This window comes from Pelophylax lessonae (assembly GCF_965119305.1).
Source record: "Pelophylax lessonae genome assembly, chromosome: 1".
NCBI lineage: Eukaryota > Metazoa > Chordata > Amphibia > Anura > Ranidae > Pelophylax > Pelophylax lessonae.
This window is the reverse complement of record NC_138768.1, coordinates 331,643,367-331,715,455: the sequence shown is the minus strand read 5'-3', so window position 1 is coordinate 331,715,455 and position 72,089 is coordinate 331,643,367. Positions and strand designations below refer to the sequence as shown.

At 41.8% G+C, this 72,089-nt stretch overlaps 1 protein-coding gene across 1 annotated transcript; it reads right to left on the bottom strand.

The window, feature by feature from the left end:
- Positions 1-21,110: 21,110 nt before the first annotated feature.
- CEBPE (CCAAT enhancer binding protein epsilon) lies at positions 21,111-58,440 on the bottom strand. Its single transcript, XM_082245900.1, has 3 exons — positions 58,299-58,440; positions 49,329-49,912; positions 21,111-21,775 (listed from the first exon to the last, which is right to left on the bottom strand). Exons 2-3 carry the CDS (start codon positions 49,770-49,772, stop codon positions 21,461-21,463), a joined length of 759 nt encoding a protein of 252 aa, XP_082102026.1. The 5' UTR covers positions 49,773-49,912; positions 58,299-58,440; the 3' UTR covers positions 21,111-21,460.
- Between the last annotated feature and the right edge of the window lie 13,649 nt (positions 58,441-72,089).

Here is a 72,089-nt window from a genome sequence, read left to right as displayed (position 1 = left end):
AGATTCCATAATACACAGTACGCTGGGTACAGGATTACATAATACAGAGCGCTGGGCACAGGACTACATAATACACAGAGCACAGGGCACAGGACTACATAATACACAGAGCGCTGGGCACAGGACTACATAATACACAGAGCGCTGGGCACAGGACTACATAATACACAGAGCACTGGGTACAGGACTGCATAATACACAGAGCGATGGGTACAGGACTGCATAATACACAAAGGGCTGGGCACAGGACTGCATAATACACAGCGCTGGGTACAGGACTACATAATACACAGAGCGCTGGGCACAGGACTGAATCTGGGGACAGAAACCGGGGCTGTCTGGTCACCCTATTATAGCCACTAGCAATATTTGCAAGTAAAATCCAGCAGGCTGGTTGTACCCAAATTGATCGATCGATCAACTTTTTACATTCAGCCTGTCCATACATGGTTCAAATCTCAACAGGATTCGAACTGTGTACACGCTCCCCTACCCTCCCTGTGTCCTCAGAGTTAGCCCCTCTTTGCCCTGCCTGTATCCTAATGCATGTGCTCCCTGTCAAAGAGTTTGAGGAAGCAAAAGTAAGTGTTGGGCACACATATTTGTTAAATTAAAATGAACCAGTACTCTAATCAAAGTAATTGGGAGCAGAGGAACTACTGCAACCAGCATATAACATTAATCATAGGTAAAATGATACATACAAGTATGGAAATAATACAAGCTTTATATAAGGAAAGATTAATAATAGTACATACATCCAATGTACAAACAGATATTTTCAGCAAACGGCCCAACAAGAGTTCAGGTGGAATTGTGCAAAGTACGTTTTTGGCAGGTTTGAGGAAATGCTGTAAAGTAAAAAATGCTTTCAAAAAGATATATTTTAATTGTTTATTTTTAATAATTTTGCAAAGTGAGCGAACAGAAGAAAAATCTACATCAAATCAGTATTTGTTGTGACTTCCCTTTGGCTTTAAATCAGCATCGTTTCCTATACTTGCACACTTTGTACACTTGTCAGGGATTTTGTATGATTAGAGTAAGGCTTATGAATAATCAATTATACTAAGCAGGTGCTAATGGTCATCATTTTTTTACGTAACTGAAACAGAGTTATAAACAATAATGGTGCCGCTCTCCTTCAACAAAAATCAGTGTTACTGTCTTTAAACCTGTCTTACCAGAATGCAAAAAAAACAACAATATTTCAAATAATTAGTTATAGCAAAAAATCCTCTATTAACAATAATGCAGTCCTTAAAATGTTCTTTGGTGTATGAATGCTTGCATACACCTCCCACTTGCAGTAGTGACAAAACCTTGTTTGTATATTCAAACATGCATTTGCCTAAATAATGAACACCTCTGGTGTATGAATGCTTGCATACAACTCCACTTGCAACAGTGGCAAAACCTCATTAATATATTCAAACGTGCATCTGCTAGAGTAGTGTCCACCTCTGTGTGCTGCAATATACAGCATGCAATAGTGATTATACCCTCACCAGATGTGCCCTCCCCTGGGGGACAAGACCAAATAATGGTCTCCCACTCTGGGGGTCTGAAACAGAAACAACTGTGTAGGAGGCATAAAACTGGGTTAAGCCCCGTACACACGTACTGATCGTCGGCTGAACGATCGGCCGCCTTTTGTCCAGGGCTGTCGTGTCTGTTGAAAACTGCAAAAAACTGCACACAAATTTTGTCGGCCAACAACAGCCGACTGCAGAAGTGATGTCATGTGATGATTAACTTTCCTTGTCTTTTTTCTTTTCTGAGCATGCCCAGTCTTGCTAATCTGCTGTCTGTCGGCCGAAATCTGTATTGACCTGCGAACAATCGGCCGTTCTGGTGACGGCCAACAAATATTTTAAAGTCTGCACGACAGATTCTGTTCGGCCGAAAATGCGCTGTTGGAAGCATCATACTAACAAGCCTACAATCGGCCGATCGGTCGGTGGCCGAATATTTACGGCCGACAATCGGTACGTGTGTATGGGGCTTAAGAAACAACCAAACTCTGCTACTAAGGTGAGGTTGTGGAAGAATGTTCCATTTCACATGCCATGGCAAGACGGAGCACAGTAACAAGATACAAGGTAGTTATACTGCATCAGCAAGTTCTCCCCAGCACAAAGAAACAGACAACTTGAGGACCACAGACGCAGTGGTCGGCCAAGGAAAAGTAAGGCAGCAGATGAAAGGCACATCATGCTTTCTTCCCTTCGACATCGGAAGATGTCAAGCAGGGCCATAAGCACAAAACTGGTGGAAACCAGTGGGACCCAGATACACCCATCTACTCTCCGGAGAAGTCTGTCTGAAAATGGTCTTCATGGAAGAATTGTGGCCAAAAAACCATACCTCTGCTAAGAGACCCAACTACGCAGGGAAACAAAGAAACTGGGGTATAGAATAATGGCAGCAGGTGTTCTGGACTGATGATTCAGATTTCTATATATTTGCCTATAGCTGGAGGCAGTTTTTTGCAGAAGGGCTGGAAAGCTGTACAGTAATAAGTATATGCAGGCAACAATTAAGCATAGTGGAGATTCCTTGCAAGTTTGGGGTTGCAAATGAAGTTGAGGGTTTGGTCAGGATCAATGGTGTCCTCAATGCTGAGAAATGCAGGCAGATACTTATCCATCATGCCATACCATCAGGGAGGTGTATGGTTGGCCACAAATGTATCCTTCAGCAGGACAATGGCCCCAAACATACAGCCAATGTCATTAAGAAGTATCTTCAGCGTAAAGAAGAACAAGGAGTCCTGGAAGTGATGGTTTAGCCCCCACAGAGCCCTGATCTCAACATCATCAAGTCTGTCTGGGATTACATGAAGAGACCGAAGAATTTGAGGTAGAAGATCTGTGGTTAGTTCTGCAAGATGTTTTGAACAACCTACCTGCAAAGTTCCTTTAAAAACTGTGTGCAAGTGTACCTAGAAGAATTGATGCTGTTTTAGAATGAATGGTCACATAAAATATTAATTTGATTTCGATTTCTCTTCTGTTCATGTATTTTCCATTTTGTTATTTGATAATAGTAAACTATTAACACTTCTATTTCTAAAAGCATTTTTAATTTACAGCATCTTTTCACACCTGCGTAAAACTTTTCAATAAACAAGACTAAAACAAGATCAGCGGTGATTGGGAGATCCTCCAAACCATGTCCAACCAGGATGGAATGGATCTTCTTACCCCAGAACCTGTGGTGCGGCACTTTAACTCAGAGCAAGTTTATCTACTCTCTTTCTTATTCCCTAGTAGCTTCTAATCTGTCATGCAACTGGAACTCTAATATCAAGTGGCCTTTGGATACCTAACTTGGCTGTAGCCTATGCTGGTTACTAAACCCTGAACTAACCCAAGCTATAGAATTCCAGAACAGGGGGGGCCTGATCTTGGCATGGAAGAGTGAGGGCGTGTATTCACAGAGCTCACGGTTTTTAGCTCTTTGGGCGGCACATTGTGATAGAAGATCAGTGAAATCCCCCCCCCCCCCCGCTCTCCCTGGTGCAAGGACACGAACTTGGGCTGGTGCTGGTGAGGTCTGATTTGTGGGATGGCCTGGTATTTACTTCCGAAGCAGCCTGCAGCCTCCACCCCGAACAGCTCAAAGATGACGCCGGTGACCGCTGAAAATACGGTGCCACGGCCCTCTCAGGCTGATCACCCAGTGCATAACATGCTGCCGTTCTCCCCTCCTAGGGATCTCTCCCCTTGTCTGCCATGCTCCTTGTCTCTATCGCCCCTACACAATCCAGAGGACTCCATCTCTCTGCCAGAAGCATTGGGTGGGGGGGGGGGGGGTACACAGTCTCAAAGTGTCAAATATACACAGTCTCAAAGTGTCCTGGAGGTGCACAACCACTCCACACGAGCCGGGAACTCAGGCACGGTAAGTAACTCACCCCCTATGATACCTATAGTGGGATCCCCTGCTGGATCTATAAGTGACCAAAGCATTTGGGCTTTTTTACAAAAACTTCCCACCAGAGATGACTTTGAGACCCTGGCCGCCCGGGTAGAGACAGCCCTCAGAGGGGAACTGACAGGGCTTAAACAGGAGGTCAGAGATGTTACTGCCAGAGTGGTTACCCTGGAATCCAGTGAAGCAGAAATCAGGCAGACTGTCTACAATATGCAAACAGTACAAACAGACACTACTGCCAAAGTGACCCAATTGATGTTACTTCTAGATGATTTGGAGAACCCCAACTGTAGACACAATATCAGGATTAAGGGTCTCCCAGAAGCCACCACATCAGCAGAGGTTACTATCACAGCCATCTTTAACATGTTTCTGGAACGCCCTACTGACTCTGCCATTGACATAGACAGAGTTCACAGATCACTAGGCCCCAAAGGGGACTTGGAGGATAAACCTAGAGAGGTCATCTGCTACCTGCATAGATACTCCCTGAAGGAGGACATTCTGCGGCGTGCATGGCGCAAGGGGCCCATGGAGTTCACCGGAGCACAGATTCTGTTACTGCCAGACGTATCACAGAGGACCCTCCAGATGTGCCGCTGTATGAAGCCCCTTATTGAAAGGTTCGGAGAGTTGGACATCACCTACAAATGGAGTCACCCCTTTCACCTCATAGCCCACAAAAATGGTGGCTTCTTTCCCCTGCGACACCCGTCAGACCTTTCCAAGTTTTTTGGTGCCCTGGAAATGGTTCCGGTATCCCTTCCCAACTGGCTAGAGTTCTCTCTCCCAGCAGCTACCAATTCATCAGCACCTGTGGATTTACTGTGGATTGTTATCTTCCTATTTTTTGTTCATATTATATCCAGCACAAACTTTAACGGTTAAGTATCTGTATCCCTTCCGCTGTAAGGTTCGCAACATCTCAACTTTACTTGCTTTGTCTACTTATTCATCAACTCTATTTGGTCCCTTGTCAGCACCACATTTACTGCCTTTAGCCCTCCTAGTAACAGACTTTCCAGCCCCTGATATGCTATAGTAGGACCTACTACCTCAAAATGGCAATGCACAGGTGAACTTATTGATGACGGACCTCTCTGCTCCCCTAATGGATGGAGGGGTCAGAGTGTCTGACAGGGATCTAACTGGACGGTCAGCTGACCTCGAGTTGCTCACCGTTATATCTAAATCTGCTTGGTGAAGTGCTCGGGTTATCGTATATATGCCTATGAACATTGGTCTATATTAATGGCAAGGGTTAAGGATTATGCTTTATGTTTGCAGCCGAGGAAGAGAGTCCCAGAGGAATGCTCGCTCCCCCTCCTTCTTATCCCCCCCCCCGAATTTTTTTTCTTATCCTCCCCTAACCAAAACGAGCAATGTTCTTAACGTCACCTTGAGGGATCCTCTCCTTTGGTTTCTATTCAGACTTGCTATAATAGGTTTGATAGTTTTACATGTACTGACGCCTTGTATTGTTGTTGTTTCTGATATAGAGGGGGGAGTCATGATCCCAGGTCAGTCAACAGAGAACTAAGGTTATCACTTGTTTTTCATCTTGCAGACTTTTTGGAATTTGGGGAAAATTTAACTTTTGACCTCTAGTTCGGATACATTATGCTCTATTTCGAGTCACAGTAGCCCCTAGATGATAGAGATACATGACTGACGTCCTGGCTGCCCTCTTAATTGCTGACTTTTACTATGAAAACTCTTGTATCAACTAACTGAACGTGGACGTGGACGTGGAACGTGGTGGACGTGGTGGACGTGAACGTGGTGGACGTGACTACATGATCGCCCTCCTGTTTTCTTGTTTAGTTGCACAATAGCTCATGACCATCCTCAATGGTTTACTTCACTTTGCAGCACTCACAAAGTGATATTAACTTTTTAATTAACAGTTGTTATCTACGATTGGACCTGCCCGGAGCTCCCCTTCCTGAAGTGCCTTACCTCTTCCCCCTGTAGGCCCTAGCTGCCGACTTCAGCAGTTAATCTCCATCTGGAGTCAATTTGAGGAGCTCTATATCCTATTTCCAACCACTTCTTCTATCTCCACTCCTTTCTATTTATTCCTCCCTTCCACACCTCCACTTAGTTTCACATGTCTTTCTCCCTTACACTTCTCTCTTCTTCTACACCCTCCCTTCAACCCCCCCCCTTCTTTTTTTTTTTTTTTTTAATCTCCAGTGCTGATTTACGGGTGCAACCTACATTTCTAGGATGACGCTGAAACTGTTGTCCTGAAATGTAAGGGCCTTAATACCCCTGAGAAGAGAACCAGCTGCCTCTCTGATTTGTGGAGACAACGCCCCCAGATTGTGTTTCTCCAAGAAACTAATTTCAGGGCAGATAGCATCCCTAAGCTACAAAATAAACGTTTCCCGTTGGCCTACCATAGTGTATCCCCCTCCTCCAAATCAAAAGGGGTCAGCATCATAGTGTCCAGTAACCTACCCTGGCAGTTTTTGGACCTTCACACTGACCAGGAGGGTAGATACATCATTGTTAAGGGCAAAGTCCAGTTGCAGACATTCACGCTGGCAAACTTATACCTTCCCAACACGGGACAATTACCAGTACTGGAAACATGCCTCTCTGCCCTGGTGTCCTTCGCGGAAGGTACTATTATTGTAGGTGGTGATTTCAATCTTACACTTAATCCTCACAAGGACTCCACGACTGGCTCGTTGGCATTACCTCACAATACCCAATCTAGACTTAAAAATCTCCTTCACTCGCATCAACTGGTAGATGTTTGGCTCATCCTCAGCCCGCAAGAAAGAGATTACACCTTTTTCTCGACACCACACGGTTCATACTCCAGATAGACTTTTTCCTTATCTCCCACACCACGATCCTGTTGGTTTCTAAAGCCCACAATGGTCACATTGCTCTCTCAGATCATGCTGCAATCTTGATAGACATAGCCCTACAGCATAAAAGGCAGAGATCCGCCTCTTGGCGATTAAATGAAACCCTATTACAAGACCCAGAGATTAGGGCAGACATTTAGAGAGAGTTGACCCTTTTCTTTGAGACTAACATGAACTCAGTGACTCCTCTCTCCCTCTGGGCAGCACATAAATGCTATGTAAGAGGGATTCTCATTAAACACGGCCATAGGGTTAAAGTGGATAGAGGAAAAATGCTGAAACAAAAAAATGTTAACAAAATTCATGACTTTGAAGTACGACACAAATCTCACCCTGACCGGGTTACGGAAGCCGAGCTTGACAGACTTCAGGAGCAAATTAGAGAACATTGGCTAAAAGTACATTGTTGAGGATTTGTAGGGCATTCTATGAGTTTGGAGATAAGTGCAGTAGGTCCCTGGCAAATGCAATATGAATTAAATGCAATTCGTCGTACATCACGGCTCTTTCCACGCCTGCGGGCACTAAGATCCACTCGACCTTTGAGATGGCAGAGGCCTTTAGAGAATTTTACTAATCACTCTACAACTTACACACTCTTTCAGCTTGTGATAATACTCCAGACAGGTCAGCTGCGATTGATACCTCAGAGCAGCCCGGTTACCCACTCTCACTGAGGAGGTAAAGAAGATACTATCAGAGCCTATTTCAATTGAGGAGTTTACAGGCACTTTGGCTGGTTCTCCTGCTGGTAAGGCCCTTGGGCCTGATGGCTTCACAACCCCATACTATAAGACCTTCAAAGACATACTGGTGCCTCACTTCATTACCGCCTTTAATGCTGTCACCGATGGCCACTACATGCCACCAGACCTTCTCAGGGTAAGCATTTCTGTCATACCAAAACCAGGCAAGGGCCCTCTGCTTTGCACTAGCTATAGGCCTATCTCCCTTCTAAAACTGTTCTAGAAAATTCTGGCAGAAAGATTGTGTACAATCTTACAGCGTATTGTTCCCCTAGATCAAGTGGGCTTTATCCATAACAGGGAAGCCCGAGACAACATGATTAGAACTCTTAATGTCATCTCCAGAGCCAACCATCTTAACACTCCATTTATACTACTGTCAACAGATGCCGAGAAGACTTTCAACAGAGTGAATTTGTCCTTTCTACAAGCCACTTTGAGACACATAGGGATGTCAAGTTCTTTCCTACCATGGATTTCTGCTCTATATTCTACCCCCTCAACAACGGTTAGGGTAAATGGATTTGACTCTAGGTCTTTTAAGATAGGTAATGGAACAAGGCAGGGCTGCCCCCTTTCCCTGCTTCTCTTTGTATTATCCTTCCTTGGTACCCTTACTGCAACACGTTAGGAGCAGCACAGATATCACCGGGCTACACACCAACACGTACAATCACAAAGTGGCTGCTTATGCAGAAAACCTTTTGTTTTACATTTCAAACCCTCTAACTTCATTACCAGTCCTTCTGTCTGAAATTCGAAAGTACGGTCTACTAAAGGACTTTAAAATGAACTTACAAAAATCTGAAGCTCTTAACATCACCCTTCTTCCTCGTGCATTTACACATCTCAGTGATAACTTCCCATTCCGCAGGGCTCCACAAGCAATTCAATATCTAGGGACTAGAATACCAGCTAATATTCCCCTGGTATATCAATATAACTTCCTACCTTTATTAGCTACCCTTACATCAGACTTAAACGCATGGAAGCCTCTGGCAGTTTTTTGGTTTGGTAGGTGCAATGTTTTAAAAAGGAATGTGATGCCACGTCTCCTATACCTTCTACAGGCATTGCCGATGAAACTCCCGCCGAAGTTCTTTCGCAAACTCCGGTCTGCATTTATTAAATATGTCTGGCTCGGCAAGCCTCCCCATCTTAAATACTCACTCTTACAAAGATCCAAGCTCAGGGGAGGAGTAGGACTCCCGGACCCGGCCTTATACTGCACGGAGGTCCACATGACCAGAGTGATCGACTGGTGCAGACATGCCCCCAATATGTTTTGGGTATCATTGGAACGAGAATCAAGCGCATCTCCCTTAGCTGGCCTCCCATGGCTTGGTGCCCCACACTCTTACCTAGTGACTCCACATTCCCCAATCGACGCCATCTTGACTGAAAATGCTAGATACCATCAAATGATAGAGACACCTAGTTTTCCCTCTCCATTCACACCCATCATTGGTAACCCTGACTTTGCACCAGGACTTACAGACAAAACGTTTCAAATACAAGCAGACAAGAATATTGTTAGGGCTTCCTCTTTTCTCACCCAAACAGACTGGGTACGCCCCTTGAACCTATACAGTCTATTCAACTCGACTGCTGTAGGACAATGGAAATTGCTACAACTAGCATACTTTCTTAGATCCCTTCCAGAACACCTCAGGTTTCGAAGACAATTGACGTATTTTGAGGATCTCTGTGTAGGGGAGGGACCACTTTGGAAATCCCTCTCTATATCTTATCTCATCCAACTTGACAGTACATCTCAGCATCTCAGATCCGTTGTGCCTACAGAAATGGGAAAGGGATCTAAACACCACCTTCACTAAAGACCAAAAGAATAAAATACTCTTCTTCACACACAAATCTTCGCTTTGCAGTAAATATCAAGAAACATCATATAAAATAATGACACGTTGGTACCAATATCACTTGCCAGTCCACTTGCTGGACTCCACGACACAGCTGAATACTATCTGTAACACTTTTCAGGACAAGGTTTTGGGCTCTACTCCTTTCTTCTAATGTCCCAGCAGTACTTAATGGACTCCCAGTCCTACTTCTTCTCTTCAATTCTGCTTGGACAATAAAACACTGCTTACCTGACCCCCTCACATTGTACAAAACATGATATTGTCACAACTGTTAAAAAGGGAACCATGCAAATAGCAATGTGTGACAATTCTTCTTTTATTTTTTCCCCATTTCACTTCCAGTGAAAGCCTAATCTTAAAATTCAGCTTTTAAGCAGACAATGAGCAAAAAATAGGTTAAAGGTATTAAACATAGCTTAGCTTAATAATACATTTAGAATTTGAAATTCTTAAAAAAAAGACCAATACTTAATTTCCTTAGTTGCCAAAAAAGCAAATAAAAGATTATAGAAGCTATGGGTGATCAAATTTGTATATGCAGTCTTTTCCTAGACTTCTAAAAGAATGAATCCACTGAGTTAAGTACATCTCAAACTATTTCATTAGGGAACTCAAATAAAGTACTGTAGTGTAGGGGTAAAGGCATTGTCCATACACTTTTGTTGTCTGTATCCCATTGGGGAGATTTGCCTTCATCTCCTAGCCTGGATGACGCAACAGGAAATGAAAGGAAATGTATACAGTTGACACCAAAACAGGTATCACCACTGGAAGATTTACCCCCTCATCTATTTCTGTGACAACTAGGAAAATTTTGACTTCCCATCACTTGGCAGTGGTCACCTTGGGCAAAAAGGAGAGAGTGTGAATTCACCTAATGGGGATAAGAACAACAATAAGAACTTGACAGGGGTTTTTTATTCTTTCATACACTATCCAAAACTAAAAAAAGCCGTACATACACTTTAGGAGGCACTTGTCATGCTAGTAGGTCATACACCCTATTTGCTTTCCTCCCCCTTGCTGTCTTCCTTTCTTTTCTTTCTTCTTCTTTCTACCTAACTGTTCCCCTTCTTGCTTATCTTCTTCCGCCAAACGCAATTTCTCTCTTTCTCATACAGGTCTCTACTATTATGAGTTCCGCATTGGGTGCTGCCATTTGCAGAAAGGTCTAATTGCAGAAAATTCAGTTGCAAAAAAAAAAACAGAATTGACCTTACATTTTTTCATCCCATTAATTAAATGAAAAACACACATATGGGTGGATATAGAGAAAAGTGAAGGTACATTTAGCTTAGTGAATAGGATAGAGCGGTGTTCACTTAATTTATCCAAGCACTCGCAAGGCAAAAATCCTCTTTTATTCTTTTGGACATGATTGGGGGTTATAAAATGAACACTTGATTGTTATCACTAAATAAATACCCTCTATCCATTTAGTAATCCCCATTCTCTCTTGTTTATTTTTTTGTGAAATTGTATTAATCGTTAATCAAAATATTAAAAGCAACAATTTTAGCATTTTTAACACAAATCCAAATATACAGCATATGACCTTTTGATATTATATAATCACGTTAGGTGAGAATTTTTTGCCTAGGGCCATGTTTTATGAAGTACAATGTGAGGTGAATTGGGCTGAAGCAAGCCTTTATTCACTTTAAATGTCCAATGATAAGGAGGGGCCCTTTAAAAAAACTATTGCATATTATTGGATGGTTAAAGTGATTTTCTTCAATTCCCTTCATTTAACACTTTAGTAATTCAAGGCCAGTGCATTGTGAACATATTAGTAATTTACTTAGATTTTATACCATGGAAAAATGCTTTGTATATTACCAAATGTGGGGACAATAAAAAAAAACAAAAAAAAACTTTTTTTGCTGCATTGTAATTATTGTCTTCTGTAAATTTTCTAATTATTGCTTGTAAAGGGCTAATTACCACAAGCATTATAGAGTTTTATAGGCAAAAAAAAAAAGAAAAGAAAAGCATTTTATGTTATTGCTAAGATTGAGGTTTACGGCAATTATCGGAGTCTACTTTTGCACTGTTTACGGTCGAAGATGTCTACATTTGTCAGTCAATGGTCGCGAATTCTGCTACCCTTGCCACAGGTACATTACAAAGGGAAAGTAAGTGGGTGGCAGTAGAATTATATACTGTTAAAACCAAAAGGAACTGATTCACTTAACCAATATACAGTATATGTGTAAACAGGAGTGAGATTAGGTTACATTCAACTTGTTAATTCTGTGTCTGCTCCTCTTATGCTGACCATTTATTTGCAAACTACATAGAGTTCAATAATTCATGGCAACTAGTCAAACAGAGTTTTGATTATTTCATGGTTTGGGTGACCAAATTATTTAAAAATAAGGGTAACTTGATTTCATGTGGGTTTAGACTGTCATTGCAGTGTTTTCTATTTGATGCCTCAGCAATTTAGATTTTTTTGCTTCATAACTGGAAAAGATGGATATAAGGGGAGAAGATCACTATAGTTAAAAATTAACATTACACTTTGCAAAACTGGTTACTGTATTCCAAACTCACTTCAACAGACTGGATTATTTTGCTATGTTTTTAAAGCGCACCTGTTATAAGAGAAATATACAGTATGTTATGTCTGCCATGTCTGACCTCTCCATTTGAAGTTGCTAGTTAAGTCAGTAAGGCTGATACGTAGGCAATAATCCTCCCGAATAACTGACTAAGAACAAGTAAGTAAGTATAGAGACAAGTAATTCTGACTTTCTTCAGATGCAGTGACTCCCAAGCTTTAAAGTCAGACACAGGCAAGTAGCAATTCAGAAGGAGACAAAGGGTTGGACACCCACGCATTTCTCTCCTGTGAGACTTTAATTCTTTCACTGCTGCTGCTTTAACTGTTATGGCCGAACATCAGGTTAGCACCCATTCCTGCGGCTGAATTTACACATAGTGCAATTTCACAGTCACTTTAGCGATCCTGAACTTGCACTGACATAGTATCCAGAGCGCTATTAGCGTATTTAATAAATGTGTAATTTATTCACTTTAAACAGTTCAGTTTTTTTTACATTTCATTAAAATTGTGTAGTTTACTTAGTGTTTATGTACACTACCAGCAGTTAGATTGCAATTTAATAAAAAAAATAAAAATAAAATACAGCTTTGCTGAATATGCTTTGATATGCTGTGGAATGTAGAAAAACAATAATCCTATCTTTTTGTTCTACAGGATGTCTGTTTCAAACTGCCTTGCAAACTAGTATACAAATTGTAAACATAACCATGGCAGTGAAAGCATTATAGACCAGTTTATTCTACCTGTGCCCTATTCACTCCTCCCATTATAAAAAATAGGTAAAACGTTGTATTTATCCTGTCTTTTCCCCTTAATAAACAGTGAACAATTATGTGTGATGAAATTGAAGCTACATTCGAAGACATTGCAACACTTTTGACGGTTTTGCATGTTTCACAACTTTTAATGTGTTATTAAATGATCCCAAAAAAGCCTGTCGCAATAGTTTCAAACCTTTAAGAGAGGTTTTACGTAAAGTAATATTGCACCAGACCTAAACTAATTTTAAATCTTGCATACCTAGCCGTAACGCATATATGCAAAAGCCTAGAGCACTGGCAGGTCTGTGTACAATAAAATCTTACATCACTAAGGCTAGCCATACATTTTACAATTTTCTTATTCCATTTTCCTTTAGATTTATGAAAACCTTATAATATCAAACCTAAACATTTTCAATTTGTACGCAATCAGGCAGGCCCTTGCACCACATAGTTGAAGATAAATCTAAAGGCAATTGAATAAGAAAATTGTATAATGTATGGCTGACATTAGTCAGTTATCACAAATAAATTAGTAAATTACATGTTAAACTGTATACTTATTATTATTATTATACAGGATTTATATAGCGCCAACAGTTTGCGCAGCGCTTTACAATGTGAAGGAAGACAATACAGTTACAATACAGTTCAAAACAGGAGGAACTAGAGGGCCCTGCTCGTTAGAGCAAAGAAAGATCGTTGTTAATTAAATAATTTAATTTAAAATACCCGTTAACATGACTGAGAGTTCAAAAGGTTGGAATTCCTGCATAAATTCTATTTTTGGTGGATCTAAACTGTGTAATTAGATGCAGTTATTTCCAACTTAAAAGAATTCAAGAACCTCTGCAATCTTTTAGAGGGTTGGGGCTTCATCTGCATTTTTTCTGGTTTTGGCTACATCAGGGAGCACAATCTAAATACTGGAATGGCGCTGAAGATAGTCTTCTCAGACAGAGGCATCCAATTAGTGCATCTGCCTACACAAAAATATTGCTAATGCAATAGCACTATCCTGGAATGGCTGGAAATTCTAATCCTCAAGTGCCTATGAGAAGCCAAAATCTGATGAAAGGTAGGTATGGCAGAGTTGTTTATTTTTGTATATGTCATGAGTAACCAGACAATTGCTAAAGGTAATTTGAAGGTTTAAGTCATTAAAAATTATTACACAAATTTAAGGGGACCCTTCTCTTCTGACCAACAATGTATCGGGGCACTTCTTCATTGACCACCAATGTAAGAGAACATTTTTTCAATGACCACCAATTTAAGATGAAACTTCTCCACTGACCACAAGTATAAGGGGACCCTTCTCCACTGACCACCAATGTAAGGTGATGCTTTTCTAACAGCCCCAATTATAAAGGGAACCTTTTCCACTGACCACCTGGTAGGTACTTAGGTAGGTTTATATATAGAGGGGTAACTTTGGAACATTTGCAACCTTCAACTACCATATTATTTTGTTGTATTATAACATTATATTTACAGTATATAATGGCATGGCGTTTGAATCACTGTTATGAGTTGTTACACTTTAGCTCTGAATTTTTTTCCTTTACAAAAAGCTGATAAGTGTGCACTGATAAACATATATGGTCCCGTGGGTGGCCCCACAACACAGTCAAAAATGCAAAGAGCTGTAATATATATGTAGCACCCTACAGGTAGGTGCTAGGTAAATGTATAGTGGGCCTTGTCTGCCTAACAGCAGGGCTGTGATTTATTTAGCTAGGGTGTCAGGGCTTCCAGATGTGCTTGCTGAGGGGAGAAGTATCCCCACTGGCTCCTGTGAGAGGCTTCTCATAGGGCAGTGTAGGAAGCCCAATCAGAGGACACATCCCAGCTTGTAACTACTCCAGAAGGCAGATTATGCTGCAAAGGATTCTGGGAGTGGGTATAAGCTTGGGGGGAAGTGCGTGGCACGGTGTCTTTGGTGGGAGCAGAGTCCCAGGAAGGTGTGCTGAGAGCCTGCTGAGAGAGAGAGGGGTCCAGTCCCAGGAAAGCCTACACAGGTCGTGAGTACTGAGGATTGCCCCTGGGGGTTTGCCTGAAGTTAGAGGGGGCCACTCTGGAGGAGGTTCTGGGATCCAGTGTCAGCTAGCTGCAAAGGGAGTACCTAGGTTGAGGACCCTGAAGTTACAAAGGGGGTACATAATCAGTGGACCCTGAAGAGTTAAAGTCAATGGGGGGGGGGCACCTGCAGCTGGGCCCTGAATTGTATAAAGTGTGTCAGTTGCAAGTACAGCTATACAGAGTTCTACTTCATACTACCTCAAGCTCGTCAAAGCGGGGGACAGTATTCAGTGATTTATACAGCACAACAGTGTCCGGAGTTCTACAGTTCTCAGTCCTGAGTCTTCTGGATTAAAAGTCGAGGATTCAGCACTTTTGTGTTCTACAAAATATTCTCAGCGTTGGTGAGCACCGGCTGGCATCAAGGAAGTGCCAACGGGCATTTTCAGAAGTAAAGTCCCATGTGTAATTAGTTCAAGCCACAAGGAGTATCCCACTCATTCCCTTCTCCCATCCCCTTTAAATCAAATAAAAACCACAAACAAAGATGCCAGAGTTGTCGCTGCTTCAGTTATTACACCCAGGATCACAGCTCATATGGGCTGGAGAGACTACCGGTACTAATGGCAGACCCACATCAGGCCACAGGCCTGGAAACCTTGCTACATATAATTACTGTCAACATTCTAACATTCTGCAGTTTAGTTGAAGACACCATGAACAAAATGGTCTTGAGGATCAAGGAATGCAAGAGTTTAAAGTGTAAATGAAGTTTCAATGCAGTTATTTTGGTAATCCCACAGTCCACCAAGATCTCAGCTACATGACCTTCAGTGGAACACAAACTTTCTATAGGTATGAAAGGAAATAGCTGCTGGGGTCTGGGTTGTTAACCAAACAAGGTGTAACTACATTTAAAGTGCAGTTACACTTTATGATTTTTTTTTTCCTCCGAAGCTGAGGAAGAGAACTGGACATATTGGGGGAGGAAGGCTGATTACATCATTATCCTTAGATACCTTTGGAAGACAAGGAGTGTCCTGGGCAGCTTGTAAATTTAAAGTACTGGTGATCCCAATGTTACATTTTTATTTTCTATTGTAAGATAAGTTTCACTAATATTTGCACTCATAGGATAGGGACAGCCATGGAATTTTGTTTATTTTTAGGTACTAGACCCCCTGTAAGAACTTTTTCAAAATGCATCTCAAAAGCAGGTCAATATACTTGCTTAAACCAGCAATGGAGAATACTATCAGGATGAATATAAAAGAAGAATGTCTTTGTCTTCCTCAACTGTCTTGTGAATACATAGTAATTTCTCAATTATGCGGGAAGCTCTTTTTATACAATTAACAACACAGTTACACTTGTGACCTATTGACATCATATCTGCCTTTTTCCCCTTAAATATTTGAATTAAAAAGCTTGGAACTGGCCTAGCTTTAGGGCTTAAAGTGATTGCAAAGCCTCGTTTTAAAAACAAAAAACAAACAACAAACATGTTATACTTACCTCCTCTGTGCAGTTGGTTTTGCACAGAGCAGCCTGGATCCTCCTCTTCTTGGGTCCCTCATTCCTGCTCCTGGCCCCTCCCTCCCATCGAGTGCCCCCATAATAGCTTGCTATGCGGGCACTCGGGCCAAGCTGCAGCTCCCTGTGTCCATTCAAAAACAGAGCTGCCATTCAGCCCCGTCCCCTCTCTCTCCGGATTGGCTAACTGACTTTGACAGCTGTGGGAGCCAATGGCGCTGTGGCGGTGTCTCAGCCAATCAGGAGGGAGAATCCCAGACAGCCTAGGGACTCATGGACATCGCTGGAAAGAGAGTGGGCTCAGGTAAGTATTAGGGGGGCCTCTCTGTCCCCCAGGGACTGCTAACTCCCCAACTATACCTACTTACCACCTGCCCCCATCCTTTTTATTCTTTATTTTTTCCTCCTTTTTCTCTCCTTCCCCTCCTGACTTTTGGCCTCCCCCCTCCCCTTGCCCCCCCTTGCTTCTCCAAACCTGATATGCCCACCCTCCTTCCCCCCTTCTTGTCCACTCAAACTGTCAACTTGGTACTACACTTACGTCAGATTGACCTCCCTTTGTCATCTTTTTTGGTGCGAAAATGTTTTATTTTTTTCGGTATACCTCTTCTACATATTGGACGACGATGAATGCTGCTCTTCTCTCTTAACACATTGTGATATCATAGATGTCTGAGTGTTTTTAATGGTTGATGTGCATTATATTTCATCTCACCCTAGGCCTTATGTAGACCACTTCTACGCTTCTATTCCTTCACCATGAATGTATGCACCATTTACTCTGAATTGCTTTTTTCACATGCCTGTTGCGAACTATGTTTCTGTTGTACATTGTTCTTGATTTACTGAGTGTGAACCTTGTTTGCGTTATTTCATTTTATCTCAATAAAGAATTTGAAAAAAAAAAAAGTATTAGGGGGGCTGGGGAGACTGCTGCACACAGTAGGCTTTTTATCTTAATGCATAGAATGCATTAGGATAAAAAACCTTCTGCCTTTACAACTCCTTTGTGAACCTTTTTTGTAGTTTTAGGTCATGCTGCCTGGGGTACTCCTGTGTTGGCATGAAATAGTCTTCTTCTATCACTAGAAGCTTATACTTAACTTCCATTCCATCTGTTCACCTTGGCCGCTGTGGCAAAGCAAAAATTAGAGTGAGGGTGGTGGCAAGAAAGGGTTTCATCCATTTAAGTCAGGGATGGACAACTGCTGTTCTCCAGCTGTTGTGAAAACTACAAGTTCCATCATTCCTCTGCCGTTAGGAGTCATGCTTGTATCTGTCAGTCTTGAAGTGCCTCTTGGGACATGTAGTTCTACAACACCTGAAGGGCCACAGTTTTCTCACCCCTGATTTAGGTGAACCCATTACTCTTCTCTTTTTTTGGGAAAGCACAGGTTCATTTCCTTGCCAAGAAGATTAACAAAGCTTACACAATTTTACCATGGCAAATTCTTTAGCGTTTTGGAAGAGATGCAGAATAAATTTGGTGCTTACTGCAGAATGGATGCAAAATGGCACAAGTGCTTTGAAAAGCTATAATAAAACAAGGCACTACAGAGAGGTAAGCAGGAGGAATGCAAGGCTTTTTGGTCACCCTTCGTTTTTCTTCCTGCAGTCTTCTCAAAAAAACAGCACAGCCAAATATATTTAAGCCAATGGCATGTGTTATATTTGATTGAAATTTTTTTTTTTTTAAAAAAGGCCAAGGGCATGTGTTATATTTGATTTTTTTTCTGTTGTCATTTAGGAAACATAGTCAACTGTGCCACACACACCAGTGTTTGTAAGTCATCGAAATCCTCCTGTATTGAATTGTATTGTAACTGCATTGTCTTCCCTCATATTGTAAAGCACTGCGCAAACTGTCAGCGCTATATAAATCCTGTATAATATCAATAATGGACATGGTCTTAGAAAGTGTGGTCCCTCTGTAAATTTTATGATGGGGTTCTGACTGTGTAAGCATTGTCACACCATTTTTGGCAGAAATCTGGTAGGAAGTGCAATTCCTAAATTCAAAATGCAGCATCCCATAGCAAACAGCCTGATTTCAGCTTACCGTAGTCAAATCAGATGATAGATTAATTCTGACTGGGTGCTTTGAGTACACCATAAAATGGTCAATGCAGAATGTGCTATCTTATTGAAAATGCTGGTGGGATAAGACGGAAGTTAACAGAAAGCTATGCATAAAGTATTAATAATGCATTCAATAAAACTAGGTTGGAAGCCACACGGATATTTCTGATTCCATTTATGTAGGCAAAGAGGATAAAAGGAAATATGTTGGTGGACACCCAACATGTGTCACCCACCATAAATATACCTTATAAAGCAATTTTGTGCTAATGCATTATTTATTTTGTACTGTACATGTATATTTGGTTCACAATTACAGTTTATACTCTGTTTTTATTAATATTATGTCAAAAATGGCCAAACTGAAATACATGAAAGATATGATCTAAGTTCTGGAAGACAAAACTTTTAGTTTTCATAGCCCATCTAAATGATTTGATATCAAGAATCAGGCAGATTATCTCACACTGAGTTCGCATATATGTACTCATCACCACCCTCCTCACTGTCTCATCTGCTTCTCCCCACCCTACTATTATTTCCCCCTTCACCCCCCTCCTACAGGATGATTGGCTAACTCTGTGGTCACCATTAGCTGCAAACATATGGCGAAATATGTAAATCTCCCACAGACTTTCAGAGAAAAGTAGAGAATGGGGAGAGACAGCAGTAAAGAAGTAAGAAAGCAGATGAGAGAGGGGGATAGATAAGGGCAGAGACAGGGGCTTGCATAGGTAAGATGTGATAGGGAAACAAGACGATGATTGATATTATGAAGATCTGGTAGGACAATTGATAGAAAAAATCTAACAAAGAGATGAGCACGGAGAGAGAAGATTCCAGACGGCCAGTCATTTACTTGTTTCACTTCTTCTTGTGTCTGTTTCCTTGTACATTTATAAACACATATTGCTATATATATGTATATACCTTTATTTATAGAGCTAAAACACACTTCTGTTCTCTCATTTCCACCCAAGTTTATGTCTGTCACAAACATGGATGTTAATAGGAAACCACAAGTTACCAGAGAAAAGAAGCATGTTCAAGGGGGAAGATAGGTGAATCATCCTTACGTAGATGTATGTTGATATTGCATGGACCATTGGGAGTCAGTAACTAGACATTTAACAAGCCTATTCTTTAATCTAGTACTAGATTAGAGAATACTTAAATAAAACTATGTTTTGCCTATTGAATACTACATTGTGTTTTGGTTAGCTCTAGGCTATCTTTTTGTACATGGTGCCAACAGTTTTTAGTGATCAAATATCAGAAAGGAAGATGTTTGATGGGGGAACCACTGCAGCTGGTTATCCCATAGAAAAACATGTCTACCATGTTTTCGCTTTAAGTCAACGAGAAAAACAATTTGTTTTTTAAAGGAAATATCTGTTTTACAAAATTGGTATACATTTAAAGAGTTAAAAAGGTTATTTTAAAATACATTTTATAGATGTTGGTTCCCCCCCGACAATGAATGTATACACTTTAGGAGCTTTCAACAATTGATACATTTAATTTCCAAAGAACAATACTAGTTATTCCAAAGTACATAAAGAAAAAAAAAGAGTACTAGTTTACCTAATGGAAAACAGTAGCCACAAATATATGAGCCCACATCCATAGTCCACTGCAAAAACATATTATCAACATACAGCCAGTATGGCCTTGTACATACAAGCTTCAGGTAGTGTAAGAACAGTGTGCACAGCAAGCTTTTTCAAAGCATTTGAAAGCTTAAAGAAGGTTTCTTGAAACCTTTAAAGAAAACCTATGTTCCAGTTTGGGGATGTTAATGGGAATGCTGGCTGTTGCTTTAAACAAATTTCAAGTAGTGCTGAAACTTGTTGAAAACCTACTGAAGTCTGCTAACAGTTTGTTTAAAGCTACTCTGCTGCTAAAATAAAAATGTAAAGCAAAAGGGGAATTTTTAAAACTGGAGCAGACAGATTTTGGAGTAGCTGTGCATAGTAATTAATCAGTGTAAGTACCGTCCTTTGTGCTAATTAAACAAAACTAAAAAAATATACAAGGCTTTAACAACTGGAGTTAAGACCGCATTCACACTAGTCCAACTTGGACCGCGACTTGTCAGCCTGACAAGTCGTGGTCCGTCACGCTCCCATTGTGCGGTACAGGAGCCGTTCTAATAGGAGCGACACAAGTCGCTCCGACTTAGAAAAAGGGTCCTGTACTACTTCGGGGCGACCTGGAGGTGACTTGCATAGACATTCATTTTATGAAGTCCGTGCAAGTCGCGCCGAAGTGGCGCTGCACGCGACTTTACAGGTCGCCCCCTAAGTCGGAGCGACCTAGTGTGAACCAAGACTTAGGGTTGCTTTAAAAGAGAAGTACGGGAATGTTTTTTTAATCATACTTACCTAGGCGGAAGCAGCATCTGTCTGATGTTGGATCTGTCCCCCACCGGCTCTAGGCAGAGAACCAAGGGATCAAACACTGCAGATCACTCAGTTCTAAGAGCTCCCTGAGCAGAGAGCTGGTGACCGTTAGTCACCGGCTCTCTGCTCTGCCCCCAGCTCTCACTAGAGTGCTGGGCTGTCGAGCGGTCAGGAGCGGCCGCCTTCAACCCACTGTCTGCTGAAAACAGGTCACAGGAGTGCAGAACGATCTACGCTCCTGCGATCCACAGTAGAAGTACAGCCAAACGAGCTTTGGCTGTAGTTCTCCTTTAAATGCATCAAAAAAGCTGTTTAATGCTGACTTTAAGTTTTCTAAATGTAAAAGCTTTCTGTAGCCACTGTTTTTATACAAACTAAAAAGCATATGTAAAAGACCTGAACATTTACACAGATTGCTGTCTGAAATGGAAAACACACGTGTTGAATACTTTCAACAGATGTGTGATACCAATGTAAAATGAACTAGTTCCAGCCTAGAATCAATATGTATACATTATATCTTTATGCAAAATTAATCATTTTACTCTTGGATGTACGTTCATTGCGGTGAACAAAAGTCCCACCAAGAGTCTATTAAAACTGGTATACTATATTAAGCCCTTTTCAATCATCATTTATGGCTTTCAGCTACAGCCTCCAGCTCCTTTGGCTAATGCAGCCGCCTCAGGAATTTGCCTGAAAACCCCTCGCAAAGCTTCAAGCTCTTGGTTCAGCTGTTGTATGCGAATACGCAGCTTCTCATTTTCAGCCATGAATTCTAGGGCTCGCTGCTGAGTTTCCAGATTTCTGCGTTTGGCTTTGTCGCGGCTCTTGCGCACCGCAATATTGTTTCTCTCTCTTCGCAGACGGTACTCCAGACTGTCTTTACTCAATAACTTCTTTCCCTTGTGGCCTGCTTCTTTTGATGGAGAGGGAGACAGCATCCCCGAGAGAGGGCCCTGTAAACAAAAAAAGAGAAGTTATAGAGAAGTCGCACTAGGAATTAAAAAAAGTTTTCGTATGCAAGGGTTTCTGAAAAAAATCAGACCCATGGAAGATCCCTTATTAAACTACTACACACTACACACTAACAAGTGTACTACTTTACATTTACATTACTGTTACTGTCTCTACTACTCTAATACAGTATGTTGGCAAACAGCACTCCATCCAAAAAAAAAAAAAAAAAAAGTTATGCTTTTAGAATTTGTTTCATAAGTAAGAGAACATTCTACAATAGCAAAAGACAAATATACTAAGAGGGGGTTGCATTTTCTCAATGAATGCAAGGTGTCTTTTCATTTGGCAAGGTAAAGATTGTGATGTCACAGCCCTGCCAATTCAGCTCATCCAATCAGAGAATGCTTTGCATTTATTGAGAATATGCAAAGTATTCTCTGAAAGGCGCTCATGCCAAGTGAGTGATCCCCTGTGTTCACAAAAGCTGCAGGGCAGCCATGCAGCTAAGGCACAGATCAGCCAGGTATATCACATGCATACTTACATTGGTTCAAGTGGGACCAATGTAAATATGCAAAAATATCCATGCTTCAGCTGTAAATGCAAGCAGTGAAGGTGCAGTGAAGTGCTTGCCAGATCTGCTGTTTGGAGCCGGAAGAGTGGGAAATTTGAGTGGAGAGTGATAAACAGTTTTGCTTTAGACTGCTGGTGATTGTTGTGTTTGCCCTTTTAGGTTTTTTTTTTAGGAGGGCTTTCCTTGCAGTTTTTTTACACCTTTTCTGTCACTTTTTAAATAGCTTTTTTTTTTCTTTCTTTCCTTCCTTCAGACTACTGATTAGGGGAGTGGTTAATTGGTCACAGGTGCTTCAAATAACTTTCTGTAGGACTCATTTCTGAGCTTGCTCTTTCTTGTGCTTGCCACCTTTTTGCTTGCTGGATGAGTTAAAAACAGGAGATTATAACAGGAGTCTTCAAACCAGTAAGTAACATCTGAAATTTTCTATTAGTTGTATTATTGTTGTAACCAAAAAAATGTGTGCTAGCAAGATTGAAGGTTTTGTGCAGTGCACAGTGTGCCGCATGTATACAATAACGGAGCAACCGCTCCAGGATGGATACCGCTGCGATAAATGTGACCGTGTTGCCCTTCTGGGAGCTCACATTAGAGTTCTGGAGGAGCAAATTGCAACACTGGGTAGAAGTGACAACCTTGAAAGGTTAGAGGGAGTGGTAGGGGCTCACAGAAAAGGAAGGCCAGCCCTGAGTTTGAGCATGCTAACAGATTTGCTACGTTGGGTGAAGATGTAGGGGTGGCAAGCTCAGAGGTGGCAGCCTTAGATGTCTCTGCAATCCCTAACAGCCAGGAGAGCAGCCCGTCTAGTAGGGGTGATGAGGGTAGTGCAGGTAGGCCTAGGCAGTTGGTGGTAATAGGGGATTCTATAATCAGAAGGATTGATTAATTTGTCGCCAGGATTGCCTCAACCAAATGGTTTGCTGTCTCCCTGGTGCCAGGGTTCGGCATGTGGTGGACCGGGTTGATAAATTACTTGGAGGGGCTGGGCATGACCCAGCTGTCCTGGTCCACATTGGAACCAATGACAATATATGGAAGGTGGAGGCTCCTTCAGAACCAATTTAATGAACTAGGCTGCAAGTTAAAGGGAAGGACCTCCAAGGTGATATTCTCTGAAATATTGCCTGTGCCATGCGCAACACAGGAAAGACAGGGGGGGATTACAGAGCTGAATGCACGGCTAAAGACCTGGCGTAAGAAGGAGGGATTTGGGTTTTTAGAGCACTTGACTCACTTTTTAGTGGGGTGCAATCTATATGCTATAGATGGTTTGCACCTAAAGGGAAGGGGATCTGTTGTGCTGGGGGAGAGGTTTATAGGAAGGCTAGAGGAGTATTTAAACTAGGATTGAGGGGGGAGGGTGAATTAGATTATAATGGGGCAGCCAGGTCAGACAGGGGTCAGCCCCTATTGGTGGGTGGAATGGGGAAAGATGGGGGGGGGGAGCTACGGCAGAAGATAAGAAGGCTCCTATGTTACAACAACCATTGGAAATGGTTTTGGAAATACCAAAAACAAAATATGCAAAATAAGTGTGTAAAATGTGACAATAAATTAAAGTGTTTGTTCACCAATGTCAGAAGTCAGCCAAGCAAGATAGGTGAATTGGAAGCTCTGGTACACAAGAAGAACTATAATTTAATTGGTATTGCTGAATCTTGGCTTTATTCTTTACATGACTGGGCTATTAATATTCCTGGCTATGCTCTCTTTCGGAAAGACAGGGTAAAACGGGGTGGGGGGGTTTATGGTGGTGTCTGTCTGTATGTAAAAAGTGATGTCAAAGTGAGTGTGAAAGAGGACCTAGTTGATGGAGAGTGTAATGAGTCTGAATCAGTATGTGTGGAAATGTACATGGGTGTGCGTAATACAAAGATTATTATTGGAGTTTGTTATAGACCTCCCAGTATTAATGAGGAGGCGGAGACTCAGCTCATTGCACAGATAGAAAGGGCTGCAAGGGCTGGGACAGTGATAATAATGGGGGGTTTTAACTGCCCAGACATTGACTGGTGTAATGGCACTACTGGAACAAAAAATTATAAACCTATTGCAAGACAATTTTATGGTACAGTTTATTGAGGCCCCCGACTAGAAATGATGCTCTGTTGGGCCTGGTAATCTCAAACCATGCAGAGCTTATTACTAATGTTTACATAAAAGAACATCTGGGTAGCAGTGACCATAATATCATTTCATTTAATGTTAGCTGTAAGCAACGAACGCATACAGGCAATATAAAAACACTTAACCTTAAGAGAGCAAATTTTCCAAGGGCTGCTCTCCAAGACTTAGACTGGGAGGGGATATTGGCATTGATGAACACAGAGCAGAAATGGGAGTTCTTCAAAACGACTATATGCGAACTCACTGCAAAGTATATTCCCATGGGCAATATGTTTAAAAGGCTAAAAATAAAACCTATGTGGCTCACGGCCAAAGTTAAAAACGCTATAAATAAAAAGAAAATAGCTTTTTAAAAATATAAAAATGAAGGAACACTATCATTGTTTAATTGTTACAAAGAATATAACAATATGTAAAAAGGAAATCAAGGACGCAAAAATTAAAAATGAAAGAAAGATTGCAATTGCAAAATATTCTACTATATTAATAGTAAAAAGTTCAGGTCTGAGAATGTAGACCTTTACAAAATAATCTGGAGTGGGTGATTGGGGACAAAGAGAAGGCAAATGTATTAAACACTTTCTTCAGCTCTGTGTATACAAAGGAGCATGGGCGAGCTCATGACCATAATGAGGATGGTATTGACAATTTTTAGGGACTCGTTAAGTACTACTGGATCGGCACAGGGCTAATGTGGTGCCTATCGTACATTTAAAAAGGGATCAAAGTATTTGCAAAGTAACTATAGACCTGTTAGTTTAACTTCTATAGTCGGGTAGGTATTGGAGAGTTTAATAGAGATAGTAGATGAGTTCTTGCTGGAAAAAAATGTTTTAAGCAACAGACAGCATGGATTCATGAAAGACAGAAGTTGTCAAACAAACCTGATTTCTTTTTATGAGGAGTTAAGTAAAACCTTGAAAAAAGGGGTGGCTGTGAATATAGTATACTTGGATTTTGCTAAAGCGTTTAACACAGTTCCCCACACACGACTAACGTGTAAGATAAAGTCTACAGGAAAGATTAGAGGAACTGAATTTATTCTCTCTTGAGAAGAGGAGATTAGGGGAATATGATCAACATGTACAAATACATAAGGGGTCCATATAGAGAACTTGACGTTGAGTTATTCACTTTAAGGGGTCCATATAGTGAACTTGGCGTTGAGTTATTCACTTTAAGGTCATCACAGAGGACAAGGGGGCACTCTTTAGGTCTAGAGGAAAAGAGATTTCGTCTCCAAATACGGAAAGGTTTCTTCACAGTAAGAGCTGTGAAAATGTGGAATAGACTGCCTCCAGAGGTTGTTCTGGCCAGCTCATTAGATTGCTTTAAAAAAAAGCCTGGATTCTTTCCTAGGTGTAAATAATATAACTGGGTACTAATATTTATAGGTAAAGTTGATCCAGGGAATATCCCATTGTCTCTCGGGGGATCAGGAAGGACATTTTTCCCCTGCTGTAGCAAATTGGATCTTGCTTTGCTGCGGTTTTTCGCTTACCTCTGAATCAACTGTGGGTATAGGATTGTGTATATAGAATTGTATGGTTGTGTTTTCGTTACTGTTTTTTGTTTTTTATTGGTTGAGCCAGATGGACTTGTGTCTTTTTTTAACCTGACTAATATTGTAACTATGTAATTTAACCTGGTATCAGCCTCCTGGAGTCCTTGTACAGCTAAGCTGAAATTTAAGCAGAGGAAGCAGCATAAGGAGCCAATCAGTTCATGTGTTGACGACTTTGGCTTAGTGAGAGTGGCTTGGATGATGCTGGCCATCAAATTAGGGACATCTAGCAGCAGAAAATATTCTGCAGGGGACATCTCTGGATTAAAGGTAAACATTACAGAAAAGTTGGTTCTTTTATTTCATTTTTTTTTAAATCTTTTTAAGAGCAATTCATTTGATCTTGTTATCTTTGGATATAGTTCTGCCTTATACTGCCAAGTGAAAAAAAAATACAGTCATCCAAAGGTTCTTGTGTTGTCTCCCTGTCACACGGGCCCTGGTAGAGACAAGTTTCTATGCTGATACATGTTTTTTTTGGTATGGTTCACTGTTGTCACTACCAGAAATCCGGTGCAGAGCAGTAAGGTGCAGCCAATGCTGAAGTGAGTGCATGTAGACAGGAAGTGTCCAAAAGATGCTGATGGAATTTTGAGGGCCCAAAAACCAGTCAGTCATTTGTGAAACGCTTTAACAAACGAAAGGTTGAGCAATCAAAGTTTAAATTTCCTTTGCGATCTCTGGGAGTACTTAATACAGAGCACACATTTATACAAATACCAACTTCTGCTGCCTGAACCTTTTCTAGACCAGTAGAGTTCCCTACATCCAGGAGGCCAGGAGAATTGGGAGCTCTACATTTTTTTTCATTCTAATGTAGCACCCTCCTAGGTAGGTGCTAGTGAGAGAGTATAGTTTTTGGCTCTGTCTGCCTATCAGAGGAGCAGCAGGCAAATCTATATTGCTTTCTGCCTACCAGAGAGCAGGATCTGTGATTTAGGTCTGCTCAGTGTGTGATTCATTGGGTCTGGATAGTGTTTCACACTGGTCCAATAGGGTGGCATGTTGGACAGTGGGAGAAAACCTGACCAATGGGTACACAGGCTTTGATAAAGTCCCAGTGATTGGCAGAGACCGGCTGTCTAGGTGCATTATGGGATACTGTATAAAAGCCAGGAGCACAAATGCTGCGGGCTCTTTGGCTGGTGAGAAGAGTCCCGGAGGGAGGGTGGCGGTTGCCTCCTACTCTGCATTGGTGGCATGTGGTCACAGACGGTCGGCCTGGGGATCAAAGGAACGGAACTGAACCCAGAGGTCCAACTGACTAGAGGGGGAGAGACACTGGAGACCTTCGATAAACAGTATCATAAATAGAGGGGATCGTGCCAAGGGGCCTGACCTGAGGGGGGCCACCCCGGAGTAGGATAGTCAGAGGACGGGTGTCAGTGTGTCAAGTGAAAGGGGATACTAGGAGAGTATCCTAAAGAGAATTAGTTCCTCAAGTCTTCTGGATAGAGACTTAATTTACATTCCCCTAGTGGCAGGGTGAATCAGCAGCCTGGCTGCATCATCAGATAGGGTTCCTCGAATTTTGTGAATAGTTGATCTGGAGTATCCCACTATTCCCTTCTCCCATCCCTATTTAAAATAAAACACCAAAAAATACTACAAACCCCTGGACTAATCATTGACTGTGCCAAGAAGTAAAGTGTTAAATTGTGAATGCCAGTGAAACCCAGGGGGACCCGAAAGTGTGTTATTCAGCAGTCCCCAAGAGGGCAGTGCTACACTAATGTCAGTTTAAGTAGTATAATATACTGGTGAAACTAAAGAGATTATTGTGATTTATGTTTGATTAAAACATACAAGATTGAAAGTGCCTCCATATTATGTTGGCTAAAGTAACCCAATTGTTCCTTGAGTTCAGCAGAACAGCTCAGAGGACATATTTATAATTTACAGTATGATGTATCTACAATATTTTACATATGTAATTAGGTTCTTTATAATGCCTCTGGGTTTTCCTATGAACAAACATGTAAGTTTGTTTTGATTACAAAATGTGTTGAATCAAATTGCACTGAATGAAGTTGTATGAAAAAGGCATTAGGCAATGTGTAATGAAATAGTGTTTTCAAAATCCATGTCTTTCTAAGAGTTGCTTTTCTTCTCCATTAGAAGCATGGCCAGACTGACACATACAGTGGGTACGGAAAGTATTCAGACCCCCTGTTATTTTTCACTCTTTGTTATATTGCAGCCATTTGCTAAAATCATTTAAGTTCATTCTTCTTCCTCATGAATGTACACACAGCTCCCCATATTGACGGAAAAACACAGAATTGTTGACATTGTTGCAGATTTATTAAAAAAGAAAAACTGAAATATCACATGGTCCTAAGTATTCAGACCCTTTGCTGTGACACTCATATATTTAACTCAGGTGCTTTCCATTTCTTCTGATCATCCTTGAGATGGTTCTACGCCTTCATTTGAGTCCAGCTGTGTTTGATTATACTGATTGGACTTGATTAGGAAAGCAACACACCTGTCTATATAAGACCTTCCAGATCACAATGCATGTCAGAGCAAATGAGAATCATGAGGTCAAAGGAACTGCCTGAAGAGCTCAGAGACAGAATTGTGGCAAGGCACAGATCTGGCCAAGGTTACAAAAAGATTTCTGCTGCACTTAAGGTTCCTAAGAGCACAGTGGCCTCCATAATCGTCAAATGGAAGACGTTTGGGACGACCAGAACCCTTCCTAGAGCTGGCCGTCCGGCCAAACTGAGCTATCGGGGGAGAAGAGCCTTGGTGAGAGAGGTAAAGAAGAACCCAAAGATCACTGTGGCTGAGCTCCAGAGATGCAGTCAGGAGATGGGAGAAAGTTGTAGAAAGTCAACCATCACTGCAGCCCTCCACCAGTCGGGGCTTTATGGCAGAGTGGCCCGACGGAAGCTCTCCTCAGTGTAAGACACATGAAAGCCCGCATGGAGTTTGCTAAAAAACACCTGAAGGACTCCAAGATGGTGAGAAATAAGATTCTCTGGTCTGATGAGACCAAAATAGAACTTTTTGGCCTTAATTCTAAGCGGTATGTGTGGAGAAAACCAGGCACTGCTCATCACCTGTCCAATACAGTCCCAACAGTGAAGAATGGTGGTGGCAGCATCATGCTGTGGGGGTGTTTTTCAGCTGCAGGGACAGGACGACTGGTTGCAATCGAGGGAAAGATGAATGCGGCCAAGTACAGGGATATCCTGGACAAAAACCTTTTCCAGAGTGCTCTGGACCTCAGACTAGGCCGAAGGTTTACCTTCCAACAAGACAATGACCCTAAGCACACAGCCAAAATAACGAAGGAGTGGCTTCACAACAACTCCGTGACTGTTCTTGAATGGCCCAGCCAGAGCCCTGACTTAAACCCAATTGAGCATCTCTGGAGAGACCTAAAAATGGCTGTCCACCAACGTTTACCATCCAACCTGACAGAACTGGAGAGGATCTGCAAGGAGGAATGGCAGAGGATCCCCAAATCCAGGTGTGAAAGACTTGTTGCATCTTTCCCAAAAGACTCCTGGCTGTATTAGATCAAAAGGGGGCTTCTACTAAATACTGAGCAAAGGGTCTGAATACTTAGGACCATGTGATATTTCAGTTTTTCTTTTTTAATAAATCTGCAACAATGTCAACAATTCTGTGTTTTTCTGTCAGTATGGGGTGCTATGTGTACATTCATGAGGAAGAAGAATGAACTTAAATGATTTTAGCAAATGGCTGCAATATAACAAAGAGTGAAAAATTTAAGGGGGTCTGAATACTTTCCGTACCCACTGTACATACAGCATCATAGAGATAGAGAATACCCCTACTATATAACTCCCTTATATGTGTGTTGTGCAGAAAATAAGCTGCATGTAAGGGGACATCTGATTGGTCAGGTGTTGGTGCCAAACTGTCCAAGTCCCCACCTCGCTTCTTCTCGGATTGGACAGGTACCTATTTTCTGGTAGTTAAATCCCTTGGCCATACTGTGCCAAACTCCTGCCAAAAGGACCTCCCTGGCCGCAGGCCTGAATATTTAATAATAAAAGAAAATCCACCAAAGAGATGTTCTCCACACTTCACTGTAGATTTCAAAGATGGCCGTGACTTCTAACATCATAAAGACATATTGACTGAACTCTTCGGCACAGAATGCCATATGCAGGAGCAAACATTCTGTCATTTGGGCTGTAAAGTCAGCACATAATTTTGTAAGCCATCTTCCCTTTTTTTTACATCCTCTGTCCTTGGGAGCACCACAGAGTTGGGACCACTTTGTGCATACTAAGTCCACAGCATTCAGCTTCTGTCACTGAGCCTATTCAAGGTGATTTTCCTTAGTATACCAGACTTTCTCTTTTCTGTCCCCATTCTATAGCTATAGTACAGGTGTACTAGTACTCACTTCAGAGGACTTTGGCCTGGCCTAAAAAGCCTTCTGCACCCTGCTCATGGTCCACATTCAAACATAAAAGAGTCATGGCGACTACAACTGGTCCTTGTGGGTGGTAAACTACCTTACCTCTGGCTTCAGCACTGTAAAGGGCCTTTGGGAGTAGCTGACAACTTGCGAAATGCTCTGGGTTTTTGCCTCCCATGCCCCAACTCACAGGGCTCCTCTCATCCTTACATTTATTTGAGCACAAACTGCACCCACTACATCACTACAGAAAGTTCCCACTTAAAGGGGCCTAACACTGAATTACATAATTCCCTCTACCACACTAAATTGGGAACAAAGCCACCTAGTGGCAGACAAGCTAAATGCACCTGCTAACATGCTTCCTGTTCAACACTGTCTTTTGACCAAATACTGTGTGTAATTGATCTCAGATAGAAAATAGCCATTTTATATAGAACATATTTGTTTTTGGAGATTGGAAATCTTTCCCCATTACTTACTGTCCCATAAACACAGCAGGAGGCAAGACAAAACCTTTCTAAAGTGTGAATTTTTTTTCCTAAACTGGTCAAACACTAGTAGATTTTCAAACAAATATTCATATGAAAATTCTCAGTAAATTTTATGAATGTCGTTTCAAAGTAACATTCAATTTTGAAATAAATGGATTTTCCCGAACAAAAACGACATACACTACTAGATATTTGCTTGTTTGAGAAAAATTTCCTGTCTAAATTGTCTCGTCAGTGTGGTAAAAAACGAACGTCTGTTTGACCCCACTAATCATCAGATTATCAAACTGTTCTTAAAATGAAAACATTGGATTTCTACTAGTTTAGACAGCTGTCACCACAAGTGTCCCCGCTACATGATTTTAAAGTGTTCGGGATCCTTTAGGATAGTACTGGGATTTTGGACACTAACTCCCAGTTTCAGTGTCCCATGGGTTTAACCACAAGAGCCAGGGAATTCTGTGCAGAGTGGCAGCAGGTTTGTTACAACAAGCAATTGAGAAGAAGGGTAAGACTAACAGCCAATACTCCCCTAGCTAGAAGCAGAGGACTGACATACTGTACCTAACAGCCAATAGCAATCAAGTGATGGTAACATAGGATTTCAGCATGCAAAAGGTAATAACAGTTTATTGAAACAGCTGAGAGAAGCTTGTGGGGCTCTTCGAGGCTGGTACAGTGGGTACAGTGGAGGAAGGTAGAGGGAAGCATGGACAAATGGGCACAGAGGCCTGTGATAATATTACAGGACATATTCAGGGGTATTTATTAAGAGTGTCTAAGACATTCTTTATAATTCAAACATGCCTCCACACAACAAATATCAGTGTGGGTAACAGACTCACGTACCTGTTGTAGTGTCCATACAGATACTCAGCACTGAGTGCAAGTGTGCTTCCTGTGATGGAAATTTTTTTTATCTTGGACACAGCCGACTATTGGCTACAGAATCTGCCTGCTACCTGCTGTAAATAACAAGGCAAGAATGGACCTGATGGGGATCTAGTGTGTCAGCTTCCCCATCAGGCTTCATGCAAGGCAACTTCACTGTTGCTGGAGGCAGGGAGAGGCTAGTTGGAGTTGGAACAAGTCAGAATTTAGTGAGCATGCTCCAGGGACTTGTTATTGCACTGACAGGGACAGGTTGTGAGACAATGCAGGTCACATTCCACAGTCTTTGTCTGCACACATGTTATGTTACTCTGTGTGTCAGGAAATGCTACAGTGTGTACTTGTTAAAAATGACCTGCCATGGGGAAAAGCTATACATTGTAATATGCTGGCGGTATTTTTTTTGTAGCACCCTCTAGTGTGCTAGAATAGGATTTTTGTGTAGTGTATGTAAATTTTTATCTCGGTCGGGTGAGTGACTTAGGGTGGGCTGAATGAATCACAGGCAGCATCTCTGAGACCTGCTTCTGGAACATGCTGGAAACTTCCAGAAGAATGGGAGTGGAGGTGAAGATGAGCTGTCTGGAGTATACTGAGGGCCCCAACCAATCCCTAACAGATTGGTTGGCAGGGGACAGGCCCCTTTAAATACTCAGGGTCAGCCCAGCTGGGGCAGTGGAGTTTGAGTGGAAGCTTGAGATGGAGTGGTAGGATGTCGGTGTTCCTTGAGGGTAGCCCCATAGTCTGGGGGGGGGGGTGACCTCAGGCCTGGGCATTGAACCGACGCAGGGGTGTCTTGACCGAAGTAGGAGAAGGACAGCTGGAGAGGAGGTGGACAGCCAGGTGAAGTAGTGAGTGTTACAGTCAGGAGAGGACTGAGAGGCATACCTGAGAGGACTGGGAGAGAGCAGTCTGAGATGGATGCAGAGTCAGTCAAGGAGGACAGTGGAAGTTTAGCAAAGAGGGCTGGAGAAAGGGGCAGGTGAAACCAGGTGGGCAGGCAGTGCCCGAAGAGGTGGTGCTGGGATTAGTAGCCACAGGAGAACAGCTGGGCACAAGGACTTTGCTACACAAACAAGGGGCCCACGGTCCCTGCCTGTAAAGGGCTTTTGCTATTAATCTGACTGAGCCTTTTGTCAAATCACCCAACAGTGTGCCAGCTGGTCCAGGGAGTTGTAGTGCTGCAATCAAGAGTTGTGCAGGAGGCAGAGGAGAAGTGTAAGTATAGACTGTTTATAGTTGTGTCCTTGAAGAGTTCTTTGCTGAAAGTCAAGTGGGCATCCCATGATACCCTAATCCCTATCCAAGTTCATTCCCCTCAATAAAACATAAAGCAAAGCACTGGACTGTTCTTTGACTCAGGTGTGTTGGGAAGATGTGGTGTGCCTGGCTGTGCAGGGTGGGGGATCTCTTTCTATTTGCAACTTCTTAAGAGGTGCACTAAATTTTGTTTTTTCCAGGTACTAATATAGCGCTGTCAATTTACACATTGCTTTACATATTTTTGCATTCACATCAGTCCCTGCACTCAAGGAATGAGTATATATATAGTATATTTTATTTATTTATTTATTTATTTTACACTATAATACAGGAATTAGGTAAGAGAAGAACCAGAAAAGAGCAGAGTCTTGGGGGCCAAGGGAGAGGAGTTTTTTGATAAGCAGCAGGTGGGTGGTCAACTGAATTAAAGGCATCAGATAGTAATAGTGTGAGTAAGCTGTAGTGACCAATGGCTTTAGCTATTGGGTAGACTGTAAGGTGTCAAGAAAGCTGCTGTCAGTGAGATAATATCAAGATTGTAGACTAGGCATTCTAGAAGACTAAAGTTAAATAGAAACAGGTAGATGGGTCTTAAGTTGTTGTCAGGGCCTTTTTAGGTATGGAGAGATGCAAGTAGAGAGGGAGCAGGGCTACATATTTTGAGATTTCTGGTGTCATCAGTGGTGGTCTGGGCCTAAATTTGTGTGTAGTGAGAGGAACAAGTGTGTCCAGTGGGGATGAAAGTGAGCTGTTGTAGATGGAAGTGGCCAGGGCAGGGGGTGAGAATTTGTTGTAGAAGTATTCCGTAGCATGAAGCAAAGGGTTAAAATTTCGAAGGTTTCTACAGATAACTGTTTGCTAGTAATGGAAAGGTGGGGGGGGACAAGGAAAGAGTGAAACTGATAAGGTTATGATCAGAGAGAAGAAAAGGGTTGTTGTAGAGGCTGCAATGAGTGCAGAGGCTGGAGAATTAAGATTCAAGAGTGTTATCATCAAAGCAAGCAGGTGTGTGTGTCTATTGTGATAGGTCAAAAGATGAGAAGTTGAGATGTAGCCGGGGGTTACATTAACAAGGATATTATAGCCACTAAGAATGATAGTGTATATTTTAGAGGAGAGAAAGTAGGTTAGTTAGGTAGAGAAGTCATCAAGGAAATGCCAATCAATCCAATCCTTTATAGATAAAAATGAAAACAGAGAGCCCAAAGGAGAAGAGGAATAGAAAGGGAGATGGAGGAAGAACTTGAAAAAAGTGCTCAGTGGGGGAAGAAAGAAACCATCTCCTCCTGTTTGTCCACTGAATCTGTGTGAATAAGTTCAGAGGAGGCGACTATGGAAGAGCGCAGCTTTAGAAGCAGAGTCAGATTCCTACAGCCAGGTTTCAGTAACAGCAAGTAGGTTGAAGAAGGTGAAAAGGTCATGGCAGAGGCAAGTTTTTTACAGACAGTGTGGGCATTCCAGAAAGCAGATGAAAAGCGGGGAGCTGGTTCTTGGAAGGGGAAGAATAGAAAATTGAATAGATTGCGGTTCCTGTCTTTCCCTTAAGGCAATGTACACTTGCTCAGTGTGGCTCCCCTCTCAATTCCTTAAATGCTGGATGAAAGGGCAAATAAGAACCTGGGGGGGGGGGGGGGGAATAGTTACATAATATTTTCCCCTTTCCCCAACTTTCATAGTGTGCAGGTAAAGTCATTCTCCTTTCGACAAGATCCCAAGGAAGCTTAAAGCAGGACCATCCTCTGGTAAGATATCACCCTTGCCTAGGTACTGCAAGTCGAAGCCAGGGTAAAAGGAAGGGTATTATCCAAATGTAGCCAGGTGCTTGGCTAGAAACAGTGAGCGATTTAGGACATTGTGCTACAGTGCTGTCTGTGATCTCACTGGTCTTCAGCTGAATGGGTTAACACTACCTGCCTCCATCCACCAGAGAGAGCTGACAAGCAGAAGGAGCACAAGAAACTTGATGGTTGGCAGCCTTGAGTCATGGGAGATTAAGTTTGGGAAGGAAAGTTTGCAATGGCAGTTAATAAACAATTGGACTACAGGTCCCAATGTGAGCTGAGTATAAATAGAGAGACCTGTATTTTTACAGGCTAACTATCGAGGGATTTCTTCTTTGCTACGAGGAGACTGAGGTGTGCACATTGCTGCTCCTGTGTGCACAACAACCTGGTACAAGCCTGTGGCCACGTACTGAGGATCAAAGTTGCTCCAGACTGCTCCAGAAGTGAGATGATATCGACACCCTGTTACTATATCACTGGTACTGGTGAGAGGACAATGCTTCCATTGACTGCATGCAGATTTTGTGGGACTGTACTCATGTGCACCACCGTAAAGACTGGGCCCCAAAGCTGAAGAACCAGGGCTAAAGATTGCTCACTCAGATAGCTGCTTCAGAAGAACTTTGCCTGTTGTCCATAGTAAGAGGAACCTCTTTAGAAAGTCAAAAAATGTCATTGCTGAATTTCATATATATAGAGTGCACTCTAAAGTTGTTATAGCCTACTGTTTACGGTAACCTGTGGCAATATATGGGTATTTACTATGAACCAGTCTGATGATTGCTTTTTAAAACTGAACCTTAGTTGAGTGTAGGGTATCTATAATTTTGCTCCCAGTAGCAGTGCAGTATCCATTTGCTTAACCTGGTGTGTCAGTAGGTCTGAGGCTGTTCTCAGAGTTGAGGCAAAAGAACAGAAATTCCAATCTACCAAGCGGCTCCTGTTGGGGTAGCGCTGCAGGTAGGGGCGTTGTCTAAGATTTCTAGTCTGTGACTGAACAACCAATACAATGAGCATTCATCCTGCTGCTGCAACCCAGTGGTGTGAGGAGCAAAATGGCTGGCTGGAGTCCAGCATAGTGGCCAGTGTTCCCGGAGATGCCTGGATGGAAAAACAGAACCACCGAGTAGTGACGGCACTAATTTCTGGACCGAGATTATTCATACTGGATATGAAAATAGATCAAGTCGCTTTTCACACCCACTGTATGTACTTCTAGAGTGGAGAAGAGTGTGCTTCCAGGGGATGTTTCTGCAGCTGACTAATGACATTGAAGTGCCTCTGGTTCACCTGAGAGTGACAGATGCCAAACCAAGAAAGTTCAAGCCAGGTCACTTCTACAGAAGTAACTGATGTGCTAGCACCTGTGGTTATAATAGGGTCTAAATGTATTGCTGCTCTGGGAGACTTTGTGGCAAAGTTCCAGAAGAAAAACCCAGTGTACTGGATCTGGGTACCGGAAAAATGAGGGCCTTTTCAGGGAAATAGCCAGTGCCTGTCACTGAGGACAGTTTAGAGGAGTGGCTAGAGCAAGCCACTCAAGCCTTGGATAAATGGGGCATCCCTGAAGCCCAGAAAAAACAGGGAATCACTGAGAGTTTAAGAGGACCTGCCTAAGAAACTATTCACAGCCTGAAACGCAGCAAACAGGATTGTACCACCTATGATTACTAAAGTATCCTTCAAGATGTGTTTGGGAGAACAGAGAAGGCATTCAACCTCATGTACCAGTTTAAACATTCTTACCAAATTGAGGGGGAGAAACTCTCAGAATACATGCCTTCACAAGATAATGCATCAGCTGCAGCTGAAGAAAAGTATAGACCACAGAACTGTGGATGGCGTGACAGGTTATAAGGGGAGCTAAAACCTTAGACCCTATCAGGATTTAGCTGAAAACTCAAGGGGTTGGTGGAAAATTGAATTACCCTGAATTCATCCGGACCGTGCGAGAAGAGAAAGCCATGCTGGAGAACAAAAAAGAAGAGTACAAGATCAGAAGCGGTTACCGGAGTCAGAGTGGTTTGTGCAGTCAGTGCAACCCAGAGATAGAGCTTTTGAAAACCAGATGACCCAACTAATGATGACTCTACTGACGACCAAAATTGTTACATCGCCTAAGGAGAGTGTTCCAGGGCTCAGTCAGTCTTCGAACTCTAAGGCTGGTTCTGCTGAGAAGCCTTAAAGTCAAGTGATTTGCTTTAACTTCAGAGGAGTGGGACACTTCAGATGTGTATGCACAAACCCACAGAAGCCTGAAGGCCAGCACCAAGAGCAAACCAGGCACCCATCTTCAATAGCCAGATCCAATTCTAAAGAAACAAAGAATTGTCAGTGGTGGTCCAAAACCTCACAGTAGACTCCATCTGCTGCTTCTGAGAGACTGTCCAACTCACTCTCTTTGATCTCGGGTATGCAGCCCCTGAAGGGCAACGCACACCAATCTCCTAGAACTCAATTGAGACACCATCAAAAACAGCAGCCAGCCAAGAAAGGGGTGCAAATACAGACCACAAGACCTGCTTGCCCCACTGCTCCAAGCAAAATCCATGACAGGTTAGTAGGGCCTTCCCCCACTGTGCCATTTCAAGTAGAAGGCATCTACTGTACGTGAAACCCTTCTGGACACAACAGCACAGGTGACTTACAAACACCTAAAGCATATATCCCTACATAAGTTGGAAGTGCTGAAAATTTGGGGTCTTGGAACCCAGATTTCCCTCTATGATGGGTATCTACTGCATAAATTGGCTTTTACCCCTCTGTACTTTGGCAATCACAGACATTCGATATATTAGACATTGTGTGCCCTCATCCACCTGGAGCCAACAAGAGTTCCCTAATAGTAATAGTAGGAATAAACACCAATCTCGTCAGGAGACTACTCACTCCGTTTGTCTCCAAGCTTGACACGGAGTGAGAGAGAGTACACCCTATGCTATGACAAGTGTATCAGCGCATAGTTCAAGAACAGACAGCCACAGCGGAAGGAGTGGAGAAGTTGTGGTAACTAGACAGAGATGAGAAGATACTGCAGCCAGGGGATGTGGCATGTCTATGAGCTACAGTCAAGTTCAACTGAGATCAGCCAGAGCTCTTTGTTGTCCTTGAAGCCGATTCTCAGGTTAAGCGTACGGGGAGGGGTTGATCCCTAAATTAGTGTCAACTAGGGCCTTACAACGAAGTCATGGAAAGATTCCTGGCGGTGTTCACAACATTACAGACTCTTCAGTGAAGTTGCGGGCCTAAATGCTGATCAGACAAGTAAATCCAGCTACTCTAGTCTCACTATCTGATCTAGGGGAAGGGAAGCAGTGGAAAAAATCCCAGTGGAAAGATTCTACTCGCGGAACACACCGCTTTCACCTGAATGGAGGGAGAGAGAAAAACTCCTGAGATGGCAAGAGATGTTCTCCAAAAACAACTTTGATGTGGAATGCGCAAAAAGTGTTTAACACAGAATTTGCCTTCAGGAAGACAAGCCCTTTAGAGAAAGAGCTTGACTGATTTCATTGGGTGATCTGGAAGACCTTCATAAACAATTGGAGTTGAAGGCGAAAGAGTCACATAGTCCTTATGCTTTTTCCAGAAGAATGGCTCCCTTAGGATGAGTATCAACTACCAAACACTTAACCAGAGAACTATTCCTGATCAATATACTACCCCACGGATAGAATATGCTCTGTAATGGCTGTTTGGAGCTCCAGCAACTTTCCAATGTCTGATGGAACATACAGGGAGAGACATTCATTTGATTGAAGTTTTGGTATACCTAGACAACATTGCTTTTGGCAGAATCCTAGAAGAACACAAGAAGCATCTACAGAAAGTGTTGCAAAAGACTTCATAATGATGGGTTTATGTTGCCTCTAGAGAAATGCTAGCCCTACCAGCCCTCTGTCATTTAAATCGGGCTTGTGATCTCTGCTGAGGGAGTGGACACAGACCCCAAGAAGCTAGAAGCTGTCACTTCCTGGCCAAGACCAAACAATGTGACTGAGTTGAGGTAATTTCTGGGGTTCTGCTCTTGTTACTGAAGGTTCATTGAGGGATTTGCTGAGACAGCCTGACCCCATGCTGAAAAGGGAGGATGATAAAGATGACATAGACTCGCTGAAACCAACCAAACAAATTAAAGGACCCACAAAGCCTCGGGAGTCAATCTAACACCAATCTACTGATCAGTGGGAGCAGGCTTTCTGTCAGCTCAAGAGGGGCTTAACAAATGCCCCTGCCCTAGCCTATGCTGACCCAACAAAACCCTCTAACCATTAGTCAACGCCAGTCAAGACGGATTAGACGGGGTGTTGTATCAAAAGCATGATACTTGTGACCAGTTGCATATGTAAGCAGAAGTCTTAACCTTGCTAAGAAATATCTCACATACAAGTTAGAGTTATTGACCTTGAAGAGGGCAGTGGTGGATAAACTGAAAGATTACTTGTATGGTGCTGACTTTGTGGTAAAAAATGACAATAACCTGCTCGCATATTTACTTACCATAGCCAAGTTGGAGGCATACTGTAGGTGGTTGGCTGCCTGAAGTATTGCCCAGGGTTCGGGAACTGAGATGCTGATGCCCTTTCTAGAAGACCTTATGACCCTGAGACTTCTCCAGAACAGTGGACACAACTAACATCGGAAGGGATGGAAGGCTTGTGCCAAGGAGTAGAGCATCAGGCCAGAGCAGCAGCAGGAGCTGAAGCCTTTGGAGTCTCAGTTGCAGGGGTCCCAAAATACTACTGTGACCTTTCCCAAGTGAGAGATGAAGGCCTGCTCAAGCTCTCTAAGAAAGACTAAAGAAAGGATCAGATGGATGACCCTCTCAGCAGTTTAACCACTTAAGCCCCGGAAGATTTTACCCCCTTCCTGACCAGGGCTATTTTGCGATTCGGCAATGTGTGACTTTAATGGACAATTGCGTGGTGGTGCGACGCTGTACCTAAACGAATTTGACGTCCTTTTTTTCCCACAAACAGAGCTTTCTTTTGGTGGTATTTTATCACCTGTGCGATTTTTTGATCATGCGCTATAAACAAAAAAAGAGCGTCAATTTTGCAAAAATAACAATATTTTTCACAATTTTTTATATGAAATTCCCCCCCAAAAAAATGTAAAAATCAAAATTTTTTAACATTTTAGGCCAATTTGTTTTATGCTACATATTTGGCGGCGATCTGCGATTTTTTTTGCGGAACTGCGACATTGCGGCGGACAGATCGGACCCTTGACTGACATTTTTGACACTTTTGGGGTTACCAGTGACATTACTACAGTAATCAGTGCTATACATATGCACTGTTACTGTAAAATGACACTGGCAGTGAAGGGGTTAACTTTTTTGAGAGGGCGGGGTCCCTAGGGGCGTGCTTCTAACTGTGATTGGCTGTGGCTTGAGGTGTAAGAACAGTGATCAACGGTCCTACATAGTAGAACCGTATGATCACTATTCTTACACAGAGGAGAATGACAGGCGGCTTGTTTACATTAGCCGCCTGAATTTCTCCCGGTGTAACGGGCACACGCGCGGAGGGGTCCGTGCAGGAGCGCGCATCCGGGAGCGCGCGCTCGCTCCCCAGAGCCTCACAGGCTAGTGACGTACCCCTACGTCACTTTGCCTGTGAGGGGCTGACTGCCGCAGTATATGTACTTGCGGCGGTCGGCAAGTGGTTAACATAAAAGTCTCTTGAGGGCCAAAGTCCAGATCTATTACTCCATATGAAGCATGTCTGGTTCATAAGGAATGGGATCAGTTACAGTTATGTGACTATACCCACCAGAGTTGCCCCAATGGGCCATCTCCAAAGTCAAGGACCAATAAAGTTGACGTACATTGGATTTCTGGGCTTGGATCCTGATTTGAGTGGACAAGGGAATGTTCTGGTGGTGACTGACCACCTCACCTGGTATGCCCAGGCTTTCCCAACTAGAGACCAGCAAGCATTAACAGTGGCCAAAGTTCTGGTACAGAAGTTCTTTGTCAATTACAGCCAGTCTCAACGTATACACTCTGACCAAGAGAGAGACTTTGAGTAGACTCATTAGGAGACTGCTGTACCTACTGGGGATTCAGAAGTCTAGAACATCCCCTTATCACCCGCTGGGAGATTCACAGCCAGAATGATTCAACTGCACCCTAATCGATATGACAAGATGCTTCCTGAGGGGAAGAAGCAACACTGAGGCAGGAATATCTGATATTTATATGCAGAGTGCACTTTAAAGTGGTTAGAGCCTACTGTTTACAGAGGGGTTATCGCAGTATTGAGTATCATTGCTGTTGCTGTTCTCTAAAGCCATTACTATTGCTTATTTTGTGAATTACCAGGTTTACTCTAATTAAGCTACATAAAACGTAATTCTATGCTGCTATATCCTAGTGAACATATTGCCTAGTGAACTGTGATTGATCTAATCCTTTACTTGCTCCTGTAGGTGTATACGGCTATCTACTGCAACTGGTGACTATATATTTGTTTTCTTTACCACTAACCAATCTGATGTTTGCTTTTTAATACTAAACCTTAGTTGTGTGCAGGGTATCTATAGTTTTGCTCCCAGTAGCAGTGCAGTATCATTTGCTAAACCTGGTTTGTAAGTGGCTCCTGTTGGGGTAGGGCTGCAGGTAGGGGCGTTGTCTAAAATTTTTAATCACTTAAGTGAAGGATTTTAGGGATGGGGAGAAAAGCACCCCTTAAAATAGTGGACCTTGCTACCAGGTTTTGGCACTATATATACAAGGTGCTAACTGTATTGAAGTCTGACTGATCCTTTTTATGGATTCAAAAACCTCTTTCATTTTTTGTAACTGGCTAACTAAGGAAATCAAGCTTTACTGTCCGATGCTACCTTAAATAGGTTATTATAATCACAGTTTACAGTTTATGCCCAGATGCCCAATGAGCCTTATTATATTAACCACTTCTGGACCGGAAGGTTTTACCCCCTAGTGACCAGGCCATTTTTTGCAAGTTGGCACTGCGTGATTTTAACCAGTAATTACACGGTCATGCAATACTGTACCCAAAAAAAATTTACGTCCTTTTTTTATCACAAATAGAGCTTTCTTTTGGTGGTATTTTATCACCTCTACGGTTTTTATTTTTTGCAATATAAATGAAAAAATACCGAAAATTTGGAGCAAAAATTACATTTTCTACTTTTTCTTATAAAAAATATCCAATAAACTCAGTTTTTGTCATACATTTAGACCAAAATGTATTTAGCTACATGTCTTTGATAAAAAAAATCTAAATAAGCGCAAATTTATTGGTTTGCGCAAAAGATATAGCGTCTACAAACTATGGTTATACTGGAATTTATGCAGCTTTTACTTTCTGACTGCCTCATTGCTTGAAGTGCTAAAATGGCAGGGCAGTACGAAACCCCCCTAAATTACCCCTTTTTGGAAAGTAGACACCCCAAGGATTTTCCTGAGAGGCATGTTGAGTATTACATTTTTTTTGTCACAGGTGTTTGAAAAATGACCGAAAAAAATAAAAAAAAAAATATATATTTTTTTTACACAAAGTCATTAAAATTATATATAGGTCAGATATGCCATAGGTATATGTGGAATTACAGCCCAAAATACAATACAACCCCCCCCCCCCAAATAACCCCTTTTTGGAATGTAGACACCCTACGCTATTTGCTGAGAGGCATTTTGAGTATTTTGCAGATTTTGCTTTTTGTCACAATGTTTTGAAATGAAATAAGAGCTGCAAAATACTCACCATGCCTCTTAGCAAACACCTTGGGGTGTCTACTTTCCCAAAAGGGGTCAGGAGAGCCTGGGAAAACCGTGGAAGGCAGCGGGAGGGGGGGATAGTCCCCCCCGCTAGGTATCTGCTAGGATTGCTTTTACATGAAAGCCGACCGCTGGCTGTTAATAACAATACCAGAAAGTGTATAGTATGCCCACCATTAGACCTCCCAGTAACCACCCACTTCTAAAGATGAGCATACATGCAATGTTTTTTTTTTTTTTTGTTTAGCCCGTGAGCTGAACGAAAAAAAAAGAACCTAGCAGATTCCTCCATTCGCATTCACATGCCAAGAAATGTGTAAAAAAAAACATATGGCGAAGCATAGGGGAGATCCACCCTCTGTGTCCACCCCATCCCCTATGCTTCGCCATATATGCTCTTTTTTTTAACTGCAGTGGTGAAATCACCTCCTACAGCTCTGCAATCATTGATTGCTGAGAGCAAGCGCTGTTGCTGTCAGAATAAACAAATCAGTGCTGCAGCTGATGGGCGTACCTGAAAAGCAAACAATGGTTAACAATAAAACACAGTAACAATAAAACATTACAATATAATAGTATACAGTGCAGTAAAAAAGTAGAATGGTGGTATCTACAAAGAAAACTATGGTTAACAATGAAAAACACAGCAACAATAAAACATTACATTATAATAACATACAATACAGTAGAATGGTGGTATCTGCAAAGAAAACTATGGTTAACAATGAAAATCAGTAACAATAAAACATTACAGTATAACAGTATATTATGAAATACAGTAAAAGTAGAAAGAGTAGAAAAGTAGAATAAGAACAGAAATAAAACAACTATTTTTGATTTTTTTTTTTTTCTTTTTAATTTTTTAATTTTTTTTTTGTAACTTTTTTTGTAACTGTAAAAAAACTGTTCCAGGCTAGAGTCTCTCAAAATGCGATAGCCAACATCTTTTGTGACCCTGTGTGAAAGTGTGCCCTAGACTGTGCTGTACTGTACCCTATTCTAATACTCTACTAGTGTGTGGTAGCAATGGAAACAGTCCCTGATGCAGAGACCAGGTTGGCCAGGACAGGAGGGACAAAAAAACGTGTGTCTCGCCTATATCCGTGTTTTCTACAGACACAACATCTTCTTTGGGGTGCTCTTTGGGTAGGGGTACTAGAGAGGACATACAAAAAATGCCTCTCATGCAGCCGGCTCACTGCAACTGGATTGTGAATTTTGGCCACAGCACCTTCTGGATACAGAAGGGCTGTGATGATCTCTTGCTGGAATTATAGGAAGGATCCACTGATGCTTTGTATAGCACATAAGCGTTCAGCAGAGCCAATTGAAATAAGTATACAGACACTTTTTTGTACCAGCATCTGGTCTTACGGGCAATTAAGTACGGCGCCATCATCAAGTCGTTGAAGTCCACCCCTCCCATGTTAAGGTTGTATTTGTGGACACAGAAGGACTTCTCAACAACACCAGTCGCCGTTGCAATTTGGACTTTCATATCTGTGTGAATGGAGGACAGAAGGAAAACATTCCATGTGTCCCTCCACTTCACAGCAAACAATTTATTACACTTCAAGCAGGCTGTCTTGCCCATCTAAGTTGGGAATCTACAAGTCATTGGGTGAAGCACCGGCAATAAGGTCGCACGGTGCCACATGTGCCAATTCCAAAATCAAAAAGGTGACTAAAAAGTGGCATCTGGGCAGTTGGGGGGCTCCACATTGCTATATTTTTCCTCGTAAATCCGAAAACTACATGTATAGCTTGTTGCCCTGTCACAGAGCTTATACATCTTGACCCCATATCTGGCACGCTTGCTGGGGAGAAACTTTTTGAAAGCAAGTCAGCCAGAAAGTTTAATCAGGGACTCATCAAGCAGACAGCTTGTTGGGGCGTATACAAGGCTGCAAACTTCTGGATGAAGTGATTTATGAGGGGCCGAATTTTGTGGAGCCGATCATATCCAGGGTCACCCCGAGGACGACAGAGTTCATTGTCACTGAAGTGAATGAACCGCAAGATTTTCTCGAATCTAGTCCTGGCAGCAGAGAACATGGACATATGATAAATTGGGTCAGTGGACCAATATGACCGCAACTCACTCTTTTTAGTAATGCAAATGAGGAGGGATAGGCCAGAAAGTTTTTAAATTCGGAAACAGTGATACATTTCCATGCAAATTCTCTGGCAAGGGTCAAATTTGGATTTGCGGCAATGAATTGATCGGCATATAAAGTGTTTGGTCCACAATAGATCTGTAAAGATCTTCCGTGAAAAACAGCTCATAAAAACCAAGGGGAGTTTAATTGGCTGTTTACACCTGAATTACGGGTTGGCCAGTGAATGGGGGAAGTAGTAGAAGTGCACCACTGCAGAAGTGGTGGGCTCCCAATCAAGATTTGCAAGCGCATTAAGAAGGACACTATGGGCTCTACAGGCCTGTCTTCTAATTATTGGTGGCTGCGGGACAGTACTTGTGCTAGCCACCGCACCAGCTTGAACTGCACTTATGGGACTCCCCACATCACCAAGTGTTACTGCAGTTCTGGTTTGACTCTGACCAGGAGGTACTAGGCTGCTGGTGCTTGCCAGTTCACCAGAAGGTTTAGCGGCACTAGTACCGACACTCTGCTGCATTCGAGAACTCTGCGATTGTTGCATCTCAGCAACTGAAGAATAGGGACGGGTACGCCTGACCTTAGCAGGGACCACTATTCCCTCATCAGAGCTATCTGTCAGGGTGCCGCTGCTGTCTACAGGTTCGAACAATGAGCCTGATTCTGACAGTGAGGCTTCCCCATCGCTCTCATCTGTCATGCTCAGCATTGTGTAGGCCTCTTCACTAGGGACGAGCTTCGAGTTCGGATCGAACGTAAGTTTGACTCGAACATCAGGTGTTCGTGTGCTCGCTGAACACACAAACAAACTTGGCCCTTCACGGGAAATTCGCCCGCCATAATGCAATGCTTGTGATTGGCCAAAGCATGCACCTTGACCTGTATGCTTTGGCCAATCACAGCTCAATGTCCTGTCAGAGCCATGATTGGTCAAAGGCAGGGTGCCTTTAGCCAATCATGGCTCAGAGGCTAAGTCCACGCCCCACTCTATATAAGGCTGCTTACACGGCAGCTGTGTGTAGTGTGTTAGAGGATGAGATACTAGTGAGATTAGGCAGGTAGTTAGTGGATTTTGCATTTTATATATTATTAGATCAGCCAGTGTAGTATATATATATATATATATATATATATATATATATATATATATATATATATATATATTTATTTATCAGCTTTTGCAGGATAGATCAGATAGCGCAGTATATATATTTATCAGTTATTGCAAGATACGTATATATTAACCAGTGCAGTATATATATCAGCCAAGTCCAGTGTATAAAGCAGCCATTGCAGTTTAGTGTAGGGCTGATTCTTATGTTACACAGTGTACTGCAGTCAGTTTAGTGCTGTGCTGTGATTGTAGTGGGTATTGTACTGTGTCACCCCACGGATACTATTTTTTATTTCATTGATATATATATATATATACATATATATATATATATATATATATATTTATTTTTTTATCAGGTTCTGTTGCTGCAATATTAGTTCTCCCCCTTCTTTGTCGCAGGTGCTAGCGCATCCTTCTGCACGTGTATGACAAGTACATGCGATTTCAATTTTGTATCAAATTTTTAATGGCAGGGCCCATTCCTGCACCCAGCAAGGCTAACTGTGAGGGGTTGTGGTGTTCAGGCACCACCAACACCCAAGGCCCAATTCTTCTGCACCTGTATGACAAGTACATGCAATGTCAATTTTGTATCCAATTTTTAACAGCAGAGCCCGTTCCTGCGCCCTGTACCTGTGCGTTTTTTTTTTATAATTTTGTCGTACCAGATCCAAATCCATACCAGACCCGAAGAGACGGGGGGGGGGGGGGGACCCTACACCGTTTTTTTCCATTTTTTTTTTATCTGTATTGCCGGGGACAATACATTACTGCCGCAAGCAAGTTTAAATTTTTTTTTCTTTAGAAATGTCAGTATTGCTGCAGTAGGCTAAGTACATCGCACAAATGCGCCACTTTACAAGCACATTAGGGGACCCCCCAAGCATGATATTTAAAGGAATTTTTCATTGCTCCTGTAAAAACGATTGTTTAAAAAAAAATTTTTTTGCATGGGTACATGTCCTCCAGGGCAGTACCCAGACCCCCATGCACTTTTTTGGCAATAATTTGCATTGAGGCCTTTAAAATTAGGACTTTTAATTTTTCAGGTTCGAGTCCCATAGACTTCAATGGAGTTTGAATGTTCGAACAAACTTTTCCCCCGTTCGCGGTGTTCTGGTGTGAACCGAACAGGAGGGTGTTCGGCCCATCACTACTCTTCACTAGTGTACCTCTGTTTGGACATTTTGGCCAATAAATTTATAGGTACCTACCTAGTATGACGCACAGGTAAAAAAGCACCTGGTTGTCAAGGACTGTTTGAACCGCTACCAAAAAATGGAACTGCTAGTGCTAGCAGAGATCAGGCCTGATTCTGCTAATGCTGCGGTTTAGTGTGCTGTGTATTGGAAGTGACAGTAATCTGGGGGGGTGGTTGCGGAGGGGCTAAACACAGGTGTTGGCAAGTGTCAGGCTGATCCTGCTAATCCTGCCTTTTGGGAACACTAAACTAAACTATTGGGGACGCTAGTATAGTTCTGATCAGATCAAAGATATTGATTCGTTCAGACACTATACTAGTAATGGAGGTGTTTAGTGTGTGTGTGTTGTACACTATAATAGTGACACTGTGGCAGGGCAAAGAAGGGGGTTAACTGGGTGTGATCAGGGGGTAAATCTTTATTAGGGGATATATGGCAGGTACCCTAAACCTATCTGGGACTACCTCTAATTATCAATAACTGTCTCTCACACTAACTGAAGTCACAAGTGACACTAATATAGTGATCAGTAAATTATCTGTATACTGTATATAGTGTACACTGTGACAGGGAGTGAAAGGGTTACCTGGGGGGGGGGTGATTAGGGGGTTAAATGTGTGCCAATGTGTACTGGTGTCAGTGTAGTGCTTGTGTACACACAGTTGATGTTCTCTCTTTTCATGCTGGAACCGAAAAGGGCTCCAGGAGAGAAGATTGCATCAATTTCCTGTGCCTGTGTGCCTTACATTACACAGGCACAGGGCATTCTGCAATTGGTCAGAACAGATCACCAGGTCCAGGCCAACTGAATCAGAAAATCGCGGGAACAGTGGGGGCACGTGCGCGTACCTCGCGCGCGATCGACTTACAGTTACGTCGGTTCGCACAGCCGAGCCACCTTGTCACAGTAAAACTGCAGCGGGCAGGCGATAACTGGTAAAGTGGTTCTAAAGGTAATGCATTATTACATTCTATGCATTAAGGGATAAAAATCTTCTCTGTGCAGCTCACAGCCCTCACTCAGACTTACCTGAGCCTGATCTCTATCCAGTGCTGTGCACAAGAGCAGCGACTCTCTCAGCTGTCTCTCTCATCACTGAACAAAGAGGCAGCAGCAGGAGACATTGGCTCCTGCTGCTGTCAATCACAGCCAGTGAGGAGGGAGGGGTCAGAGCCGAGCTGCACTCTATCTATTGACAAACAGAGCAGGGCCTGGGATTGAGCCCACACGAGTGCCCCATAGTTAGAGGCCTGCTTTGGGGGCACTCAACGGGGGCGGAGCCAGGAGATACCCGAGAAGAGGAGGATCTGGCTGCTATGTGCAAAACCATTGCACAGAGCAGGTAAGTACAACATATTTGTTATTTAAACATAAAATTTCTAAAATCCTTTAGAATCACTTTAAATTGCATAGGAATTCTCTGATACTTTTCACTGGGTCCTTAGCCTGATTGCCAGTATATCAACTGTGTATGTTGGGATTATGTGTTACTGCCAAACACAAGTGCAAGGATGCCAGGTTGCTTTTGCCATCTTGTTGGGAGATTTCCTCAAACATCCTAATCCATTAAAAACAACAAGTTATGAAATCTGTTTAACAGGAAAATACCAGCAACAAAAATCCCCTTTTTTAAGCAAAGTGGGAAAATGTAAAACCTCTATCATGTTTTATTATTGTCTCTGTTCTCGTAAGATTGAGTTCCCCTGACTTTCTATCCCACTATCAACATTGTCACAGTAGCAAGAAGTGATGGGAACTCTGTCAAATTTGGTAGATTTTCTAGTCTTCTCTACTCTATTTAAAATTATAAAAATAAAATTTGCATATTAAAACCTAAAAATAGTTTTTTTTTATAAAATGGGCTGGTATTTGGGATCTCCAGCTTTCCCTTGAGAATGCTGAGTGTTAACGTTTCTTAGGCAAAGGTTTTAAAAGTTAGGGTGAAAGAAAAATATCCAGGGGTATGCCAGAGAGCAGAGACTTTCTCCGCTCTCCGTCCTCACAGGGCAGATTGAGAGCAACAGGAGCTTTTGTCTGTGAACACAGGCAGGGCAGCTTGGGATCAAGCCCGCAGGTGTGCCAAAATAGGCTTACTATGGTGGCACACCAAGAAGAGGTAAAGCCAGGTGGGCTAGCAGGGGACCCGAGAAGAGGAGGTATGGGGTCGCTATGTGCAATACAATTGAGATTATAGAAGATTATATAAGAAGGTGGTGGAAGAGGAAGATTAAATGGTGCTTAGAGAGTGCCAGACATTTCTCACCTTCAATACACGGAGTGTTGGGTGTACCCTCTCCATTGGTGGGGGTAGATGCATTGCAGTCTGTGCACACTGTGCAGCCTGGTACTGTAGAGTGTTACACACAGCTCTGTGTGATCCACGGGTCTCCTCCTTCACAATCACCCCTCCTGATTCATATCCTCCCATTCTGCGGTCTGGGACCATATGTGGGTATCCATACATGCCACTAGCGGAATAGCCCTCCGAGGGCAGGTATTGATATGTGCCTTTCAAACGTTCCTGTGTAAGAGGAAATACATCAGACAAAAGTTCTTCTCCTGTCTCAATGTATGTGGACAAATCCATGGAGGTCTCAGGATCACAGAGATTATTCCCTGCAATCTCTCCTTGGGCTGCTCCAAGACGGGCAGGGTAACTTGAGCTTGGGCCTCGTTTCTCACACTCATAATAACTGTTCTGAGACATTGTTTGGGCTATGGCTTTTTTCTTCCAGGTGAGTCTTTTCCTGTCCAGCACTCTTCACCTTGTAAAGGCCTTCTGTTGACAAAGTTCTCCTTAGTCTGTTGGCTAATCACTATCTTCTTTATTTTATCAGCATAAGGCAGCTGGAAAGACAGAATTTGGTTACAGAATTTCCTCTAACACATATTTATTATTGTGTCATCTTTTGTGTTACTGGTCAAATCCAGAAAACATGGAGTAAGGGGAAGGAGAGGTGACACAACAGCAACTAAACAGTTTACAGATAAGATCTTTTTTTTTGTGTGAATATAAATCATGGGAAGCACATACCTGAATGTAAGCTACATGTCCACCTTCCAGGGCTCTATTGTTAAGCAGGAGAGCTCCTAAATTTTGCATTCATGATTCAAAGGGTACATTCCCTTTATGTAGTATTAAAAATATTGCCACTGATTCCTGTCCCATATAGATTAGAGACATACAATATAGAATTTCAACATCGGGGGTTTCCCATCATCTTTGGCACACCAGTGACAGGAGATATTTAGGCTGTTAGCCAAATTTCTCATATCAGTGGCTAATGCAGATCTAGAAAAGAATGCATATATGGACAACTAGCCATGGCTATTGATACTTCCCATACTTATGGCCTATATAGCCAGAACTTGAAATCCAGTTGTGTAATTGGTACTAATAAAAAAATTGCCAGGAGTGAGAAAAAAGGTTAACCACTTGCCGACCGCCGCACGACTATTTATTGCGGCGGTCAGCCCCTCACAGGCAAAGCGACGTAGTACTACGTCGCTCGCCTGTGAGGCTCTAGGGAGCGAGCGCGCGCCGCCGGAGGCGCGCTCCCGTTTGCTCACGGACCCCCCCCCCCCGCGTGCGTGCCCAGTGGACCCGATGTCCGCCGGGCACTCGCGATTGTCCGTTACAGCGGGAGAAAGGCAGGCGGCTAATGTAAACAAAGCCGCCTGTCATTCTCCCCTGTGTAAGAATGGAGATTATACGGTTCTGCTATGTAGGACCATCATTGATCTCTGTTCCTACACGTCAAGCCACATCCAGTCACAGTTAGAAGCACGCCCCTAGGGACACACTTAACCCCTCCCTCTCAAAAAAAGTTAACCCCTTCACTGCCAGTGTCATTTTTACAGTAACAGTGCATATGTATAGCACTGATAACTGTAGTAATGTCACTGGAAACCCCAAAAAAGTGTCAAAAATGTCAGTCAAGGGTCCGATCTGTCAGCCGCAATGTCGCAGACCCGCAAAAAAATCGCAAATCTCCGCCATTACTCATTAAAAAAGAAACAACAAAAATGACAAAAATCTTTCCCTTAGTTAGTAAACGCAATAACTTTTGCGCAAACCAATCAAAATAGGCTTTTTGTGATTTTTTTTACCAAACATATGTAGCATAAAACAAATTGGCCTAAAATGTTAAAAAAATTTGACATTTTTTTGGGGGAATTTCATATAAAAAAATGTGAAAAATATTGTTATTTTTGCAAAATTTACGCTATTTTGTTGTTTATAGCGCATGATCAAAGAATCACACAGGTGATCAAATACCACCAAAAGAAAGCTCTGTTTGTGGGAAAAAAAGGACGTCAAATTTGTTTAGGTACAGCGTTGCACGGCCACGCAATTGTCCGTTACAGTCACGCAGTGCCGAATCGCAAAATAGGCCCTGGTCAGGAAGGGGGTAAAATCTTCCGGGGCTTAAGTGGTTAACTTGGTGTTCTAGAAACCTTTAATGAGACATACCAGTCAAAACTGATTTCAAGCCAATGTGTCTTGTATTTTTATCTATACCCCAGTTCTAGATTCTACAAATCTACAAAAAAAAAAAAAAGCGTAAGCTAAGGACCGGTGAGAGATAACTAGTGAGCTGTACACTGATACAATCTTACATGCTTGTTTTTATCCATTTTTTGTAAGTGTAATTTTTAAGTGCTTTACTTGATTACGCTATGTGCCTTGTTCCTTTTTATCTATAAATATACATCTGATGGTATGGAGATGCAACATCAAGCAGACAGCTGAAGGTGTCTAAAGCATCTGATCCAGTGTTTCATTTAAGGAGATACAATATCGGGCTGACAACCAAAGGTGTAATCTGATGGGAAGGATTTCATGAGGTGTGGTAATTGGAAAACTGAGTGCATTCACCTAAAAGAATATCTTTAGACAACACGGCTTTTCACCATAAACAAGCACCGGGTGGATATTTAGGACTGCGTGAACCTACTTAGCGCTGCTAGTAATGGACTAATCATTAGTTTTTTTCAGCATCTTTATAAATGTCCTTTAAACAAGCCATCCTTTCTGACCCTCCTCGCCCTTGTCTTTTCAAAGAATACTAATTGTTCTGTGACTGGACAAGAGGAGAGGAGGGGTGGACCAATAACTCTGTGGCTTGTGTGTAGGAGAGCTGCAAAACTTGCTTGCTTCCATGAAAATTTTAATTTGTAAATTGTAAAGAACAGGCAGTGATCCAGGTGGTGGCAGACACCTAAGATTTAACTATTTTAACACAAGATGTTTTTCAAAAATAAATGTTTTCCTTCTTTAAGTTTTAATACTTCAGTCGTTTTAACAATGAAATATGCTTATTGAATTTCTCATTTATATTTGGTTAGTTTGTCTGTGATTGACTCTTGGAACTAAGAGGTGAAAGCCTGCTCCCTAAAGTCTGTGTGTTTCTGTCCAGAATGAATCTATTTCTGCAAGATGAGGCAAATTGAGTACTCTCCGTGATACTTTTTTTATTTGCACTAACATACAATTTTTCAGGACAAGCTTTCGGGGTATGTCCCCTTCATCAAGGTCCAAGCAGTACTCATGATGAAGGGGACATACCCCGAAAGCTTGTCCTGAAAAATTGTATGTTAGTGCAAATAAAAAAAGTATCACGGACAGTACTCAATTTGTCTCTGTCGCAAGTGCACTAATATGGCTACAATCGCCTCATACAAGATGAGGTAAAGCTGGTAATTTGAAGTGTGTTTACACTGGGTAGGCAACTCTCATAATTTAGAAGGGCCTCCAGGGTCAACTGGGATCGCAAAACAGACCAACCAACCCAGTCGTATCTTCACAGTATTTACTAAGTAAAAGTAAAAGATTTTCATTTGCTATAGGCATATTTATTCCAAACTCTTTGAGTTTTGAAAGGCTCACTCAAAACTTATTTTGTAGAATTTGATTTAAAAATAAAAATAATAAAGGATTTTGCTTATTCTTTTAGGGGCAACAAGACATCTTCTTGTTAGCATACTTTTTATATCTGAACCCCTTCCTGTTTTTTTGTGACTTTAAAGTACATGTCATAAGAAAGACATGGAGGCTATCATTGCTCACTTCCTCTGAAAATGCTAGCTCTCTGACCGCCATCATGTCTCCCTTACGTCAATAACTAGAGTCATTGACTTGGCATGAAAAGATTGGGACTTCTACATTTTCCTAAAGACAAACTCCAGGTTTATAAAAAAAAAAAAAAATCCAACCTTTCAGTAGTACCCCCTCTTTCCTCGCACACACTGCAAGGGATAAAGCTTGTTATGTGTACAAGGTACTGTTCAGGCTGTGGTTACATACCCTATACCCCGCTCCAGCCAGCTCTGGCACTCTTTATTTATTATTTGTTATTTCTTTCCCTGGAGCTCTGAAGGCACTAAGCACCGCTTTAGCGCCTTCAAATACATTACACAGTTTACAAAGGTGGCTGTGGGGGTGTTAGCGCTAGGGGGGCCCTGCTGAATCACAGAATAGCTATTATAAGCATTTTTTCATCTTTCAGGAGCTGGGCTTTAAACTTGCCAGGTCGGTATGCTTGTTCTTGGTCAATTGAAGCCAGTGGGCCAGCATAACAGTCATGTAACTTGCAGTTTCATAAAGTTTTCAGAAATAGTATCCCACTAATGCTTTACTTTAAGTCCTACAGAATTATTTAGTAAAATCTAAACTGCAGTCAGGTTTGGTGGAATGCAGTGAGGTGACATGCTGGACAAAGCATTTGTAATGCCCCCCCCCCCCCCCAGCAGTCTGCAGTTTTGGTCAGCTGCCAGGAGCAAAGAACTTACCAGGTAATCATGGGTATGGAGGAACATGTGACACCTTCATCCTCCATGTGACACTTTGTAGGGTTGCCACCTCATTCCTTTAATCCAGGACACATATTAATTATACAGGTTCTGTGGCTGATATAATGCACATAAGGCACCAAGTGAGTACAATTACCACCTTAACCAGCCACAGAACCTGTGTAATTAATATGTGTCCTGGTTTAAAGGGATGAGGTGGCAAACCTATGTGACAGGGATGGTTCTTGGTCTGGGGAGAGTCCATAACCCTGTGTAAGCTACAACTTGAATGACTTGTAGCTTGAACAGTGCAACTTCTGCTGCTCCTGGCAGTATAAAATTTTACTGCTGGGGAGGAGGAATTAAATGAACCTTTTTGTCCCACATGAGCAAATTACAGGTTCAATTTAATCATTAAATAAAAGCTTGCATAAAAGTGATAATTTATTATTAAAAGAGAGCTATTCGGCTAAGCCAGATCCTAGTTTCTTCATATTTTGGATACTTTAAAATATATATCTGGCTGTCATAATCCCCAACTCTGTTCCTGTCCACCAGTTTTCAGAGTTTCACCTGCCCTTTTTATAGTTCCACTTGTTGAACTCAATAATATATAAAAAAAAAAATAAGGAAAATATTTAGCGTGGGATCCCCTTTAAAGACCACTGCTGGTGTGCAGCTTCTTGTATATTTTGGAAACTCTAAAGGGGTTGATAACCTGGCATGTACCCCTTGGTGGTCCATATGGATGGGTTTCAGGGGGGCGTGAGGGTTAGATAAAAGATAACATTTACATTCACTATACAGCGCACCGAACCCCCATCCCCCCCCCCCCCCCCCCCGCCACACTGTCCCAACCAATGATTTCCTATTAAACAACATTTTTAAAAAAACGCATCCTGCCACTGTTTATGTGTCGACTGCTAAGCATCACTTGATTCTTGATTCGTTGTTGGCCCAAGTTTACCATTTAAATTTGTATCATCATTCTCTGCCCAACTGCTATCTTGTGCCATTCCATAAAATCAAGTGCAAATGCTCATTTTTAGTAGTAGTAGCATATTTAAGCAGAATTTTAATTGTTTTGCTTAATTTGCACAAGATCATTGTGGTCTATTTTTGTAATGAATGGCCAATACTTTTTGCATTGAAAAGGGATGAGGTTTTTTTAAGATTGTTTGTTTACTTTATTCAAACTTGGTGTATTTCATATATGTATGTATGCTTAAAGGGGTCTGTGGTTAAAAAAATAACAACTGCTCTAACAGATTGATCTGTCTGCTATCATTTGTGCCTATGTTCTAATTCACCTTTTAATAGATATTGTTGGGAGGTCTAGTTTCATCAGCATGTACCAAAAATGGAAGTGTCAATTTTGGTTAGACTTACCTTTTAATAACCAATATATTCTTAAAAACAACTAACAATTTTTGTTTTGGACAATTTTTATGTAAATTTTCTTAAATGTTTTTTATAATTAACGTATCACTTTTTGAGAGATACCTTCCAAAAATGCTGTCCTCATAATTAACAGACTCCCTTTAATGTTATCAATAGTTTTAATCCAGTACATATAATGCAAAGTCTTTTTGATATGCATAGTTCTGCTGTCTTTCAGTTCATAATTATTTAATACTCATGTCATGTGGGATAATTGGCCAAAGCAGTTATTACAACAATACAGCTATGCATTTCAACATTTACAGTCAAATATTATGTGATTGGGAATTATGTAGACTTCTTGTCACAAAGAAGAGTATATATAATTATTCGGAGATGACACTTACTAAATAACACCAAAGGGAGCATATCTATTAATACTTTTGTTTTTGCACAGATTATTTTACTTTAACACATTGAGACCTAACCCAGTCCTAGAAATTAGAATATTTTAGTTTTTCTGCTTTCTGTAAGTAAATGACTTAGCTACAAAAATTCCTTTATAAGTCTTTAGCGCTTTGTGTGTAATCTCTGCATAGCAGTTGAACACTAGTGCCTGGTTGCATAAAGGTGACAGTAGGAAACCCCTAGGGTCACCATAGATAGAATTAAAATATTGGATATCTCCCTAAAAACACAGATGTGGACCCCCTGCTTGTACAAATCATCTGAATGCCAGGATTTGCCATGACACTAAACAAGTGATGCTCGCAGTGTAAATGCAGATCCTTTCATCTATCCATAGCAGTGTCAAGATTGTTATTACACTGTAATAGTCATTTGGGTGTAGCTATACTAAATAATTACACAACAGGGCTGAGAGCTGCCGTCTCCTTGAGATTTACTGCTATCATTGTAATTTATGTTAAAATCCAATTTCTGCTGCTAATTACTCAGCAATTGTACCATAGATTTATAAAACATATAGCTACTTCTGTACTGTTACTATCTAAAGCACTATGATAAGAACTTTTTATGTATATCAGGTAATATTGCTCTCATCAGTATAAATAATACAAGGGCAGAATTTAATAGATATATAATCTATATAATTCTAATTGTAATACATTTTGTATATTACATTATACATGCCATTATAGAATAAGTGTATAAGATGCAACACCTAATTGTAAAATTTATGTTTGGAACCATTCTGGGATTACCAGAGACATTGTTTTTAATGGATGACACCCTGTAGCATTGTCTTTGCCTCATTCAATAGCCTTACTTTTTTTGATGCTGTTGCTTTTATTTGACCTAAATTGTGTTAATATAGTGATGCCATGATTCTACGGTCATGGGGGGACTAATTTACACCTGTGACCCCCAAAACCCACAAAATGGGCTAGAAAAGATTGCTTCTTTTTTACATACGGTTAACCATCACTATATTTAGTTTTTTACTTACAGAAACCAAAAGCAGTATATTGCTAACAGAATACCAAAGACTAGTTTGTACCTTTAACTCACTGGCTTATTGTAGATTGATTTAAATTTCCCAATAAATGAGGAGACTGGGGGGATCAGGAGACTCTATCCCTCTATCACTTTTAAGTATCGCCCTACTCTATTTATAATTGGATCATGAAAGATTATTCATCTCTAATAATAATGATAATAATAATAATTATTATTATTATTATTAGGACAGTTCCTAAAGTTTTCTTTCTTGTGTTCTTTGTAAAATAGATAACAAACAAAACTTTGGGTGAGATTTACTACATCTAGACCACTCAGAATTTGGTGCAGCTGTGCATGATAGTCAATCAGCTTCTAACTTCAGCTTGTTCAATTAAGCTTTGGCAATAAAACCTTGATTCTGATTGATTTCTATGCAGAGCTGCGCCAGACTTTGCACGCTCTAGTTTTAGTCAATTTCCCCCTACGTCTTTTTATTTTTCTACATAAACAATATAAATTACTATGTTTTAGCCTGTGCCATTTTTATAAACATCCTTAATACATGTAAATAAAGCTTCTATTTAAATCTTAATGGATATGATTGGGAATTAATTATCTGGCACCTCTCTGGCATATCTCTTTACTACAAATTAGTTGAATGGGTCTCCATATTTATATAGGGGGTGTAATTTTACAGGGGGTAACCTGATTTTTTTTCTCTTTGTTTTAAAAGCAGAGATGAACAGAACATGAGACAAAACTTTCTATACCTCTACATTCTTGCCATCACCAGTAATGGATGATACGATCTTTCTAACTTCATATAAAGACACAGTTGTGCCAAAAACATTTTTATCAAGTGTCAACAACGGCCTATATGGCCAATAATATTGTACTAGTTTGATTTTCCATCTTCATTCACACTAAAACTTGTAAATTAATGTGATGTTCCTTCCTCATTATTACCTAGTTTTGAATGAAAAACAAATACAGCCACCTAAAATAGATAATAGTAGTACCTTCAGGTTTTAATATGTGTTTCTACACTTACTCCAAATCATCTGCATATTGTCTTAGTTTGTCTTGTATCATAGTCATCTTCAGTTTTACGTATAACAAATATTAGATAATTATAATATTAGATAATTAGACATTCAGTTACCGTATTATGTGCTATGTCATTGATTTCATGAGAAAATAATAGAAATAACAATTTACTGTACTATATGTAATGCACGTTTCTTTTTTTATCTAATGTACATCTCTGCTTAACAATACACACACACATATATATAATTATCAATTCTTTTTAAGTATAGATGCTTAATAGGGTTTTGAATCTATTATTGAAAAAAAAAAGAATCTATCTATCTATCTATCTATCTATCTATCTATCTATCTATCTATCTATCTATCTATCTATCTATCTATCTATCTATCTATCTATCTATCTATCTATCTATCTATCTATCTATCTATCTATCTATCTATCTATCTATCTATCTATCTATCTATCTATCTATTACTATCTACCCGTATGTCAGTCTTATAGCTTATACTACATATAAAAGAGATGAGTGATCTTAGCAATAATTTTTACCTGCGTCAATGTTCTTTTCTTTTGTGCACTCGTCTGTCATTTGTGGATTCTATGAAGCTTTGATATCTTACACCCCCAGAGTAGTTTTCTTAGGGGTCGCTTAATTACACCTTAAGTAAAATGCAGGTCTGAAGTGAACAAGTTTGGGGAGGGGGGGTCAACTCCTGCATCATTATATGTACCTCCCTTTTTCTGAAAGATTCCACCCCATGATAGACTAATCAGGAAGACAAGTGATTTCCTAATGGGACTGGTGCAATCCAGACACTGCTCTGAGTTTATCAGCTCTCACCACATTGCCCCCACAGCACCCAGTAACGGCTACCTCACAGCGGGCCTAGGACTGGTTTATTAACCTCTTATCTTCTAACATGCAGATGCAAGGTATAAAGACGCATTGCAGAAATTAAGGAACAATTATAAAATCATTGATTTTGTCTGAAACAATAAAATAGCAGGACGTGTGTTTGTCTAGGCTTAGTTTTCTTAGTCTTTGTGCACTTGCTTTATGTAGTAGGTTTACATTTTCAAAAGTGATCAGATAAAGGATTGTGAAGAAGTGTGCATATAGTTACTAGTTATATAGTTATTAAAACAGAATAAAGAGTACTAGTGGTGGATGCACTGTAAAAAATGGAGCACTTTTCATGTCAAGTATTTAAGGATTCTTTGAATGGTGGGATTATTTAAATGAAAAGTACATTTAAAAAAAAAAAAAAAAAAACATCTCAGCTCTTTTCAAATATCCTCATTTATCTGTCCTTTGACAGCCACATTTAAGAACCCATACGTTGAATGTCCTGAACAGGGCAGCCATCCAAAATTTTGGGGCCACTTACACAACTGTAGGCCTGACCCCTTTAATCAGAGTTTACCCCTTTCATTGGGGTTCCCAAAGTTCACACCCTTGCATCAGGGTCCCCAGAGTCCCCCTCCTTTCATCAGTGTTCCCAAAATCAGTCCCCCTTACATCCCCCTTACATCAGGGTCCCCAGAGTTCCCCTCTTACATCAGGGTCCCCAGAGTTCCCCTCTTACATCAGGGTCCCCAGAGTTCCCCTCTTTAAGTGAGGGTCCCCAGAGTTCACCCTTACATGAGAGACCCTTGTAGAGAGGGAGAATAATCTCTTTATTTCTGGAGTGAATTCCCTTTTTTTATGCATCCCAGTATTCTGTTGGCTTTGCTTGCAGTGGCTTGGCATTGCATGCCACTGCCAAGCCTGTTGTCTACCAGTACCCCCAGGTCCTTTTCCATCCTAGACTCACCCAGAGGTTCCCCCCCTAGTGAGTAGCTTGATTTCTGGTTTCTGGCACCCAAGTGCATTACTTTACATTTTTCAAAATGAAACCCCATCTGCCATGTAGTTGCCCACCCCATTATTTTGTTCAGATCCGCTTGTAAGGTTTCCACATCCTGCATAGAAGATATTGGCATGCTTAGTTTAGTATCATCCGCAAATACTGAGATTGTACTAGATATCCCCTCCTCTAGATCATTTATGAATAAATTAAACAGGATTGGTCCTAGGACAGAACCCTGGGGGACCCCACTTTCCACACCCGCCCAATCCGAGTACTCCCCATTAATCACCACCCTTTGCACTCTCCCCTGGAGCCAGTTCTCTATACAGGTACTCACCTTATGGTCCATACCTACCTTCCTTAGTTTGAACAGTAAGCGTTTGTGAGGAACGGTGTCAAAGGCCTTTGCAAAGTCCAGATACACCACCTCCGCAGGCTTACCTTTATCTAGGTGGCAGCATACTTCATCATAGAAGGTTAATAAATTGGTTTGGCAAGAACGATTTTTCATGAATCCATGCTGATTACTACTAATAATACCATTTTCATTACTAAAGTCTTGTATGTGGTCCCTTAACATCCCCTCCAAAATCTTGCAGACTACTGATGTTAGGCTGACCGGCCTATAGTACCCGGGATATATCTCTGCCCTTTTTCAAATATTGGTACCACGTTGGCTTTTTTCCAATCAGCTTGCACCATACCGTCTGTAAACTATCCTTAAAGATCAAGAATAATGGTCTGGCAATCACCTGGCTGAGCTCTTTAAGAACCCTCGGGTGCAAGCCATCCGGTCCCAGTGATTTATTTATGTTAAGTTTCTCTAGTTTAGTTCTAAGTCTATCTTCTGTTAGCCATGGCGGTACTTCCTGAGGTGTGTTATTTAGTTTGGCCTTACAAGCTGGGTTAGTGTAGCCCCCCAATTCTTTTGTGAAGACTGAAGAGAAGAATTTATTTAACACTACCGCCTTTTCCCTGTTCTCTGTGGCCAAATCTCCTTTGTCATCTTTTATTGGGCCAATGTGTTCTGGCCTCGCTTTCTTACTGTTTATATACTTAAAGAATTTTTTGGGGTTCTTTTTACTCTCTTCCGCTATATGTCTCTCGTGTTCTTTTTTAGCCGCCTTGATTTCGTCTTTAAAAATTTCTTATTACACTCTTTGTAATGCTTGAATGCTGCCAATGACCCCTCAGCCTTGTATTTTTTGAAGGCCTTTTCTTTAGCATTAATATGCATTTTTATGTTGGAGTTTAGCCACCCAGGGTTTCGTTTTGCTCTTTTAAATTTATTTCACTTTGGAATGCACGGGCCATTCCCTTTGTTAAGTATGCTCTTGAAGCTCAAAAATTTTTCCTCTGTGTTCTTTGTTCCCAGGGTCCCATTTGATATTTTCTAGCAGAGAGTGCAGGTTTGAGAAATTGGCTCTTTTGAAATTCAGTGTTCTTATATTACCCTTATGTTTCCTATTACTATGATTAATACTGAAACTAATTGACCTATGGTCACTGTTTCCTAAGTTGCCCCGTATTTCTATATCCGTGAGCAGGTCTGTATTGTTGGTAATCAGTAGGTCAAGTACCGCATTGTTTCTTGTCGGTGCATTCACCATCTGACCCATGAAATTGTCCTGCAAAACATTTAGGAACTGCCGAGCCTTGGCTGAATGCGCAGTTCCTTCTGCCCAGTCTATATCTGGATAATTAAAGTCCCCCATTATAATGACATTTCCCATCCTTGCTGCCAATCCTATCTGTAAAAGGAGGTCTGCCTCCCCCTCCTCCCTCTGGTTGGGGGGCATATAGCATACGCCCAATATTACCTTCCCCACAGTGCCTTCCCTTTGAAGTTCTACCCATAGGGATTCTACCTCGTCCATAGCTCCATTATTAATATCATCCCTCATATTTACCTGTACCCTGTTCTTAATATACAGACATACCCCTCCCCCTTTTTTACCTTCTCTATCTCTGCGATAAAGGGAATACCCCGGATTGGTCGCCATCCAGTCATGAGAGCTGTGAAACCAAGTCTCTGTTATCCCCACAAAAAGTCCTCCTCAAACATCAGCAGCTCCAGCTCTCCCATCTTGTTGGCCAGGCTTCTGGCATTGGTATATAAACCTCTTAATTTTGACCGGTTACATATATCCTCATTTGATGTTTTTAGGCTGCTCTTGAGATTTTTCCCCATACCCACCCTGGGTTTAGGAGCTCTGAACACCCTACCGCTAATGTTTCCATTTGTGCCCTCTGAATCTTGCTTTCCACTGACTAATTCTACATCTGTGCCCTCCCCCCATCACCTAGTTTAAAAGCCCCTTTAACTTTATGGCCATCTTCTCACCCAGTACGGCTGCACCCTCCCCATTTAGGTGCAATCCGTCCCTACCAAAGAGCCGGTGGCCGACTGAGAAGTCGGCCCAGTTCTCCAGGAACCCAAAACCCTCCTTACTACATCAGCTCCTCAGCCACTTGTTAACTTCCCTAATCTCCCGCTGCCTCTCTGGTGTGGCTTGAGGTACAGGTAGTATTTCTGAAAATACTACCTTGGAGGTCTTAGTCCTCAACTTAGCTCCTAAGTCCCTGAAATCGTTTAGGACTCTCCAGCTTCCTCTGCCTATGTCATTGGTACCCACGTGTACCATGACAGCTGGGTCTTCCCCAGCCCCACCGAGTAATCTGTCCACCCGATCCGCGATGTGCCGAACCCGAGCGCCCGGTAAACAACAGACTGTTCGGCGCTCATGGTCTTTGTGACAGATTGCACTGTCTGTCCTTCTGTCCCCTACCACCAGCACCTGTCTTTCCTTTCCCTTTCTCCCGGCCTCACTGGAGGAGTTCTTCCCATGGCAGCTAGGGGCGTCGCTCTGCTCCAGCAATGCTGGTCCCTGACTGGTTTCCCCAACATCACGCAATGGAGCGTATCTATTAGGGTGCTCCAGCCCATTACTGGCCTCCTTGCCTTGTCCCCTTCTACCGCTCCTAACTGTCACCCCTCTACTCTGCTCTGATGCCTTCACCTCCAATACTCCGCCCACCTCTGTGCAGGCCCCTGCCTACGCCTGACGGGTACGATCCCGGCTCTCCTTCGGTATGGACATTCAGCTCAGTGTTGCCAGCTGCTTCCCTAGATTCAGGACCTGAGCTTCCAGGGAAGCAACGTGCTTACATTTTGCGCATTTGTACTTGCCCTCGATTGCATGATCGAGGAACACATACATATCCCAAGATGCACACCAAATCGCATCTCCACACCCCCTGGGCATTGTACCTACTAATTTAATCTAATGGGGATTCAGTAATTTTAGTCTATCCTGTGTGGCTGTTTCCTAGCTTCCTAACTCGGCTTTCTCACCCCCTGGTACTCCGCTACACTCACTTGACACTCACAGTCGCACAACACTCACAATCGCACAGCCTGGTCAGTCGCACAACACTCACACTTGCACAACACTCACAGTCGCACAATACTTACAGTCGCACAACCCGGTGAGTCGCACAACACTCCCAGTCGCACAGCCCGGTGAGTCGCACAACACTCACAGTCTTACAGCCCGGTGAGTCGCACAACACTCCCAGTCACACAACACTCCCAGTCGCACAGCCCGGTCAGTCCCACAACACTCACAGTTGCACAATACTCACAGTCGCACAGCCTGGTCAGTCTCCCAACACTCACAGTCGCACAACACTCACAGTCTCACAACACTTACAGTTGCACAACACTCACAGTTGCACAACACTCACAGTCGCACAACACTCACAGACGCACAGCCCGGTCAGTCAGCCCTGGTCCTGAACATTACATTGTACAAGGTATTAGGGACTTAAATGCGGAGTTTTTATCCGGAATGAGTGAATGGTGGCCATGCTTCCTGATTGTCTACGGCCCAATACCCCTTGCTCCCTCTGCTGGATTTTATTATTGTACTCCATGCTCCCTCCCTGTGTCTTTATGCATTCATCATTATTTCATTTATATACCTCACATACTTGACCTTAGTTGCAGGCTTTGCTTGCCTGTGCCTCAGTTTAACACCACCTTGTTAAGGTTTCTAACTATGTTTGATCCCTAAAACTGGTTTTGACACTGTTGACACCTGGTAACAGCTTCTGGATATGCTCACAACTGCACTCCATTTCTACTATATACACATAGCTGGTTTTGACTGCTGGTAATTTATCAGCTACTCTCTGGCAAACAGACGTGGTTTCACATCCCTACATAGTCCCCTCCAGTCTCTAGAGAGCCTGCCTAACTGTTATTCATAACTTACCCCTGTGCACTACTATGCCTACTTAAACTCATCTTTATAATTGCTCAATAATATCCTTTAGGTACCTGAGTACCAGTAAACATACATAAAGTATTTAAAAATGTGGCTGATAAGGATGAAGAGCGGTGAAACAGTTACAAATCCCTAGACTAGTGCCCACAATCAACATCAACAACGTGCCTTTAGACACACAAGTTTCTAAAAGTTTGCTTAGGTTTCAGAAGTTAAAAGAGATGTTCATAGTGAGAGTTTCTCAGGAAATGTCTTTTTTCTGCAGCTTCTCTCTTCTGTTTTTGCTTATGTTGACATGCTTTCATACACTGGATAAAGGCATGTGCTTTATAGAAGTCATCTTCATTTTATGGTTTTAGGCCTTGTATCAATCACCAATCAATCCAACAAGAGCAAAGAAAAAGTTATTTAAAAAAATATTTTATTCTGAATTTTACTTAATCCTTTAAAAGTTCTTCAATGAAAAGCATGTCTTTAAAAAAGAACTATCATTATATATGTTTTTAACTGTTCTGTTTCATATGGAACAAAGTACATGTAATCCCTAGCATGTGCTTCCCTAGCTATGAGGTCTGAAAAGTAAGTATGATCGAACTTTTGAAAAGTTCGGTTCGGCCAGAACATCCGAACTTCCCGAAAGTTCGGCCCAGATTTCAGAACCCCATTGAAATCAATGGGACCCGAACTTCGGTAATCAAAAAACACCATTTTTAAGCCCTAAAACCCAATAAATGCCCCTAAAAAGTGCCTAGGGTTCTGGGTCATGCCCCATTAACTATTAATCACACAAAAAAAGTTCTTAAAAATTGTCATTTTTGATAAAAAAGCCAATTATTGAAAAAAAAAAAAAAGAGAGAGATTTTTTGATTTTGACTTTGGATTTAGTATCTGGGGGTCTAAAAAGTGTACATGTGAAGTTTCAGCTCTGTAGCATGTCCAGAACCATGAAAAAAAAAAAGATAATTTTTCATTAGAACAGGGATGTGGGACCCTCCTTTAACACCTATATGATATTTTTTACTGGTTCTGGACATGCTACAGAGCTGAAACTTCACAGGTACACCTTTTAGACCCCCCAGACACAAAATCACACAAAAAAAGTTCTTAAAAATTTTCATTTTTGATAAAAAAGCCAATTATTGAAGAATTAAAAAAAAAAAAAGAGATTTTTTGATTTTTACTTTGGATTTAGTATCTGGGGGGTCTAAAAAGTGTACATGTGAAGTTTCAGCTCTGTAGCATGTCCAGAACCATAAAAAAAAAGATTGTTTGTATTAGAAAACTTTCAGCACAGGAGGTTGGCTTCGCTGCTGTAACACCTTGCCGGTTTCAAAGCAGGCATTTTTTTGGGTTCTTTGCAGTCAGGAAAAACATCTGAACTTGTGTATAGTGGTACTGTGCACAAGTTCTGATGTTTTGCCTGCCTCCAAAAACCCCCAAAAAATGCCAGCAAAAACACACCTGGGCATTTTTTTTTTTGACGCTAGCGTTTTTTTGGCGCTAATGAAATCATTTACAGTAATATATTTCTGCTACTATCACACCTATATATGTCTAGGTGTGTATATAAATATATGTATGTGTGTATATATACCACTATACACAAGTTCAGATGTTTTGCCTACCTCAAAAGAACCCCAAAAAATGCCAAAAAAACGCTAGCGTCAAAAAAAAAAATGCCCAGGTGTGTTTTTGCTGGCATTTTTTGGGAGTTTTTGGAGGCAGGCAAAACATCAGAACTTGTGCACAGTACCACTATACACAAGTTCAGATGTTTTTCCTGACTGCAAAGAACCCAAAAAAATGTCTGCTTTGAAACCGGCAAGGTGTTACAGCAGCGAAAAAGTTTATCAAAAATGACAATTTTTAAGAACTTTTTTGTGTGATTTTGTGTCTGGGGGGTCTAAAAGGTGTACCTGTGAAGTTTCAGCTCTGTAGCATGTCCAGAACCAGAAAAAAAAAGGATTGTATGTATTAGAAAACTTTCAGCTCAGGGGTTTAGCTTCTCTCCTCGGTTTTCACACCTTGCCGGTTTCAAAGCAGGCATTTTTTTGGGTTCTTTGCAGTCAGGAAAAACATCTGAACTTGTGTATAGTGGTACTGTGCACAAGTTCAGATGTTTTGCCTGCCTCCAAAACCCCCCAAAAAATGCCAGCAAAAACACACCTGGGCATTTTTTTTTTGACGCTAGCGTTTTTTTGGCATTTTTTTGGGTTCTTTTGAGGCAGGCAAAACATCTGAACTTGTGTATAGTGGTATATATACACACATACATATATTTATATACACACCTAGACATATATAGGTGTGATAGTAGCAGAAATATATTACTGTAAATGATTTCATTAGCGCAAGCATATATTTCTGCTACTATCACACCTATATATGTCTAGGTGTGTATATAAATATATGGATGTGTGTATATACACCACTATACACAAGTTCAGATGTTTTGCCTGCCTCCAAAACGCCCCAAAAAATGCCAGCAAAAACACACCTAGGCATTTTTTTTTTAAAGCTAGCGTTTTTTTGGCATTTTTTTGGGTTCTTTTGAGGCAGGCAAAACATCTGAACATGTGTATAGGGGGTATATATACACATATATGTCTGAATATATACCCCTAGACATATATAGTTGTGATAGTAGCAGAAATATATTACTGTAAATGATTTCATTAGCGCAAGCATATATTTCTGCTACTATCACACCTATATATGTCTAGCGGTATATATACAGACATATATGTCTATATATACCCCCTATACACATGTTCAGATGTCATGTCTGACATCAAACATGTCCTCAAAAAAGCACTGTCAGTGGCAGCCCCTGTAGCATAAAAAATGCTTGGCTGGTGAGAAGCCATATGGGTGTGCCGAAGCAATTCAGAGAAATGATCATTTCTCTATAGCGGTCACCCTGCTATGGAATGATTTTGTCACCCTGCCATAGCAGTCACTGCCAGTTAACCCTACACTACACTACGGTCCCCTTACACTTAACACTTTCCCTACAGAAACTAAATTTTTGAAGCTAACTAAAGTGTAAAGGAGCACTCTAACTACACTAGATATCCCTTTCCTCACACTAAAAATAGCTAAATGACACTTTTAAAGTAAAATTAACAGAACTGCTTCCACTCTCTTCCATGTCCAGTATAACAATGCTAGGAATATGGCGGGGGCGATCTTATATACTGGGGGGCGTATTCACTAATGATTGATCTAGGGACCCCCTAGTCACTCCAATTACATTCCTAGCATTCTCCTGCCCCCTCAATTGGCTTTTGCTAATGGTTCGGGTCAAATCACGGGCTTTTAAAGCCCATTTCCTGAAGCATTGCATTTTGGGCGGTTCTGGTTGCCGAATTCCGAACTTTTTGGGCAAAAAGTTCTAAATTCGGCCGAACCTCGAACACCCAATGTTCGGGCCAAACCGATGGCTGAACCGATGGTCGACCCGAACCGTTCGATCATCCCTACTGAAAAGCACCCCCTTTCCTCCTGCCACAGTACAGTACATCTGACAAAAGCTAGGAAGGATAAAGTTGATTTATAAGGACAGATTGTCTTGGCTCTGAGCACTTTCCTGGAACAAGCAATGGCAAGAGGAATGCAAAGTGAGGAGGGTCGTGTCAGCCTCTGCATTCCTCTTGCCACTACTTGTCTCAGGAAAGTGCTCAGAACCAAGACAAACTGTTCTTATGAAGCAGCCATCTCCTTCTTAGCTGTTGCCAGAATATTTGTGGCAGGGGAGGAGGGAGCGCAGTTTGGACCTCATACCTACATTTAGGAAGCACCTAACAACATGGGATAAAGTGCTACATGTAATTTGTCCCACATGTGATAGAACTGTAATATAAATAATAATAGTTCTTATTTTATGGCTACATTTACCAAAAAGAAAAATTATTCAAAATGTTCAGCTTAAGACTAGTGATGAACCAAAACATACCTGGGTATGGTTTGGGGCTGGTTTGGTCTCAGCAGAAGTTAGAATGCCGAATCTGAACCCCACTGGAGATAATTGGAGCTGAATCTTCTAAATCACTAATAGCCATTTCCTAGATTAATAGGCAGGAGATTGTCAAACAAATGGCATGGGGCCTGGGCACTGCCCAAGGGGACATGTACCAAAGCAAAAAAAAGTCAATAAATTTAATTTGGCAGGGAATAGTAATCTTAAGGGTAAAAAAGAGAGAACAGAAAAGGGGGGTGGGACTTTACATATGCTTCTGAGAAGACACCACACAAAATATTTAAAACACACAATACGTTTTTATTATAGACTTAACATATCTTAAAAATGCCTATCGGCATAAAAAACATGCAGTTTTATACCATCTCGTGCAAGATATCATGATACATATCATTGGAGCATGAGAGTTCATGTATGTATTCAAATAGTAGCTAGGTCAATGCATTTCGTGGGAACCCCTGCTCAGGACCATCCCGCGAAACGCATTAACCAAGCTACTATTTGAATACATACATGAACTCTCATGCTCCCATGATATCTACTATAATATCTTGCATCTTATGGTATAAAACTGCATGTTTTTATGCCGATAGGCATTTTAATGGTATGTTAAGTCTATAATATAAAAGCTTTTGAATTTTTATATATTTTGTGTGGTGTGTTCTCAGAGGCATATGTAAAGTCAAGCCCCCCTTTTCTGTTCTCTCTTTTTTTATCTATACTTTGGGATACTTTGGGATGAATCCAATGAGAACATGATATGAAATTTAGATGGCATTTCACCTCCAACTTCTATATACACAAAGAAACAATAGTAATTTTAATAATGCTTAAAGTGAAACATTAAAAATGCAAAATTCCCCTAAATTACATGCTTGGGGGATGCCCTAACCCACCTGTGAAGCAGGGCATCTGTACCATGTATACAACCTACTACAGCAAAACTGACATTTACAATAAAAACATTTTTGTTTAAATTGCTTGTAAATTAAAGTTCCTAACAGTTTCCTTTTTTTTAAAAAAGCATGCAGCCAGTGATTCTCTTCATCTATATGTAGCACTGCCCCCTGAGGGTTGCTGGATATAGTATTTTCTGGATTCCCCTGGGTTACCTGTAGCAACAGTCTATGGAAACTTATCACTTTAAATGCTTGGCTCAGACAATGAACAGTCCAGGGGATGTTGTGTTTTAGTTTATTGTAGAACTGGGATAGGAGAAGGGATGAGTGGGATACTCCAACTGATAACTATTCACAATGTTGAGGACAACTGACTTAGAATGCAGCAAGGCCGCTGCTTCACCTTGCCACTGAAGTGAAGATACTTTAAGTGTTCCTTGAATTATCTCTTCAGGGTTCTAAACTTGGCACACCCTTTCTCTCTTACTGTGTGTACTGACACCCATCCACTGACTCTATCCACTGGAGTGGTCCCCTTCCTGGGCAGACCCCCGGCAAGCTTCTCTGTACTCATGGACACTGTTTTTCCAGAGTCACTCTGCCTTCAACTCCACCAGTCAGCTTTCCTGGACCCTTCGGATTCAGTCCCACACTTCTGGCTCACTAGGCCGACCGCCTGTAGCCACCATCCACAGCAACAGAAGGAGAGGCAGCTGTTACCCTCCTTCCGGGACCTAGCTTCCCGCCCAAAGACCCTGAGCACATGTGTCCCTGGCTTTATATACTCTGGCCCATAATGCACTGAGACAGCAGTTTGTGCCAATCCCTTGGGCAGTAACACAGCCTGTGTGTCACTGGCTGGGTTTCCTCCACTGTCCAATGTGCCTCACTTTTGGACACAGTAGGGACACTCCCTCAGTCCAGATGAATCACACAGTGGACACATGCAACAGGCCTAACTAGAAATCCTGCTCCCTGATAAGCAGAAAGAGCAACTAGGTTTTGCCTGCTGCTCCCTGATAAGCAGGTAGAGCAAGATATACTCACTACCTAGCACCTATCTAGGAGGGTGCTACATTCACCCCCCACCAAAAATGAGCCATGTCCCCATTGGCTCTGGGGCAGCCGCCCCCTACAAAAATCCTAACAAAATTTACAAGGAGTATCCCACAAACCTGGAAAAGGGGAAAAGGGAAGAACAAATGTACAATCAATAATTTACGTGCAAAAATAGATATATCTACTGTACAAAATATGATACAAATCAAAATGCATTAGCATAATGCACCCCCCACCAAACGAAACTCCGTTTGGTGAGTGTGCATAACATCTTAACTAACTAGCAATCTATTTTCTTCAGGCAACCCGCAAAATAAATAGAATTAGGCACATCTGTAATTACATATTTAACAAGTACATCTCCTGACTTAACGTGGTGAGAAGACCCTCTTCAAAGAAGCGACCTTCTCACCCCACATCCCTAACTAGGACTTTGATAGACGATCCATCTTGACCCAGCGTTCAGTCTCACTCCTTCAAGGTGAGGGCCAAACCCTGTCACTAACTGTTTATCACTACCCACACCCACAAGGTCACAAAAACGTGTGGAGTCCACTCCACCAGTGCCTGCAGTGTCTTTGGCACCTGCAACACCAAGGCAACACGTCTTTTTAAACAGGACTTTTTGCTGGAGCCAGAGCACACTTTCTGACCTTGTGAGAATTAACAGTCTCTTCACGGGTCCCTTGCACCAGGGCAACCCCCACTAAAAAAAAAAACCTCAGGCTGCCACTCTCTTTTTCAGTAGCAACCCCTCAAAATTTCCATTTTCTAGCCTGTGGGCCCAGTAGGATCTCTGCAAGGCATCTTTGAATAAAGAGTCTCTCTGCAAAGATTCTTCCTCGTTGGCTCAAATACCCCACAGGGTGTCCTTTCAACCTGCTGTGGGACATGATCCTGGCCCAATGGCCCATAGGATCTCCTCAATAGTACAGTCACAGTCCCCTTTTCTTTTTGAAAGTAGGAGGGGCGGCACTCTGGTGGATCCACTTAGCAGTGGTGTTGTTGGTTTCTTTTTTATTGTAGATTCTTCGACCCTTCTCGCAAGGATAGAAGGGGAAGGGGTGATGGGAACAGGGCCTGAGCCCTAACAGCAACTGCAATTGAACTTTTGCAACAACTTTAGGCTAGCCAGCCTTGATAAAATTCAGCAGTCTGTTTTAGCAGTAATAATCCGGATGGGGGATTCGCACAACTCTCCCCTCTTTATCCTGCACTCTGATCGACCAAGCCTGGCCAGATCCAGCTGGGCAGCAGACTTCTACCCGGTCTATATAAATAGCCCGTCCATGATTCCAATGTGCCTTCACCGACTGGAAGGTCTTCCATAACTCCAGCTTGGACTGATTGCGGTGGGGTTTGGGAATAAAAAGGAAGTCCCACACAGCTTCATCACACTAGGCTTCTCTTTTGGACTCTATTTCCAGAATGACCTCCTGTGGAGCATAGGGATAGTCATACCCATACTCTAAGGCCACCTTCTGCTGTATCCATCTTTGCATCCTGGAGAATCTGGGGAAGGTTTTCTGGTTACCTCTCCCAGATGGGGAATATGGGTCTCCTCCTTTTTGATGAGGGAGGCATAGGCCTCATTTTGATCCTGAGTCCGGGCATAGTTTCGAGGTGGGGATAGATCTGGGACCTGATTAGCATAGGCCACACAGAACCCCAGATTCCTTGTGCACTGTCCATGCACCACAGAATCCCTATTCTCCTCATCAGGAACACTTTAACTGGCTGAACTGCTCCAGTCATCTGACCCCAGGTCCCATTGGGTCTCTTTTTCCGTCTTCCACACATCCAATCCCTCCTCCAAGGATCCATACCGATGCTGGAAACTGAGAGACCCCACATCAATGACCCCGGCCTCTTCCTCGCTGCTCACACTGACAGCCTTGGTCACCGCAGGCCATCTATTCCCTTCTGCCTTGATTGGAGCAGCCTTTGTTCCTGCCACTACAGCTTTCTGTACATCAGGTGGCCACTCCCCGGCCTGCATTACTTGCATGTACACCATGGGTGTCCAACCTTTTGGCTTCTCTGGGCCACATTGAGTGTAGAGAAATTTTTTCGGGCCGCATATTAAATATATACTATAGTTAAGGTATAGAAGTAATAAAATGCCCCCGCGCCGCCGCGCCCCCCGCACTGATTTAACACAACTAGAGGATGATCAAATGAAATGGAATCAGTATACAGAGGTTTACTTCTTCTGAACGATAATAAAGGAACACTCTAACCACCATGACCACTTCAGTGATTTG

Coding starts and splice junctions, on each gene's coding strand:
- CEBPE (XM_082245900.1), bottom strand. CDS start 49,772: ATGTCTCAGAACAGTTATTATGAGTGTGAGAAACGAGGCCCAAGCTCA. Junction 21,776..49,328: donor CAACACTCCGTGTATTGAAG/GTGAGAAATGTC, acceptor TTTTGTTTACAG/GGCCCTCTCTCGGGGATGCT.